The sequence below is a fragment of the Myxocyprinus asiaticus genome, chromosome 28 (assembly GCF_019703515.2).
Source record: "Myxocyprinus asiaticus isolate MX2 ecotype Aquarium Trade chromosome 28, UBuf_Myxa_2, whole genome shotgun sequence".
In the NCBI taxonomy this organism is placed as follows: Eukaryota; Metazoa; Chordata; class Actinopteri; order Cypriniformes; family Catostomidae; genus Myxocyprinus; species Myxocyprinus asiaticus.
In genome coordinates this window covers 30,380,716-30,452,804 of record NC_059371.1, presented here as the reverse complement: position 1 = coordinate 30,452,804, position 72,089 = coordinate 30,380,716, and the positions used below count along the sequence as shown (strand labels likewise).

The window sequence follows — 72,089 nt, the reverse complement described above, 5'->3', positions numbered from 1 at the left end:
CATACCCACCAATAAAGTCATGTGGGTTTGAAACGACGCGATTGTGAGTAGTTTGTGACTGTATTTTCCTTTTGGGCGAACTATACTTTTATATTCCTTCGGTAAAAACAAACAAAAAATGTTAGGCGATAGCGTTTCACATTATCGTAAAGTACCACTAGGTGGCATGATTGCTCTAATATTTTACTTGTGCTTGTTGAGTTTATGCATGCAGGTGTTTTTGATTGGTTCTGTTTTTAATTCTCTGGTAGCTAGCTTAATTTAGCTTTAACACATTTTTAAACATTTATATTAGGCTACATCTACAACTGTCACCCTGACAGTTTATATAACTACACTAATTTTTTTTTTTATTGTGCACAACATTATTATTAAATATAACTGATTCCTTTCTGTATGGAGAACAAACTGAAACTACCATCTGCTATTTGTGATTTTTCCTTAATCTCTGTTAGTATTAAAGGTGCTACATTGGCGGCCAAAAGTTTGGAATAATGTACAGATTTTGCTCTTATGGAAAGAAATTGGTACTTTTATTCACCAAAGTGGCATTCATCTGATCACAATGAATAGTCAGGACATTAATGATGTGAAAAATTACTATTACAATTTGATAAAAAAAAATTCAGAACTTCTTAAACTACTTCAAAGAGTTCTCATCAAAAAATCCTCCGCGTGCAGCAATGACAGCTTTGCAGATCCTTGATATTCTAGCTGTCAGTTTGTCCAGATACTCGGGTGACATTTCAGCCCACACTTCTTGTAGGACTTGCCATAGATGTGTCTTGTTGGGCATTTCTCATGCACCTTACAGTCTAGCTGATCCCACAAAAGCTCAATGGGGTTAAGATCCATAACACTCTTTTCCAATTATCTGTTGTCCAATTTCTGTTTCTTTGCCCACTCTAACCTTTTCTTTTTGTTTTTCTGTTTCAAAAGTGGCTTTTTCTTTGCAATTCTTTCCATAAGGCCTGCACCCCTGAGTCTTCTCTTTACTGTTGTACATGAAACTGGTGTTGAGCGGGTAGAATTCAATGACGCTGTCAGCTGAGGACATGTGAGGTGTCTATTTCTCAAACTAGAGACTCTGATGTACTTATCCTCTTGTTTAGTTGTACATCTGGCCTTCCACATCTCTTTCTGTCCTTGTTAGAGTCAGTTGTCCTTTGTCTTTGAAGACTGTAGTGTAGACCTTTGTATGAAATCTTCATTTTTCGTATAGCCTTCATTCCTCAAAACAATGACTGACTGACATGTCTTTTTCGCCATTTTTGACCTAATATTGACCTTAAGACATGCCAGTCTATTGCATACTGTGGCAACTCAAAAACAAACACAAAGACAATGTTAACCTTCATTTAATGAACCAAATACCTTTCAACTGTGTTTGATATAATGGCAAGTGATTTTCTAGTACCAAATTAGCAATTTAGCATGATTACTCAAGGATAAGGTGTTGGAGTGATGGCTGCTGGAAATGGGGCCTGTTTAGATTTGATCAAAAATGACTTTTTTCAAATAGTGATGGTGCTGTTTTTTACATCAGTCCTGATAATGATAATGTCCTGATTATACTTTGTGATCAGATGAATGCCACTTTGGTGAATTAAAGTACCTATTTCCTTCCGAACCAGCAAAATCTGTACATTATTCCAAACTTTTGGCCACCAGTGTATATTAATGCAGTTTTGATCAATCAAAGCTGGAAACAAATTAACACACACACACACAGTGTTAAAGTGAGTGCAGATATACATATAAGTTCAGAAACCAGAGTGTAGATCAGAATAAATCATTTTTTTTTTTTTTTTAAAGTTATTCCTTATGATGGGCACAAATCTCAGAATTACAGGAATTATAATTTAGCAGATCTTTAGGGGGTAATAAATATGGTGGATGATTTCTTCTTTTTCAGTTTAATTCATAATTTCATATTGAAATACATCAAACAGGCTAACCACAAAAGGCAGTGGCTTACATTGAGTGTAAAAGAATGGAAGATGATATGTACACTAAGTGTAATAGAAGGTAGATGCTATTTACACTGAAAGTGAAAATAGTGATAGATAGTATTTGCACCAAGTGTACATAGCAGTACAAAAGATCTTGTTTACTCTAATAGATTATATAGAAGAGATGCTATTCACACAGAATGTAAATAGAAGTAATTGTATTAAATTGTCTGAGAGTCAATGAAAATAGCCTTTGCTAACAGGGTTGGCTCTTTTCACTTGTATATGGCCACAACGAAAATATAACTGACTGTGCTCATGCATGTTCATCACTCTCACAATTGAGAGGCAAATAGCCCATGTTCACACAGTCAGTATTTGGGACGTATTTAGGAACAGGTGTGAATCTCGAAATGTACTATTCATACAACAGCTTACAGTAGTCTAAACAAATAACCAAAGTCAGGCCAATATTAACACCTGGAACCATTGTGACAGACATGTGTCTAAAGTAAATTTGGTGACATCCACAACACCAAAGCACCTAAAGCCCAAGTATTTTTAATAAAAATCTATCTAAGACTTTGTATTAGGTTGGGGAATGAGACAGGGATGCCCTCTCTCTCCCCTCTCATTTGCCCTAGCTTTTGAACCATTGGCAATAAGATCAAACCCTAAGATTGTGGGTAAACATTTAATAAAATAGAGTGTAAATTATCTTTATGCAGATGATTTGCTGTTATATATAACTGAACTGGATATATCTTTACTAACTTTGTGTGAAATAGGTCAACATTAACTTAAAGTAGACTAAACTAAAAAGTGATGTACTTTAAAAAAAAAAAAAAAAAAAAAAGATATATATATATATATATATATATATATATATATATATATATATATATATATATATATTAGTAATAATTTTAAGGTTTATGCATTTCAATTTCATAGTAATCTTTAATGAAATAAAAAACGACATATTTTAAGTTTTATTCATTTAATTTTGTTAAACGTTGCACAATTCAATTTGATGGAATTTTGTTATGAAATTTAAATGCTTAAATCTGAAAAAATAGGCCAAAATATTATGCCTATTAGTAAAATGTACCCTAATGACTAAGAGACAATAAGTCCATTTAAGTGGATCTTAACTGAAGTACCTTGGTATATACTTATAAGCAATAAATTAGAAGACTTGTATAAACTTATTTATAAGCTACTTATGGCGGGAAAAAACAGCAGCAGATTTACAGTGCTGAATTAACCTGTCCTATTATAGGTAGTGTAAATATAATTATTATGTCAATTTTGCCTTTTATGTTTTGTACAGTATCTACTCCAGTTTTTCAATCACTCCTGTGAAATTGTCTTTCTGTAAGGTTTAAAATTCATTATAGAATGTTAACCAATTTTATTTTTAAAAGAGAAATAAGCCCATTTAAATTGTATTATTTGGTTTCTAAGCTTCATAATAAAGGGTTTTGATTTAACTCTAACACAACTTTCCCTTTTTGGGTAAAGATGGAGCTACAAATGATAAATGCTCCTTTAAAAACAATTATAGATATGGAATCCAAATAGGATGTATGTAAAATGTCCAATGTAAAATAATACAATTGTCCATATACTGTACATAAAAGTTGGAAAAAGTGTACTGAAATGTTTAGATTTTAAAATTTTACAAAGGCAACCACATTATGGGATAAAACAAAGACAACACATTTTCCCGTAGTATTACATCGGAATGGCAAACAAAGGCATCAATGTAGGGGATCTATGTAATGAAGATATGTTTCCAGATTTTGATTAAAATAAACAAGATGAAAATTTAACAAGATTATCTTTATATATATATATATATATATATATATATATATATATATATATATATATATATATATATATACACACACACACACACACACACACACTACCAGTCAAAAGTTTTGAAACACTTACTCATTCTTTATTATAATTTTCTTTTTTCATATTTTAGAATAATAGTAAAGTCATCAAAACTATGGAATAACATACATGGAATTATGGGAATTATGTTGTGACTAAAAAAAATCCAAAATAAATCAAAACTGTGTTATATTTTAGCATCTTCAAAGTAGTCACCCTTTGCCTAGAATTTGCAGACATGTACTCTTGACATTTTCTCAACCAACTTCTTGAGGTATCACCCTGAGATGCTTTTTAAACAGTATTGAAGGAGTTACCATCTATGTTGGGCACTTATTGGCTGCTTTTCTTTATTATTTGGTCCAAGTCATCCATTTCAAAAACGTTTTTTTATTTTTTTATTATCTTATTTAATTTTAGTTTTATAATGAAATAAATTAATATGGTGGCACAATGATATTTTTGTCTACAAAACTAATTTCAAACATTTAAGCATACGCCTTCAGATCAAAAGATTTTTAAGATCATGAGAAACATTCAGTCAAGTGTTTCAAAACTTTTGACCGGTAGTGTGTGTATATATATATATATATATATATATATATACATATATATAAAAACAGATTATAACTTGGGCATTTCACTCAGCTAAATATTTCACTACTTTTGTATCCACCTTTTTCCTGACTTTTCTGCAGGCGCTGCCATTACAATGAGAAACTTCCTGTAGGATGCTCCGCACTTCCGCTTAGTTGTCATGACCATCTAGATAACGTAATGATGGTGAGCAGTAGGGGTTCTGGAAGAATGTGTACTGTTAAAGGGTTTCATAACAGCTACAAAAAACTGTGTGTTTGAGAGAAAGAGCGCTTTCATAAGAGCCACCGTCAGAACAAGGCACTTTTTAATGCAAAATAACACAAAAGTAAATGTAACATTCACTAACTTTGTGAAGTATTAAATAAAACTTATAGGGTGATGACCATATATCCTCTTTTTTTCAGACATGTCCTGTTTCTTATGACCTTAAAAGCATCCTGCTTGCATTTTTCTAAATTGCCAAAACTGTTTGTGATTTGTATTTGTTTTCATATTAAAGTACTCTCTACATTTATCATACATTGCAACTAGAAACCTGTTTAAACATAAAGCGCATCGGTTTTCATTGTAAACATGAAATAGTTCACCCAAATAGTTCACCCAAAAAATGAAAATTCTCTCATCATTTACGCACCCTTATGCCATCCCAGATGTGTATGACTTCTTTCATCTGCTGAAAATAAATGAAGACTTTTAGAAGAATTTCTCAGCTCCATACAGTTCATACTTTTGGTCCATACAATGCAAGTGAATGGGTACCAAAATAATGAAGCTCCAAAAATAACACATCAGCATAAAGCAATCCATAAAACATCAGAAGTGATATGATAGGAGTAGGTGAGAAACAGATCACTTTCACATTCTTCTTCTTGTGTTTTTGTTGATTCACATTCTCCCTGCTGGGCAGGGAGAAAATTTCAAGCAAAAAAATGACTTAAATATTGATCTGTTTCTCAGTCACACCTATCATATCACTTCTGAAAATATGGATTAAAACAATAGAGTTATATGGATTACTTTTATGATGCCTACAATTTTGGCACCAATTCACTTGAATTGAATGGACCTACAGAGCTGAAATATTCTTCTAAAAATCATAATTTGTGTTCTGCAGAAAAAGAAAGTCATGCACATCTGGGATGGCATGAGGGAGAGTAAATGCTGAGAATTTTCATTTTTGGGTGAACTATCCCTTTAATGTGGCTCCTCTCTCACTCTTTTACACACACACACACACATACAGAGCGCATGCAGAGAGAGAGAGAGAGCAGAGAGCCCAGTGTCTCATGAGTAACTCTACCCTGTGTGTGATTGTGAACTTATCCATTCAGGTAATGCCGTCAAAAGCTTATGTCTATATGCAGCTGTCAGTGAGAAAAGGATTTATGGTCATTAAACACAGACTGTCTGTCATTAATTATGCTTGAAAAAGCTACAAACCTGAAGTTTTTGGCATCCTTGTTGGAAGCATGCGCTATATAAGCATAATGGGTCATTTCTTTGTCCAGGAAATCGTAGATACTCTTCAATAGAAAAAGTGGTTTTGTGAAAAAGTAATACAAATGATGTATTATTGATTATGTTAAAGGATTAATATCCTAAATGTATGGGGTTCTAAATGGTGCTTTAAAAGAAGATGAAATGTGAATATTCCGAAAAAGAATGGAAGAATATTTAAATATTTTATTTGATTCTCTTTACATTAGTGCACATATTTTACTCCTTACAAAATGTCTTTAGTTACATGAACTGCACCTTCAAAATGTCCACGAGGCTGTGCAGATAAAGCCGAAATATTCCATATGTTTTGGAAGTGTGAAAGATTAGAAATATTCTGGAAGAATATAAACTCAGCAAAAAAAGAAACGTCCCTTTTTCAGGACACTGTATTTTAAAGATAATTTTGTAAAAATCCAAATAACTTTACAGATCTTTATTGTAAAGGGTTTAAACAATGTTTTCCATGCTTGTTCAATGAACCATAAACAATTAATGAACATGCACCTATAGAACGGTCATTAAGACACTAACAGCTTACAGATGGTAGGCAATTAAGGTCACAGTTATAAAAACTAAGGACACTAAAGAGACCTTTCTACTGACTCTGAAAAACACCAAAAGAAAGATGCCCAGGGTCCCTGCTCTTCTGCGTAAACATGCCTTAGGCATGAGGACTGCAGATGTGGCCAGGGCAATAAATTGCAATGTCCATATTGTGAGACGCCTAAGACAGGAAGGACAGCTGATCGTTCTCGCAGTGGCAGACCACATGTAACAACACCTGCATAGGATCGGTACATCCGAATATCACACCTGCGGGACAGGTACAGGATGGCAACAACAACTGCCCGAGCTACACCAGGAATGCACAATCCCTCCATCAGTGTTCAGACTATCTGCAACAGGCTGATAGAGGCTGGACTGAGGGCTTGTAGGCCTGTTGTAAGGCAGGTCCTTACCAGACATCACCGGCAACAACGTCGCCTATGGGCACAAACCCACCTTCACTGGACCAGACAGGACTGGCAAAAAGTGCTCTTCACTGACGAGTCACGGTTTTGTCTCACCAGGGGTGATGGTCGGACTCGCGTTTATCGTCGAAGGAATGAGCGTTACACCAAGGCCTGTACTCTGGAGTGGGATTGATTTGGAGGTGGAGGGTCCGTCATGGTCTGGGGCGGTGTGTCACAGCATCATTGGACTGAGCTTGTTGTCATTGCAGGCAATCTCAATGCTGTGCGTTACAGGGAAGACATCCTCCTCCCTCATGTGGTACCCTTCCTGCAGGCTCATCTTGACATGACCCTCCAGCATGACAATGCCACCAGCCATATTGCTCATTCTGTGTGTGATTTCCTGCAAGACAGGAATGTCAGTGTTCTGCTATGGCTAGCAAAGAGCCCGGATCTTAATCCCATTGAGCACGTCTGGGACCTGTTGGATTGGAGGGTGAGGGCTAGGGCCATTCCCCCCAGAAATGTCTGGGAACTTGCAAGTGCCTTGGTGGAAGAGTGGGGTAATATCTCACAGCAAGAACTGGCAAATCTGGTGCAGTCCATGAGGAGGAGATGCACTGCAGTACTTAATGCAGCTGGTGGCCACACCAGATACTGACTGTTACTTTAGATTTTGACGCATTATTCCATTTCTGTTAGTCACATGTCTGTGAAACTTGTTCAGTTTATGTCTTAGTTGTTTGGACTCAAGATGACGCCGAGTATGGCTGCTGCGTTGCAAGCTCCGACACAACATGGTAGTGTTTTGTTTGTTTTGTTTACAATTCTTATGTTTTTTGTCTTGGATGTTGTCTGCCTCATTGTCTACGACAGACAAACACTTTTGGACATTGGTTCAACAATTACACACCGTAAACCGGACTTCAAATTCCTCAAAGCCGACCCGCTGTTTACAAACACGCAAGTGGAGCCCTTTGTCTGGGCAGCCCGGCCACGGAAACGCAGGAGGAAAAGGGGAAACAGAGCCGGCGTTCTCATCAGAGAAAGACGCCATGCAAATCGACCCCCGCTACCCAGTATTCTACTGGCAAATGTTCAGTCTTTGGATAACAAGCTCTGCGAGCTAAAAGCGTGGATCTCTTTCCAACGAGAGATGAGGGACTGCTGCATTATCTGCCTTACAGAAACTTGGATGTCTGCGGAGATACCAGACTCAGCCATTGAACCCATGGGGTTCTCCGTGCACTGAGCAGACAGAGCGAAAGACCTCTCAGGTAAAAGCAGAGGTGGTGGTGTATGTTTTATGATCAACAAATCCTGGTGTGATCAGAGGAACGTACATTCTATCAAGTTCTTTCTGCTCTCCTGATCTGGAATTTCTCATGCTTCTGTGTCGACCATTCTGGCTACCGAGGGAATTCACAGCGGTCATTATCACTGCTGTGTACATCTCCCCACAAGCCGACACAGATCGGGCACTCAAGGAACTGTATGGGATTATAAGCAAACAGGAAACCGCGCACCCTGAGGCCGCGTTCATTGTGACCGGGGACTTTAATAAAGCCAGTTTCAAATCAGTCGCACCAAAATACCACCAACACATTAGTTTCAACACACGAGGGGATCGGGTTTTGGACCATTGCTACTCTCCCTTCCGGGATGGCTACAAATCCCTCCCCCGCCCACCATTTGGCAAATCGGACCATTCTTCCATTCTGCTTCTGCCCGCTTATAGGCAGAAACTGAAACAGGAAGCACCCACTCTCAGAACGATCCAGTGCTGGTCGGACCAATCAGACTCTACGCTACAAGACTGTTTTGATCACACGGACTGGGAGATGTTCCGGTCCGCCTCTGATGACGACATTGAGATTTACGCTGATAGCGTAATGTGTTTCATCAGAAAGTGCGTAGAGGACGTCGTTCCAACCAGAACAATACGGATCTATCCGAACCAGAAGCCATGGATTAATAGCGATGTTCGTGTGGCACTTAATGTGCGGACCTCCGCTTTTAATTCCGGGAACGTGGAGGAGCATAAAAAAGCCAGTTATGCCCTCCGAACAGCATTGGAACAAGATTGAAGGACAATTTAACACCACCAACTCGAGAAGCATGTGACAGGGAATTAATATCATCACGGACTTTAAAGGGAATAAAAACTCCGCCATGAACACCGCTGCCTCTCTCCTGGATGAGCTAAATACTTTTTATGCTCGTTTTGAGGGAAATAACACCGCTCTCGCGGCCGAAGCTACAGAGGTTAGTTCACTCTCCGTCTCTGTAGCGGATGTAACCTGATCCTTCCGACAGGTGAATATCCGCAAAGCCGCGGGTCCAGACGGCATTCCGGGCCGTGTCGTCAGAGCGTGCGCGAACCAGCTGGCTGGTGTTTTTATGGACATTTTCAACCTTTCCCTCTCTTTGTCTGTAGTCCCCACATGCTTTAAAACGTCCACCATTGTGCCTGTTCCAAAGCAATCAAAAATCACTTGCTTAAATGACTGGCGACCTTTTGCTCTGACCCCCATCATCAACAAATGCTTTGAGAGACTAATCAGAGATTACATCTGCTCTGTGCTGCCTCTCTCTCTAGATCCATTGCAGTTTGCTTACCGCAACAACTGCTCCACTGATGATGTCATTGCATCTACAATACACACTGCTCTCTCCCACCTGGAAAAAAAGAACACTTATGTGAGAATGTTGTTTGTAGACTACAGCTCAGCATTCAACACCATAGTGCCCTCCAAGCTTGATGAGAAACTCCGGGCTCTGGGCTTAAACAGCTCGCTGTGCAGCTGGATCCTGGACTTCCTGTCAAGCAGACACCAGGTGGTTAGAATAAGCAGCAACATCTCCTCATCACTGACCCTCATCACTGGAGCCCCACAGGGCTGTGTTCTCAGCCCACTCTTGTATTCCTTGTACACACATGAATGTGTGGCAACACATAGCTCCAATGCCATCATTAAGTTTGCTGATGACACGACGGTGGTAGGTCTGATCACTGACAATGATGAAACAGCCTACAGAGAGGAGGTGCACACTCTGACACACTGGTGTCAGGAGCACAACCTCTCCCTCAACGTCAGTAAGACAAAGGAGCTTGTGGTGGACTTCAGAAGAAAAGACAGAGAACACAGTCCCATCACCATCAATGGAGCACCAGTGGAGAGAGTCAGCAGCTTCAAGTTCCTGGGTGTCCACATCACTGAGGAACTCACATGGTCCATCCACACTGAAGTCGTTGTGAAGAAGGCTCATCAGTGTCTCTTCTTCCTGAGACGGCTGAGGAAGTTTGGAATGAACCGCCACATCCTCACACGGTTCTACACCTGCACTGTAGAGAGCATCCTGACTGGCTGCATCTCCGCCTAGTACGGCAATAGCACAGCCCACAACCGCAAAGCACTGCAAAGGGTGGTGCAAACTGCCAGACACATCATCGGAGGTGAGCTTCCCTCCCTCCAGGACATATATACCAGGTGGTGTGTGAAAAAAGCTCGGAGGATCATCAGAGACTCCAGCCACCCGAGCCATGGGCTGTTCTCACTGCTACCATCAGGCAGGCGGTATCGCAGCATCAGGACCCGTACCAGCCGACTTCATGACAGCTACTTCCCCCAAGCAATCAGACTTTTGAACTCTTGATCTCCCACGATCAAAATACATCAGCACTGCACTTTATTACTCTTATATCTCACACCAGGCTGTCATAAATTATATTATTATTATATTATATTCTCTCTTAACAACTTACTATCAACCGACAGCCTGAATGTCAATACAGTACAATACAACCTACTGTACATTCTATATATACTATATATACTTTTTTTTATTGACTAATGTGTATCTATATTGTGTGTATTGTATACTGTACAGTGTATGTTATTATTTGTATATTGTGTTGTGTGTAATTTTGTGTATATTAGACTTTAAATTATGTTGTGTTAATTTGATGTTATTGTAAATTGGTATATGTCTCATCACTGTCACGACTGCTATGTTGATCGGAACTGCACCCAAGAATTTCACACACCATTGCACTTGTGTATATAGCTGTGTGACAATAAAAGTGATTTGATTTGATTTGATTTTGAATCTTTTTATGTTCATACAAATATTTACACGTTAAGTTTGCTGAAAATAAAAGCAGTTGAAAGTGAGAGGACGTTTCTATTTTTGCTGAGTTTATTTGTAAAATTGTCATCAGTCTTAAAGAAAGACAAAATATCAATAGATCCTCAACTGGCATTGTTGGGAGACTTGAACTTAGTAAATCTGGCTGACTCAGAAAGAAGACTGTTATTTATGACTACAGCTAAAGTATATTAAAAAATGTAAAGTGGTGAAAGAACCTTTCAATAAGCCATGGCGGAATGAGTTATTGTCAAATAGTTGACCAGAGGAAAAAAAATGTATGTACAATATTTAAGGAGACAACCTGAGAAATGTGCTAAAATGTGCAAACCAATATTATGTAAAAACATTTCTGAATGATGTTTGAGTGTAAATGGATATGAGCTTCTAATCCTGTTCTCTTTACTATGTAAATGGCAATCTGATTGTTATGCTTACCATTTCTTATCTACCCTGATTATTGTATCTGCAGTGGGAAAGGGGTAGGGGTTTTGTTTGTATTTAATAAACTGAACAATAATAAAGGGGAAATAATAATGGCTTGAATAGTTTTTATCAATTAACTTCATACAAAAAAGCTAAATCAATGTTTGGTGTAGCTACCCTTCCCAAATATTGCACCAATTCTCCTAGGGTTTGACTGTTTTAGCTATACCCATTACAAGCAGGTGCATTAAATGAAGTTTCAGCCATGCAATCTCCTTAGACAAACACGTTTAGTAGAATGGGGCCCTTTTCTGTTCAAAAATGACAATGAACCAGTACACAAAGGAAGGTCCATAAAGAAATGAGTCAGAACCCACAAAACTGGGGATGAAGTCTTTTTTTAACATAAGGCTGACATTTACATGTATATGTGGTATTTTATCATATATGAATAACTAAAAAATTATAATGTCTAATTAAATGAAGAAGAAAAAAACCTCTTCGGCTTGTTTAATGTTATTAATTCCAATTGACTTCCAAATTTGGATAATTGACTAAAAATATCAAGCTATGCCCATGCCAGTGGGGTTAAGAGATTTTGTTACACCCTCCCAACCTATTTCAAATAAAGACCCAGTTTTTTATTCCCAGTATCATTTTTTGTTTGTCTGTCTGTTTGTTTGAGACGTGCCTTTATAAATCCAGTTTCAGGCTTAAATAAGGTAACAAATAGCTCAAAGTTTATTTGCTAGACATTTGTTACACAGGTTATGCAATCTAGGGAACATTAGATAATCATAAACTGATAGTATATACTAATGCCAAGGTCTCTGGAAAAAGGTTTAGTAGTGATATTTACGTTCTCCTTGATCGATCGATTAGTTCGGTGACGGCAACATCTTCCACTGGGGCTCAGGGCCACGTTACAGTGGGGAAGGAGCTGGATTCCATTTAAACAGCCTTGGACACGAAGGTGCTGAGGAATGCTGATCCCCTGGAAGCACCGAAAGGGTTCTTGCAATCTGGAACATGGAGATATACAGCCCTTATGTCGGTGCAAGATTCATCTGGAATACACAGATGCACGAAACTTGAAGAGAAGGTTTGCTCGCCAGAGCTAAACCTTGTCGCTGTAGTTATCTCCCTGGTACTGGGATTCCGAACTTGGCGTTGCAGTGGTCTCTTGTAGTGAGACTTGGTACTTGGTCGATCTACTGTCTCTCGGATGGACACTAAGAATGTTGGGTGATCTGTTATCCTCTTTCTTTCTGTGATGCGGGGACTTATAGTGTTTCGAGTCCACCTTAGTCGAGTCTAAGTCAAGTCCGAGTCTTTAAACAATCGAGTCCGAGTTGAGTCCGAGTCCAAAAGGGGTCGAGTCGGACTCAAGACCGAGTCCATAACAGGCTGAGTCAGAGTCGAGTCTGAGTCCGAATGAATCTGTTCATGAATCTGAATTAAAATTGTAACCATAAACTCAACGTCAATATTTTAAGCTTATTTTAACCTTCACAACTAAGAAAAAAAAATGTGTCAATGTAAATGTAACAAAAACACCTCTGTTGCCTTTCTTATATATATAATGATTACTATCCTGCTGAACAAACTTCAAAGTGGTTTCAGAATGAAAGCATATGCTTTAGGTGAATGAAGACAAAACTGTCCTTCAGCACAATTCTTATTGCGTTCTGTTGACATTTCAATTATTTGTTGCTTTTTCCTCTCCAGTCAAACATAGACTAAAGAAAGTGAAATCTGCATTAGTCACTACAACCAAGGTTATTATGTTTGGAATTTTAATTTCTAATTTTCTAATTTTTAAATTTGTTAACTCAATTTAATTTAGTTTTATTTGAAAATTATCCTTATCTAAAGAAATAATAGTCTATACTGAAATTTCTCTCTGAATCTTTTTTCTCTATCTGCCTACTGATTTGGGAAAATATAGTAGGCTACATACAAATGAGTCAACACAGTAGTAATTAGCACTCGCTGAGAAGTTACGACTCACGATTTGACTGCAAATGCTGCATCCTAAAACACTGGAAAAGCCCACTGATAATATTTGGGCTATGTCGTTACGGACATGATTTTCTAGTTAATTTGCGGGAAACTGCACAATGTAGGGCCGTTCTGTGTGCTGCTCATGTACCTAAATCCCGGATGCGTCTGTGTGCGTCTCGCAGCAGCTGCTGCAGAAGATAAAAAAATAATAATAATTGATATTTGCTTGTGCGGCAGACACGTTGGTCTGCAATCAGTCTGAAATATTTTAATACCAACCAAAGAAAATTTCATTGAGCTCTTCTTTAACCACAAAAACATGGAGAATAATAATTTTGAGTCATGCATTTAACAGAATTGTCCTTCAAAAGTGTCAGAGATATAGGTTAAAAAGAGACATGCATAAGTTACCTGGTGGTTTACAATAAAATAAAATAAACATTTAAAATAAAAACGTCATAACCAACTAAATTCATCTCATAACATGAAGTTTAGCTTCATACACAAACTCTGTCATCGAATAATTTATTTTATAGTCTATAATTAAATTATAAACAAAACATTTCACTGCCCAAAATATCCTAATATTTTATTGTGCATGGTGGATAAATGCTGTAAAAGAATGTATTTTAAGCAGCTCATCAATGCTTTGAAAATAGTCAGTCAATAATAAATAGGTGCTATTTATCTGTTTAGAGCTGCTGTCTGCTTTAGCACTAACACTTTTTTCCTCGACTATTTAAAAAATTACACAGCTAATTAATCAAGCTATTATGGACCAGTTCAAGTTGACAACACTGCGTGGACCACAAGAGACTACAGAAGCCTATATGTGTATATACATAAGACTTAATATCCAATATTAATACTATTTTAATGTATTTTTATTTCGATATGCTGTTTTTAGTAAACAGTGAGAGACATGATGTGGGTGACCTGACTCAATAAAGTTCTTGATTTTAAGTTTTTAACCACAATGAAACCGCAATGCGAGCACCGTTTTGGCTGCACAAGTGCCACACGCAATTTTACCAGTTGTCAGGTCCCGTGTCGTGTGAAACTGCTTTGTTTAGTTTCTATTACATTGGATACATACCCGTCTTTATGTTTTTGTCGTTCCAGCCACCTCGTTAGTCGATGTTATACAGTAGTCTCTGTAGTAACATTCAAGCGTATTGGTTGACTGATTAGTGTGCCTGTGCACGTGCCTATGTGTGTGTGTGTGTGTGTGTGTGTGTTTGCTTAAACACAGTGAAACAACTTTGGCTACATCTACGACTTCAGGGGCTAATACAGCTGCATGCAGACAGAGATGTGTTCATTAATTTCTGTTTTGTTGTTTATTTATTTTATTCATTGCATCACAAATGTCATGGACTCGGCTGGACTCGGAAAAAAATCCCAAGTCCCAAAGGCTCGAGTCTGTGTCAAGTCTGAGTAAAAATGCATCCGAATCCATGACAATTCCAAGTCCATTAAAATTGGACTCGTGACTCGGACTCGAGTCCAAGTCCAAACTCGAGTACCCAACTCTACAGATTTAGCACGTTGGATGGTTTGTATTCTGTTACATCTCCTACCACTCAGGCCAGAGATTCAGAATGTTGATTATCATTCTGTTATTGCCTCTCTCTCATGGAATGAGACCAGAATGAAGAAGTGTTATAGAAGTGTATCCTGTTAACAACATTCTGGACAGGGACTCAGGACAAAGGTGTGGCTGTTGTAAGGATGCTTTATACCTTGATGATGAGGAGTTGATTTCAGTTTGGTGCCTTCCTGTTTCAGGGTTATGATTGGCTGATGACATCAGAGGGGGCCCACACCGTGTGGCTCACCCTCCCTTCTCTCTGTGTAACTCATTTAGATAGTCTAAGGTTCAGAGTTAGAACAGTGTTTTTAGATTTATCTATGCATTGTCCTTTTCCAAACCTCTTTAAAAATATTCTTGACATTTTTCTGAGGACATAGAGAACAAACATGATATTGAAAGATTAAATATTACGCATGCATTCATATATACCTTAATAGTTCAAATTGCATGAACTGTTGTGTTAATCAAACAACTGCAATTTACATAAACTGTTCAGTGAATGAACATGGAGTGGATGTGTTGTAGTTAATGTCCATTTTAGGAGTAAAAGTTTGTTTGTAAAGATTTGTCTTTGTTGCTTCTCTGTTCAACTTTTGCCACATGGTAAGTTAATGCTGCTTCGAGAGGTCTTGAAGAATTTTTATGGTCCTTCTCACCTCTGGTCTTAGGGCAAACCTTAGGATGGTGGGTTAGAGAGGTTGCTAAGAAACCACTCATGGACCAATGAGAAGACTTTTCCAATGTGTTAGAAGGTCCGGGCCTTACTTTCTGAAGTATCTGGTAGTTCTCTGGTAGCTTATCTGATGGCTGTGCTTGGCATTGGTTTGTGTTGGTCCTGCCATGATCCAATCAAAATGGAGCCAATTATAATACTACAATATTAGTAGTATTATATAATTTAGGGGAAGTGGTTAGTCATGTACAGTATGAACTAGTATTTAGTTCCTTGTGATACAAGTTAGTTCCTTGTGATGGGCAAATATCTTAGATTTCCAGGAAGTATAATTTAGCAGATGTTTAGGGGTAATAAATCTTTTGATCTTTTGAAAAAATGTTGGCCTCAAAGACGTAAGATTTCATCTTAGAAATAAAATAGATTTCTTGCAGGAAGTATACTGCTGTTATTTATTTATTTATTTATTTATCATGAACAGTGCTATCATATAAGGGAAGCACAAAACATTTTTTGGATTCAGTTACTTCAGTTACATGCATCAGTTCCTTTAAAAGTGTTGCAGTCCCAAGTTCCAAGGGTGTGTCATGATTGTCTTTGAAAGACATGCCTTTTCATTTTCTCCTGAGGAACAATAACAGTCAACAATAAGTGTAGATCATTTGCAAATTGAATAGCCTGGAGCAAAGGGCAAAACACTGAACTGTCAGTTCATTTGTGATATTTTCCCAGTACCATAATATGGAGCTTGTCAGTATTCCACTTAAAGTGGTACAGTAGTTTACACAAAAATGAAAATTCTGTCTTCATGAACTCACCCATGTCATTTCTAATCAGTATGAATTCCTTTATTCCATCAAACACAATAAAGAAAGTGTATCGCATTTACCAAATTAATGGTGCTTTTGTAAATTTTGGAGCATAACAGCCATTGGTGTAACTTGGATCTTGCGGGCCCCAGTGCAGCGAAACTGTTGGGCCCCCTCTTTGGGGGGCCTTGGTCGTTTTCATCACCCCTTGGGCCTGCAGTTATTTTTATGGTTTCTTTCGGGTGACCGTTGTGGGCCCCCTCTCATTCCGGGCCCTAGGGCGGCTGCCCACCCTGCCCTCACTCTAGTTACGCCCCTTTTCTCCACTTTCATTTCAGGGAAAAGAGCTGTGTAAACATTGTGCTAAACTCCATTCCTATGGGTTTTTGAACAACATGTGGGTGAGTAAATGATGACACAATTGTCTTTTTTTTTTTTTTTTAGGTTATATCCCTTAACAATCTTTACATTTATAAGGGCAGGTGTTTTTTATCTTTATATTAATTGCATTTATAATGTAGTTTGTGTAACATCTGTGTTAGCTATAGAGTAATTTCAGATTAAAATAAAGTGTGTAGTTCTTCATTTCTTTTTGCATATCATGAGACTGAACCATTTATTTTAATATATTGATAGCCAATATGAGCCGTCCAGTAATCACAAGGACTAAGGCAAAATCCTTACGAGGAGGTGAGCAGCTGTATGTCACCTTGAGGTATTTATACACACCAGGGCATAGATCAGAGAAGACAGAATTTAAGGCTCTTAGATGACAAGGATGTCTTCCATTTCACCTTATCAGGGTTATGAAAAAACAATATTTACATATGAATTATACTCATATGTGTTACTGTACAGGATATTATTATCATTCAATTGTTTTGTTAGCGAAATATATAAATTATGTTTTAATGTCCTTTAAATGCCTGAATTTCAGATAGTGTGGCTGCTGTAGTACCTGGAACTTAGGCTGTTGGTCTGAGGAGAGTAACAGTGAGGTGTGGTTGCTAATTCCATGAGCACTTAACCAGTCATTAATAAAAAAAATAAAAAAAATAAAAAAAAGTTGCACTTTAATCTGTTTTGAATACTATTCTGATGCTAGTGAAACTTTGTAGTATGGCACTTTTCGTACCACTGTCTCCTTAAGATGATTCGCTTTTGTTTTCCTCTTTTGGAAGTCGCTTTGGATAAAAGCGTCTGCCAAATGAATAAATGTAAATGTAAATGTAATCTACAAAGGCAGATTGTGAGGTCTCACCATCCGTAATTGGCATGATGAATGGTAATAATGCCATCACCTTCTGAAAAAAGTGTTTCAAATACCCCAATGCAAATACAAATTAATGTGCCCAATTATTATGTTCAAACTTTGTCCTGTAATTGTATTGGGATTGTGATTTAAGAGATTATTGAAAAACACTTTCAAATACTTAAGGGAATATTTCACCCAAAAATAAAAATCATTTTCTCACCTTTATGCCATCACAGATGTGACTTTCTTTTTTCTGCTGAACACAAATTAAGATTTTAGAAGAATATCTCAGCTCTGTACAGAAGGTTCATACAATGCAAGTGAATGGGTACCAAAATTTTGAAGCATTTTATGCATTAATTACTTTTAAAGTATAAGGCTCCAGTGGTTAAACGCGGGATGAAGCACATGTAAACACTTTTAGCTGTAGATGTTAAAAGAATGTTCCGGGTTCAATACAAGTTAAACTCAATCGACAGCATTTGTGGCATTATGTTGGTTACCACAAAAATTAAGTTTGACCTGTCTGTCCTTTTCTTTAAAAAAAGCAAAAATCGAGGTCACAGTGAGGCACTTATAATGGAAGTGAATGGAGACAATGAAAGTGAATGTGGCCAATTTTTGGAGGGTTTAAACACAAAAATGTGAAGCTTGTAAATTTATAAAAGCACTTGCATTAATTTTTCTGTAACAACTTGTGTATTATTTGAGCTGTAAAGTTGTTTAAATTGAAATGTTTACAGCCGTTTGGGGTTTTAGGATTTGTTGACATTACATCATCATGGTAATGAAATTGTCAAACTGGCTATGACTTTCCACAAAAAAGGTTAGTAAGTGATTTTATCACACCAAAAGCATGTTTACATGCATATCCTTTACGTCTTGTGGCTATACTTTTGAAAAAGTTAGTATTTTAACATTCCAAAATGTGCCCCCATTCGCTTCCATTGTAAGTGTCTCACTGGAACCATGATTTTTGCTTTTTTTTAAAGAAAAGGAGGGTCAAGTCCAAATTAATTTTTGTGGTGATCAATATTATGCCACAAATGCTGTCGATTGAGCTTATAAGCTTAACTTGTATTAAACCTGGAACATTCCTTTAATATAAACATGGAGACAGTGTTTTAGGATCATTCCGCAGACAAAAAAATTAAAAAATATCTTTCCAAGAACATTCAGTAGACAAAAAAACTCAAGACAACATAAGTTGCTGTATGCCACTGATAGCCATCCATAGAAAAGAACCACCTTTTGCTAAACTAAACAACTAAAGTAAACTTGTAATTTAACAACAAACCCCAACAATTAGCATATGATTTACAATTGAGTACACCAACAGGAAATATTGTGTTATGCTATTGACTTAATAAGTTGGAGGCACTGGTAAGTCACATCCAGGTATTTATAAATTCCAGCACAAGGATTAGAGAAAACCGAGTTGTCTGCAGGAACAGGGCAGCTACTTGTTCCTTCACACCTATACATACAAAGACTAAATAAACTAAAGCTTTAAAAGGTAAGAGAAGTACAGAATCAAGGCCTTCCCTTTAAATTTCTGTCTCTTACCGCATGGACATTTTATGGAGGGATGTTTCTTTGTAGCAGTGAACATCTGAGAGCAGATGATCTGCTCTCCCGATAGAGCAATTTGTTCTGTCTGTACGCCCATAATTAGCACTTAGCATGTTTATATATCCTGTATCTGTTGATAAAGAACACCTTTAACAAAACTACATTTTCTACCAATTATAACAGTACTACCAACTGTCAACAGAATCACTGTGAAGATATCGGGGCCCACTTTATATAAGGTTGGCCTTAACTACTATGTACTTAACCATTTGATACAATGTATTTATTATGTACATACATGTTGTTGCATTGTAATTACATTTAAAGAACTTGCATTTAATTACATTTGTAGTTACACTGTTACCTTAACCCTAACCCTGACCCAACCCTTACCCCAAAACCTACCTAGTGGTTACTGCAGATAGAGCTTAAAATGTTGGTTACTTCAACATTCACATAGATAATGAAAATTACACATTGGGATTAGCATTTATCAATATTCTCAACTCTCTTGGAGTCAGACAAAATGTGAAAGGACCAACTCATCACTATAATCATGCTAGATTTAATTCTGTCATGTGGAGTTGATGTTGATACTATTGAAATGCTGCCGCAGAGCGATGACATCTCAGATCATTACCTTGTCTCTTGTTTGCTACGATCAGCTAATGTCACTCAATCTACACCACGCTATCGTTCAGGTAGAACTATTCTTTCGGCCACTAAAGATAGCTTCACTAATAATCTTCCAGAATTGTCTCACATACTCAGTAAGCCAAAAAGTCTGAAGAACTTGATGTAATAACAGAAAATATAAATACAGAAAAAATAAAGAAAAAAGCCCTGCATCACACTCATGCTCTCAAGAGAGCAGCTTGGAAAATGGCACATAAGTGCAAGAATACAAAATTAGAGGTATTCCATGGTGCATGGAAGGATAGTGTCTGTAGCTAAAGACAGGCACTAAAAGCTGCAAGGTCAGCATATTTTAGCAAACTCATAGAAAATAACCACAACAATCCTAGGTGTTTATTCAATACTGTGGTTAAATTGGTTAGGAATAAAGCCTCAACTGAACCAGATATTCCATCGCAGCACAATAGTAATGCCTTCTTGAATTTCTTTACTGATAAAATCATCAGAAATAAAATTGGAATTATGCAATCAACTGTCACAGCACCTCAGAAAACAGTGTCTCATAATTTTCCTCATGAGCAACTTCAGTCCTTCACTTTCGTAGGTCATGAAGAGCTAATGAAATGAATCAAAAAATCAAAAGCCACAACATGTGTGTTAGATCCAATACCAACTAAGCTCTTAAAAGAGGTATTCCCTGTAATCTCAGAACCTCTTCTTAATATTATTAACTCCTCGCACTGTTCGGGACGCAGACACACTCAGTTTAAGTCTAGACTAAAGACTCATCTATTTAGCCAAGCATACACCTAATTTATCCATCAACTCACAATTAGGCTGTTTTAGTTAGGTCTGCCGGAACCAGGGACGTACCATCCATATAAGCAAGGTAAGCAGTGCTTACCTAACAGAAGGGTGAAAAGAAAAATGACAATATGAAATATTAAAATATTATTGTTAATATAACTACTGTTTTCATTCAAATTCGTCATCTTTCCTCTCACTTGAGCAGCACAGACAATTATTCATTTATTCGCTTTGTCGCCCCTCTCAGATATAAGCACTTTACAGTATGCTATGCTTTCTCTGATTCCATTGTTTACCGCCTGTGACGAGGAGGAGGGTGGGCTAATCAGCCGAGGAAAGGGATAAGTGCAGCGGAATGCGGCAGTTCGAGAGAGAGAGAGAGAGAGAGAGAGAGCCACATGCAGCTGCCGTGTGCTTTTATGTTTTTGTGTCTTTTTGTTTAAGTTCCTATTAAAATATTACTTTGGTTGTTCAGCCGATTCCCACCTACTCCTTTCCCATTTTAACCTTGTTACACTGCCCTTTCATTGAACACTGTACGTTCATTCAAATTGAACCACGCCCACTACTACAAATGACCAAGGTAAGCATGCTTACAAAAATGAGTAAGCCAATCAGAAGCCCCTTCCTTCAGTCATGCTATCTTAGCTAGATTTTCGTTTTGTGTCAACACGTTCAAGTTCATGTAACTAATGCATTATTAAGTGCTTAAATTGATATCTGCAGTGAAAGCATCGACGACCTACACGGATTTGGCTAAATTATTTTCAATTAAAAATCGAGAAAAAGAGGCTATCGAAACTTCAACAAGTGGGTGACTTTTACAACAAATTGACGGAGATATTCATTCGCAAGGATTTTGTGTTCAAGTAAATGTAAGTTAATGTATTTATTAAAAATCTGTGCTAATGATACTAGGTCATAGATACTAGGTTACTGTTTCTGATTATGAAGGCTATGAAGTGGTGATCTGGCAATCATTTCCTTCTTGTGTTTTGTCTGTTTTATAGGTCTAACGTTAGGGCACAGTGTCTGTTTAAAAAAAAAAAAAAAAGCCTGTGCATTCAGGTTAAGATTGTTGTCTTTTGTGGTCAGATTAGTTAATAGCTGCTGTCCATTCCAGTGGTTCTAAACTGTGGAGAGAGTGACGTGTGAGGCCTATGATGTTGAAACTACTGTATTAACTGGCAGACTTTTCTTTTTCTTTTTGTTGTGTCAAAACAAGCTCTTCTGGCACTATGGTTCATTGTATGATTTAATGGACATAAACATGCTTGTGTCATGGTTTGGTGGATGTAACAGGTCAGGACGGGCATGGAGGAGATGGGAACCAGCTGAACAGTAAACATAAAATTTTATGATATAAATGAACTTAAAACAACATAAAACATAAGGACACAGACACACATGTACATCTCTCTCTCGAACCGGTGTCTCCGGCTGCCCCTTATCTCACTCTCCCGGTAATCAGCTGATTCAGCGCTGGCTGTGCTCCATCGTGGCCCAGCCACGCCCTCCTCGTCACACTCCTCTCCCACCCGATTTGGCAGATGGCTGCGGTTCCTCCGGCTCTCGGCAGCAAACAGCAACCTCTCCATCCCCAGGCAGACAGTCGCAGCTGCTCCCCTAGCGGATGGCAGTGGCGAGGACTCTGCGATAGTGCATCCCTCCTCCCTCCTGGGTTTTGTCACCACTGTAATAGGTAAGGACGGGCAAGGAGGATGCAGGAATTGGCTGAACAGTAAATATAAACTTTAATGACATAAATTAACTTAAAACAACATAAAACATAAGGACACAGACACACATGCAATGTGGCCACTTGCGTCTCTCTCTCTCGAAATGGCGTCACCGGCTGCCTCTTATCTCGCTCTCCCGCTGATCAGCTGATTCAGTGCCGGCCTTGCTCCATCACGGCCCGGCCACACCCTCCTTGTCACAGTGGGTATGTTGACTCTTTCTGTGTGTCTTCGTGTTCACATATTCCCTGTGTGTTACCCTTTAACTCATGAGTGGGTGATCAGCGTTTCTACGGCGTCGCACCGCTCACAAGTAAATTCATTTCAGCTATGCTTTGATGGTGTTGCCCTATATATTCCTATGCTCATCTCATCTTCAGTGCTGGTTTGTTTCTCTTAAGGTAGTCAGTTGTTCTCGTTCTGTCACCTGTTGGTTCTCTCTGTTATGCCCTGTTCCTTGTGTGTTCTCTGCCCAGTTTTCATTCCAGATACAGGTGAGTGGATTATTCCTGTGGATTGATTCTGTTCCCTGTCTGTTCCCGGCCATCTTCCAAGCACTTGTCAATGATGTCAGGCTGAGACTGCATTCCAAAAGTTAAAGCACTATTTTATTTCAGCATCTATCCTGATTAATCCTGACACATCTCGTCAGTTCGTGGTGGAGGTTGATGCGTTGGAGGTCGGGGTCAGAGACATTTTGTCCCAGAAGTCTCCCCCAGTCTGGAGGTTGCACCCCTGCTCATTTTTTTACCATTGTCTCTCCCCATCGGAACAAATTACGATATTGGTAATCGTGAGTTACTGGTGGTCAGGCTGGCTTTGGGCGAGTGGCGACACTGGTTGGAGGGCCCGGGGGTCCCTTTAGTTGTTTGGACTGACCACAAGAACCTTGAATACATCAAGACCGCAAAGAGACTAAATTCTAGACAGGCTCGCTGGGCACCGTTTTTTGGTAGATTCGACTTTGTATTATCGTATCTCCCTGGTTCGAAGAATGGTAAACCCGATGCTCTTTCTCTCTCTTTTGAAACCAAGAGCACCTCGAAATTAACAGGACACTATTCTTCCACCCTCTGTGGTGGTTGAAGTGGTGTCTTGGACAGTTGAGGCCAAAATCCGCTCAGCTTTACACGATGTTAATACTCCCACGGAGTGTCCAGAAAACCTGTTATTTGTTCCTGGGGTGGTCTGAACTCACGTACTTCAGTGGGGCCACTCCTCCAATCTCACCTGTCATCCAGGGGCAATTCGCACTCAGATTTCTGCCAACAACTTGGTGCGACTTTTAGTCTGTTGTCTGGGTTACATCCCCAGATGAACGGGCAAGCTGTGCGAGCCAGCCAGGATCTGGAGAGGGCCCTGCTTTGTGTGGCCTCTCAAGAGCCATCGACTTGGAGTTCCAAACTCACCTGGGTCAAATAGCTCGTTACCGGTATCGTCTACAGGTATGTCAACCTTCCGGTGCTGTTTAGGCTACCAGGGCCCTCTGTTCCCCTCCCAAGTACCTGACGTTTTGGTTCTGTCTGCGCACACCTTTCTCCAGCATTGCCGTCGCACCTGAAGGGTTGCCAGGGAAGCCTTATTAAGGACTGGCGATCGGACCAAAGTGTCTGCGGACCGTTACTGTTCTAAGCCCCCAGTTTACATGTGTGGTCAAAAGATCTGGTTATTTTTCCCATGATCTGCCGCTCAGGCTACCCTCACGTAAACTGGGACCCAAATTTATTGGACCGTTTCCCATCTCCATGGTGCTTAGTCCGGTGGAGGTTCAACTCAAATTACCCTCCCTGTTGAAACTTATTCACCCCATATTCCATGTGTCTAAGATTAAACCCGTTGTTCACTCCACCCTTCACAATGATGCCTCTGTTACCCCACCTCCTCATCTGATTGAGGGGGCTCCGGCTTACTCGGTCAGGTGTCTATTAGACGTGAGGCGGAGGGGCAGAGGATATCAATATCTGGTAGACTGGAAGGGTTATGGTCCGGAGGAGAGAAGCTGGGTTCCACTGTCACTGAGTTCCATCAGCATCATGGTGAACATTCTGGGGACGCCTGGAGGCATTATTGGGGGGGGTACTGTCATGGTATGGTGGGTATGTTGACTCTTTCCATGTGTCTGCGTGTTCACATATTCCTTGTGTTACCCTTTAACTTGTGAGCGGGTGATCAGTGTTGCTATGGTGACGCTGATTCGCGCCGCTCACAAGTTAATTAGTTTCAGCTGTGCCTTGTTGCCGTTGCCCTATATCTTCCCCTGCTCGTCTCGTCTTCAGTGCTGGTTTGTTTCTCTTGGTAGTCAGTTGTTCTCATTCTGTCACCTGTTGGTTCTCTCTGTTATGCCCTGTTCCTTGTGTGTTTTCTGCCCAGTTTTCGATCCCGCCGCAGATACCTGTGAGTGGATTATTCCTGTGGATTACCTGATTGATCCTGTTCCCTGTTGGTGGATTGACTACCCATTACCAGTCGCCATATTCTTGCCTCCTGGATTTTTGCCTTTTCTTTTGATTTTTTGTGAACTGAGAATCGTCTCTGCCATATCCGTGGATTGGATTATTCCTTGTTTGTCTTTGTTTTCTCCGCTGTTGGACAGCATAATTTTTTTACTTTATTTTTCTACCCTCTGGACTATTTTTTGCGTGTGGATTACCTTTAGTGTTTTTTTTCATTAAACATTTGAACTTTACTCTCTGCATCCTTGGGTCCTTTTGAATCCATTCCAGACAGCTCGGCTCAATATATGGCAATCTTTAATTGGTGTAATATGAACAACCTACTGTCCTGAATTTAAAACAATTTGGTCATGAAGTTTGCCACGGTGACAATTGTGAATGGTGGGTTCGAATGCAACAATTTACATGAATAACATTTCCGCGACATTACATTCACCTGTATAACATGTTTTGTGCACAGCGTTTAATAATGTGTATTAAAAGTCTTTGCTGCTTGCCCAGTCTCAGTGCCCAAGGCACATGCCTGGCTGCAACCAGAAACTTTTCTCAATGGCTTTCATTAGGTATTTAATTCTATCCTATTAGTTTGTGTACTAATAAAGTTACAATTAATAAAGTTTAGGTGCCAGAGCAAATTTTTTAAAGTTTTGTATACCTTTTTATGGCAATACTTTCTTAAGATACAACACAGATCCTTTTGTTTTCATTATTATTCTTTATTTTATTTATTTTTTAGGTTTATAAAATTCATAGGAACTGCATAACTGTAATGACCCCTACATTATATCCTCAATTCTGAAGGTTACATATTTGGCCTAGCTACAGTTGTGCTCAAAAGTTTGCATACCCTGGCAGAAATTGTGACATTTTGGCATTGATTTTGAAAATATGACTGATCATGCAAAAAAAATGTCTTTTATTAAGGATAGTGATCATATTAAGCCATTTATTATCACATAGTTGTTTGGCTCCTTTTTAAATCATAATGATAGCAGAAATCACCCAAATCGCCCTGATCAAAAGTTTACATACCCTTGAATGTTTGGCCTTGTTACAGACACACAAGGTGACACACACAGGTTTAAATGGCAATTAAAGGTTAATTTCCCACACCTGTGGCTTTTTAAATTGCAGTTAGTGTCTGTGTATAAATAGACAATGAGTTTGTTAGCTCTCACATGGATGCACTAAGCAGGCTAGATACTGAGCCATGGGGAGCAGAAAAGAGCTGTCAAAAGACCTGCATAACAAGGTAATGGCACTTTATAAAGATGGAAAATGATAAAAAAAAGATATCCAAAGCCTTGAAAATGTCAGTCAGTACTGTTCAATCACTTATTAAGAAGTGAAAAATTCGGGGATCTCTTGATACCAAGCCAAAGTCAGGTAGACCAAGAAAGATTTCAGTCACAACTGCCAGAAGAATTGTTCAGGATACAAAGAAAAACCCACAGGTAACCTCAGGAGAAATACAGGCTGCTCTGGAAAAAGACAGTGTGGTTGTTTCAAGGAGCACAATACGACGATACTTGAACAAAAATGAGCTGCATGGTCGAGTTGCCAGAAAGAAGCATTTACTGCACCAATGCCACAAAAAAGCCCGGTTGCAATATGCCCTACAACACCTTGACACGCCTCATAACTTCTGGCACACTGTAATTTGGAGTGACGAGACCAAAATAGAGCTTTATGGTCACAACCATAAGCGCTATGTTTGGAGAGGGGTCAACAAGGCCTATAGTGAAAAGAATACCATCCCCACTGTGAAGCATGGTGGCGGCTCACTGATGTTTTGGGGGTGTGTGAGCTCTAAAGGCATGGGAATCTTGTGAAAATTGATGGCAAGATGAATGCAGCATGTTATCAGAAAATACTGGCAGACAATTTGCATTCTTCTGCATGACAGCTGCACATGGGACTCACTTGGACTTTCCAGCAAGACAATGACCCTAAGCACAAGGCCAAGTTGACCCTCCAGTGGTTACAGCAGAAAAAGGTGAAGGTTCTGGAGTGGCCATCACAGTCTCCTGACCTTAATATCATCGAGCCACTCTGGTTCATGCAAGAAGACCAAAGACTTTGCATGACCTGGAGGCATTTTGCCAAGACGAATGGGCAGCTATACCACCTGCAAGAATTTGGGGCCTCGTAGACAACTATTACAAAAGACTGCATGTTGTCATTGATGCTAAATGGGGCAATACACAGTATTAAGAACTAAGGGTAAGCAGAATTTTGAACAGAGGTCATTTAAATTTTTTTCTTTGTTGCCATGTGTTGTTTTATGATTGTGCCATTCTGTTATAACCTACAGTTGAATATGCATCCCATAAGAAATAAAAGAAATGTGTTTTGCCTGCTCATTCATGTTTTCTTTAAAAATGGTACATATATTACCAATTCTCCAAGGGTATGCAAACTTTTGCACACAACTGTAAATGCATGATAACCCACTGTCATGTGTGTGATCATGTGATCATGCCGTAAAGCGAATTAAACATTAACCATTTTAGGGTTGATTATAGACAAGATGTTAACAGTAGCTCTGTTCACACATACAACAAGGTAAATTACAGGAAAACTGTTGGGTTGCCTTTAGTGGTAAACGTACCACATGTGCTGTTCACACATACCATCAGTATGGAAATTTATACAGTAGGTAATGATACAACTTCTCATTAAAGGTGTACTCAGCGATTCCTGAGAAACACTGTTGATATTCGAACTCAACTGCCAAAACAAACACACCCCTCCCTTCAGTTACCCCCCCCCCCCCCCCTTTTTAGTTTATATTCTTCTGACCTTTTTCTCTTGGTCTGTTTCTTAGCCATTTGTCCTCCTTGGAATTTAGAAAGTTCGCATCAGCCAGATTTGCCGTCACTCTTCTAATGAATTTCCCTCTTGCTCTGCCTCCACCCCGCATCCTGTGCACGCGCAAGAACCACCCCCTGTTGCTGATTGGCTGGAGTAGTGTTGTGTGGATCGGTCCGATCCACTTTGTTTTTGTCCAATTTTCAGAGCCAGGGCTGTGTACAAATGCTAGATTTTTTTTTCAGCCTACCCACAGAACGGACAGCTAGCAGACTGTGAGGAGAATTACTGAGTGCATCTTTAAGGGAAATTGCCAGAGCAAAATTTACCAGTATTTTCAATAAGGTTGTGTTCACACATGACCTCTAATTTGAAATTTCCTGGAAAAGGCTGTATGTGTGAAAGGGACTAATGTCTCTGCATTAGTCACTGGTGAATTGTTACAGTGTAAGCTAACCATTTAATTTAAAAGTTTAATTTATTTATTTTTTAAGAATAAGAAAATCTAGTGCAGTAACTTAAAAAAAGAAATCAAGAATTAAGGTCATTCATACAGGCTGTCAACATAATATTTTGCTAAAATCAAAATGCAGATGTTTCTGCATGTTTAATTAATATACTGTTTAAAAGCATTTGGCTTTGATTATTCTTTTGCAGTAAAGTACAAATGCCACGTTACCATGCACTAACCATGTTGGCACAGCATTTCCAACACTGAAAAATTTAACAGAAAACAACTATGAGTTTGAAATCTTTGTAAGTGACATTTCGGAATCACATTCTTAGAAGAATAGCAACCAAATGGGATCACCTTAGCAACCGAGTAGCAAAACACATATATCTGCACCAGAACATCATAGAGACTTCCGGGTTGGCTCATTTGACTCAGGCTAGAAAGGAGACTTTTGAGTATCACTCTGGTAACTTCCTAGCAACCAGATAGGATCACCCTAGCAACCAAGTATCAAAAAACTTATCTCTGCAGCAGAACATCATATAGACTTCCTGGTTGGCTTATTTGACTGAGGCTAGCAAGGAGCCTTGTTAGTATCACCCTGGTAACTGCCTAGCAACCAGATCTATCTATCCATCTATCTATCTATCTATCTATCTGAAACTTTCAAACCAGGCTTTTTCAAGCCAACCTAAAATTTGTCCACAAAATTTTTTATCTAGTTATTCTTCTGACTTTTTCTGAGACTAAATTTCATACACTAACACCTCCTAGAGCTTTCAAGCTACATGCACCAAACTAAAGATAAAAAATCCCATTCACTTACATTGATGAAATGTTCAGATGGGCCAAGACTATTCAAACTCCAACTGTCAAAAATTCAAAAATAAACAGACCCACAGAAGGCCTCTAAGTGTGTGTTCACACTTGGCAGGTTTGGTTCGATTAAAAAAAAACTCTGGTGCGATTGCTATGTTAGTGCGGTTCATTTGAACAAGTGTGAATGCTGCCATCCGAACCTTGGTGCGCACCAAACAAGCAGACCGAGACCCCCTGAATAGTGGGTCTCGGTCCGCTTCCAAACGAACTCTGGTGCAGTTCGACTGATATATGAACGCAGCATGGACCAAAGATGTCTAAACGGACCAATAACAGGATGTGATGTCACAAGATGCGACCCTAAAAATCATGTGATTTAATAACAGAAAGAGCAGTAAGAGCGGTGTACCAAAACAAAATGAGCAGAGGGCAAACATGGAGCAATAAGGAGGTAAAGTTCCTTATTAATATTTGGTCTGATGAGCATATTTCCAGTATACTGGAAAAAACGCACAAAAATCCTTGCAGCATATCTTCGTTTGTGTGTGCAATGGAGGAATTCCTGGTGCTGTTTTGACTCCTTTATATATTTTATTAACTCTTTGTTTGTTCACAGCTAGTAAAAATACCACCTTTTTTAGCACAGAAAATGCATGTTACACAAAATTAAATGCAGTTAATCAACAGATCAGGGAATCATGAAAGTGCTTGCATCCAAGTATGGGCATACAAAGAGCACAAACTGCTCTGCTGAAATAGATCCTCCAGACTTCTCAAATGTTAATTGCATCCAGAACTCATCCATCGGTCTGGTGGCCAATAGGTAAGAACAGTAAACATCATTCAAGAATGAAGAAACATCAAAATGTTTTACTTAATACTTTGGCAGTGCCTTCTCAAAAAATTGACTGTACAATAATAAAACAAATAAAATATTATGAAATGTGAGCTCAAATAGCTTGTATAGCAGTAACATTTCCAGAGTATCACTGTCCAACAGCAGCACCAGTAGACAAAGTTTTGTATATAAAAAAAACTCTCCTAAAGCATGGTGTAAATGTGAGGTGTTTAATAGTGGAATACGAGAAGGATATAGCTGCAGGCTGAGCTTTAAACCCAAGCATTTAACCCTTACCAACTGGGAAGTGGTGCTATCTTTTTGGAGGTGTCTCACCTCCTTCTGGAGTAACCCCGCCCCATTGTGGAGTAACCCTGACCTCTTTTGGAGTTCCTGCCCCATTATAGATCTCCGGTCTGCAGCTATGCTGTACTTGCATGATACAGGTGAAAAGTCACATGAGGGAAGGCACTGGACGAAAGTGAGGGATTGATGACTATAAAAAATAATAGGCAAGCAAACAAAAGATACATGAAATACAGTATGCTTGTTACGATTTGATTATAGTGTTTTTATACATATAGTGTTTTATTATAGTGTTTATATTTTTCAAGAAATGTAAAAATAATAATTATAATACAACGCATAAACTTGATGAGTCTTTGATTTGATTTGACTTTCATTAGAGTATTTAGCCAGAACATTTGTGTGATGCATGTACTGTATATCCACTTTTGGATATTTTTAGTAAACAATTTTAGTTAGCTAGAGTGTGAAAAGGTTATTTTAAGAGAGTCTAAAATGTACACAGTTTAAAAAACACCCATGTGGACTTTGACTGAGGAGGAGTTCAGAGAGTCCAGAAGATGAAGAAAACCCTGTTGTAAATTGTACACTTGCTATTTAGAAATGTCATTTTGTGTTTAATGTGCTTAATAATTTGATCTGTGGCTGCATTGTTCATCAGCATCTGTAGTATTGTCCATGATGTCACATAGAGTCCTCCAGGAAAATAAAGTTTTGTGTGTGTAGCATTCTAGCTTTTGTCCTTTTGTTTGTGTAGCATTCTAGCTCTTGTCCTTTTGTTTGTGTAGCATTGTAGCTTCTGTCCTTTTGTAGTGTTGTTTGTTCACCTGGTAATGTTCTGAATGCCATTAACCATTTTGATTTAAATGACTTACATAAGTTCTGTCCTTTTGTAATGTTGTTTGTTCACAGGATAATGTTAGTCCCATTCAGTAATAGTAATGATATTATGTTTAATTTGCACACCTCTTTTCAAACTTACACTCTAACTGTCATTGTTGCCTGTTTTTCAGATCTAGATAATAATAATGATTAATAATAACAGTAACTGACTGATTGATTGTATGATTGGTTATTGTAGGCCAACCCCATTTATATTACCAGTGATTGACAAGGGTTTTTGTGTGTTAACAAGCCCGTTTTGCTAGTTGAAACAGTCAATGCAGATGCATCAGAACACTATATAGCTGCAGAGATGAACAAAACAACTTTAAGAGAGACTGCACATTTAGATAAAAAGCTTATTGGCAGAACTACAGTACATCTTTAAAAAATTAATTGTATCTCCTTCACATCCAAATATCTGCTTCACTGACCACCGTGTTAGGAAGTAAAGCAAGGTTTGGGATTATTGATGTAGGTGCACTCAAACCTTAAAATTTTATGAAACTGAACATTATACAACAGTATCAGTCCGGTCGATTTTAATTTGTCAAGCAACTTTGAATGAAACATTGAGTAAAAAACACCTAAACAATGGAAGTGAATGAGCATTTCTTAATTCGTTTTCTTAAAAGATTCATTCAAAAACACATATTTGTTAATAAACAACACCAGTAGTTCAAAATCAGAGTATGACAGCAGTGCGGAGGGTGGCGTTGTACTTAATGCTTTGGCTTCTTTTGGAACTATTTTCGTGGGCAAAGATGAGATCTATGAACTAACTGGCTACTTTTTGTCTGAAACTAAAGTTATTTAACATTATACACTTTGTTGAACTGTTTTGTTGAAGCCTGCAGCCTTGTTCTTATAACCAACGATATTAAGAACAACAGTTTTGCTTGTGTGATATTGCGTAAATAATGGGTTGATCACCTCACATTTGACATCTCACAATGTTGGTTAGAGCCACTGACAGAATTGCAACATCAATCCAATTGTTGCAGTTTACATTTGTAAAAACTGATTGCTGCAAATAACTTTTTGATCTTTAAAATCAGTGAAAAGTACATTTTAAAGCATTCTGTAAAATTGCTAGATTGACACTTAAGTCTGTAAAATGTCAACATTAAAACATGTGTTGTTGCATATATAACTGGCCCTGCTCGACCCGCTCCGAGCGGGATTCAAACCAGGGTCTTCAACGTGGGAGGATGGCACGCTATCGAGGAGGCTAAAGGATACAGCCTCTTATGTCAGTCTCTAGTGCGCCTCTTGAGGTCAGGGGAGTGAGGTTTACACATACTGCACAGCTATAATGTACCAGCTGGCTCCTGTTACATTCACCCCCCTAAACCTCACTCCCATCTGGGTCACAGCACCACTGTAACTGGCGTGGGAGGCGGGCACGCTAACGAGGAAGCTAAAGGCTACAGCCTCTGGTGTTTACACATACCGCACAGCTATCATGAACCAGCTGGCTCCCGTTACACATAGATTTCAAGGTTGTTATTTTTGGGTGGTGGATCATCTTGTATAAGAAGTTTTTTGGTCTACATGTTCGGACGAAGCACAGACCAAAGACAAAAATTTGCATTTAAAATCAATTAATTGTACAGACAGGGAGTTATCATAGAGTGAACACACCTAAGACCCAGTTTAAGATAAACAGAAAACATATATATTTATATATAATTTCAAACCAATTACTCCTGTAATAACAATGAATTCATTTTAAAATTCATGTTTTTGAAAATAATATTGCAGATAATGGTGACAAATATCCACAGAAAGCAGTCTAAATAATATTTAGGACCCAGATTGTACATAATTAAAATATTTTCCAGATGGTTGCAAAAATCCATAATTTGTTTAAATATAGTAAATCATTTAAGAGGTTATTTATAAAATCTCATGAAGATAACAGATGAATTAAGCTGAAGATTAAGAGAAGGCCACAGGGATAAAAGATGTGTAAATGTTTTCATTGCAGGGTCATTACATTCTAAAACATAAGAACAAGGAAAAGCATTATAAAGCATTAGACAATAACCTTTTCACAATTCTGTAAAATCTCACTTGGGAGCAAGCTTGTCATGATTTTTTTCTGCTTCAAGCTTGAAGCAGAAATATATTTTGACCAGCATTATTCTTTTCAATAGATTTATAAAATTGATGATGCAAAATTTCCAATACCACTTAGATATCTGCTAATAGCTGAAAATTAAATCAAAGAGCTGAAGAGCTTGATATTTGTATCACTTAAGTCATACAACTATGTCTGCATATGAATAAAATAATGCAAATGGTGCAGCTGGTGAAACTGTGACACGATAGCACAGTTTTATTTCAGGCAATTGAGCACTCATTTTGCTTTTGCGCTTGGCTGAGATGTTTTCTTTTCATCATTTTGGATGTGTGTCTTTTAAAAAGATTAAATTTGGTGTCGTTGTACCAGCTGTGCACTAGAATAAATTTTATAGCTTGTGATACATTGTTTCTAACATAATGAAGCTAAAAAAAAACTCACATGTTCATATACAACTATATGACACCTCCAAATATTTGTAGATGAGAGGGCATCGATCATAGAAAACTAAACTTGTAAAGCAATGTCTCCTTCCATTACACCTAAAGACATAAAACCAGACGTTAAGATTATTAATTTTTTCAAGTTCACTTTTTCATAATCGAAAAAATCTATTTTAATTAACTGAAATCAGTTTAATAGTATTCACACTGTGTATGCATGTTATAATGTTAAGCAGTAGTACCAAAGTTGCAGGGACTTGGTGAGGAGAGTAGCATGTGGAGAAAATGGCATTCGCATTGGGACAAGGGCAAGTCAAACAATCTCTTTGCCTATAATTGTCAGAGTGAACAGAAATTGTACATCTCCGATACTAGGCCCCATAGGTCCTATTAAGTTAGTCATATAGGTTGTTAAAAAATCTTTAGATGACACTTTAATGATAATAAAGTACAATGCATTGAGATCAAATGAAATTTAACCCTCAGGCCATCCTAGATTTGTATGACTTTCTTTATTCTGCAGAACACAAATAAGATTTTTTGAAGTATATCTCAGCTGTTGGTCCATACAGTGCAAGTGAATGGTGACCATAACTTTGAAGACAGCATAAAAGTAATCCATACAACTTCATACGAGTGGCTAAACCATGTCTTCAGAAGCGGTATAATAAGTGTGGGAACTTATTAACTGTGAAAAACAGATCAATATGCAAGTCCTTTTACTGTAAATCTACACTTTCACTTCCACATTCTTCTTTTGTTTTTTTGGCGATTCACATTCTTAGTGCACCTTAATGGTAAAAGGTGTTGGTAAAAGGTGCTGGTAAAAGGTGCAGATCTACAGTAAAAAAGGACTTAAATATTGATCTGTTTCTCACCCACACCTATCATATCGCTTCTGAACACATGGATTTAATCACTGGAGTCATATGGGTTCCTTTTATGCTGTCTTTGTGCTTTTTGGAGTTTCAAAGTTTTGGTCACCATTCACTTGCATTGTATGGAACTACAGAGCTGAAATTTTCTTCTAAAAAGCTTACCATCATCCCACGCTATGTGAATGTGTATGTTGTTTGATATATACTGGAAGTGTTGAACTGAGTTTGGCTAACACGCTAAAGCTAGCAGCAACTTATCACATGAGTTTGAAACATCACTTCCGTCAGCTGTTAAACTGCAAATGCTTCCAAGTAGTAACATTTTTTTCAAGTGTTCCATTTGGGACAGTACTACACGTTGAAAATTCATTCACTACATGGTCAGTACGTAGTGTATTTTGTAAGTGCATAGTTTACAGTGTGTCATTTGGGACACAGCTAGTGTTTACAGTTTGAGAAAATTAAACTTTGAATGGCTTACTTATATTTGTCTTTGCCTTTTAAGCTGGGATAGGAGAAAGTATTTAACACAGGAAAAAGTAACACATTTAAGCTTTAAGTTTAGAATGCAGTATAAGGCCATGTCCGCACAAATACAAAGAGCCTTCGTTTAAAAACACCTCCACCTTCTGAAAACGCTTTCCATTACCATAGAACTTTGGAAAACAATGAAAATTGAGTTTTCAAAATAAAAATGGATTGGTGTAAATGTGGTCTAAATTTTGTGCATAGTGTCAAATTATTAACTTACTGGTTGGAATACATGTGTGAGACACCTTCATGTATTTGTAAGTTCCAGAATACGGGTCAGTGAAAACTGTGTGTCATTCCTGTGGATTACACACACACACACACACACACACACACACACACACACACACACTTAAACTGATGACCTTAAAATACCTAAATAAAATAAAAATGACTGTCTTTTATCTCTTTAATCATGCTTACTGTTCTTACTGCTTGGCCACCACATTGATGGATGTACTCTGGATGCATTGAACATTTGAGAGCTGATCAGCTGTTCTTCCAGTAGAGCAGGTTGTGCTGTCAATCCCTGGTCTGTTGAAAAGGAATAACATAAGCTACATTTGATTTTGTTTAACATACATTTTCTCGCTGTACTAAAACAGGTGTTAAGAATCACCATAAAGGTTTTAGTAAAACCCATAGAACTCACCAAAATGGAGGCGGGCAGTCTCTCCCTCACAGGTGACAAGATCAGTTGCTGTCACACATTGAGACAGACAAACAGCCAAACAGCCATTCAGGAACATGGCAGGCTGTGCCAAAATAATTATCAATATATAATGACTTAGGATCCTAGTATCAATGTTTATTCATGTGTGCATTCATATCATTTCCAGCAGTTCAATTACTGAAGCAAGTCGTTTTATTGAACAGAAACGTTTCACAGTCATAGAGTGCAACAGTGCCATCTTGGTTGGAAGTATCTTTCCCATTCATTTTTTTTCATAGGGATTTTATAAAATCCTTCATAAGAGTTCCAAGCCATGAACCAAACCAACCAGCTCAGAGGTGAATCACAAAATTACAGAGTTTATTTTGATGCAGAACAGCATTTGAAAATCATGCAAAAGGGGGCCTGGATAGCTCAGTGAGTATTGATGCTGACTACCACACCTGGAGCTGTGAATTCAAATCCAGGGTGTGCTGAGTGACTCTAGCCAGGTCTCCTAAGAAACCAAATCACATGGTCATATGGAGTAACCTCCTCGTGGTCATAATTAGTGGTTCTCACTCTCAATGGGGCACGTGGTAAGTTGTGCGTGGATCACGTAGAGTAGCATGAGCCTCCACATGCAGAGTCTCTGCGGTGTCATGCACAGTGAGCCACGTGATAAAATGCGTGGATTGACGGTCTCAGAAGCGGAGGCAACTGAAACTTGTCCTCCATCACCCAGATTGAGGTGAGTAACCACGCCACCATGAAGACCTACTAAGTAGTGGGAATTGGGCATTCCAAATTGGGAAAAAAAAAAAAAAAGAAAAAAAAAAAGAAAATCATGTAAAAAGAAAAATGTATAAGACTGTGTACTTAACATTTTTCATGAGGGAATGAACTACAATACCATTAAGCATTGTGAATGACATAATCGAATTAAAAACGTTGGAAATATATAAAACTATTTATTCAAAGTTGTTGATTTTAAGTACTGAAACAATATATTGTATATAAAGTATATTGCAAAATGCTCATACAAATAAACAGTACAATAGTTGTAGTGGTTTGGGAAGGAAGGACATCACAACTAGTCAAATTTGACTTGACTAATGGGCTGGACTTGTCGACTATTAAAAATCAGTATTCGTGCAACCCCTACATGCAAGTACAGTAGTCTGAGAGAATAGGGAGAATGACTTTGTTGCATTATTCGCAGTGCATCATGGAAGTGGGCGGTCGCTGCTGGGCTCTTTTGCCGTGGTTTGCCGTGATTCTATGTTTGGTAGATTTTTCCCTCAGGATCATGGGTAGTGTATTTATTCAGCAATGATTTAAAAAAATAAAGTTGAAATGGCCTAAGCAGAAGCATATACCATCGATTAACAACCTCGAAACTCATGGTAGGTCTGTCTTAAAAGGTTTATAAGTTATTGGTAATAATGTATTCCTCTATGGAAAAAATCTGTTTGATTTTTACTTCTGGAATCAGACTGTAACACTCTATTGTGATGCATCAAATCAAATCAAATCAAATCAAATCACTTTTATTGTCACACAACCATATACACAAGTGCGATAGTGTGTGAATTCTTGGGTGCAGTTCCGAGCAACATAGCAGTCGTGACAGTGATGAGACATATACCAATTTTCAATTAAACTTCAGATTTACACAACACAATATAAAATCTAATATACACATAATTACACACAACACAATATACAAATAATAACATACAATGTACAGTATACAATACACACAATATAGAATACACATTATACAATAAAAAATAGTATATATAGTAAATATACTCTTTTATGGGTTCTGTGCAGCCATGCTGGAGCCCAGGGCAGCCGCCTATATTGCCCAAATTACCCAGCGGCCCACCAGGAAAACACCCGTTTTCTCCCAATGGCCAGTCCGCCCCGGTAATAGTGGTGGACTTTTATTCTGTTGCACGGCTTTGAGGAAGAACTGATGATGGTGCACGGGTTGACCAATCAGTGGAAAGTGGTGTTTTATGCCCACCCACATGTGCAAATCAAATATTCAAGCTGTTTATCCAGTTTCTAACCATTAACCAAAAAATGAAAAATCAAGCCCTTTTTTCGAAAAAAAAACAAAAAAAAAAAAACAGAAAAACTAAAAAACACGTCATTTTCTCGTTTCTCGTTATTTCTTTTTAAACTGAAAATTAAACTATCAAAACTTACACAGACCAAATATCAATCTGTCACCACTTCTCTATTCTGAACCTGTGTGTGCGTGTGTGTGTGTGTGTGTGACAAATCTCTGCCTGAAGAGAGTGAGACCTCAGCGAAAACAGAAGTTAGATGTAACTTTCTTGGACAAAATCTAGTAGTTTTTTAACCAACAAGTGAAATGCTGGCTTCAGTATACTGTTATGAGAAAGTTTTTGTACCGGTGCCTGTTGATAGTGGACAGAGTTACCCGGCGTGACGCCAAATAGAAATCAAGCGATCGATAGAATGTCCCGTTGCTCGTCGCAGGTCTTTAGGACAATACTCTGATTATCATTGGCTGTAGTGAAGGTTGTACGAGTGCAGTCGTACGATGTTATACGAATTAGCCAAATTTAGAAAAGTCGTACGAATCCTTTTGAATTCGCCGGGAGAGTGTGTAGTTTATTGTGTCATTTGTCTTCTGATTAGGTCACGGTATGACGGTGGCTGCCTTCAGCCTCCTGGATCTCTGTTTGAATGAGTTGGGTTCAAATAAACAAGGCTGGGCATAGAAATGCATCTATTCTTCGACTACAAACTCTTCAGACATGTTTTATAAGTTCTGTTCTCTGGTTTGTGTGCAGCTGTGTTGTGTTTTCTGTTATTATTATTGCTGGTGGTCCTGTTGAAGCAAAGCGAGAATTCGCTTGAACACACCACCTCACGAGTGTAATGAGTACCTGATTATAATTCACTAGTAATCTAACCATCACTGTTAATAATGCATTCGAATTCGGTTTGTTGCTTACCAAATCTAATATCATTCCTTCAGAACAAGACATGAGTCACATACAATAATTTATTAGACTTCTGAATTATACTTTTTTGTCATTTTGAAACTTGAAGAGGTGGTCACCATAAACTGCAATTGTATGACATCCCTAAGCTTTTCTTTTTTTTTTTTCTTTTTTTTTTTTTTTAACAATTTCTCACTTTGTGTCAAGAAAAAGAAAAAAGTAATATAGGATTATAACAACACAGGGATGAGTAAACAAATGACTGGATTTTCATTTTTGGGTTAACTACTCCTTTAACATAAAATGGCTAAAAAGAGGATAAATAAAATGCATGTGAATTTCACCACAAAACCACGCATCTACATGAAAGAAATAAAGCTTCCTTCCACAAAATTTACAGGTAATCAATCTCAGCTCTCATTGTAGCATGTTGATTTGGCATATGGTTGAACAGATGGAAGTAGCCTTCTGATAATGAAGTACATGCTTAAGACAAGCTGCAATGTTTTGATTTATAGATGTGGCATCTGGTGTTTTCTTTATTGGCTAATTGTTGGGCTGATAAATTAATAGGCAAACGCGAGCCAGCTGATTCACGTGAAAGGTAAGCCAAAAGGTAGGCTCACCTGTACACACGAGTTTTCTCCTGATAATGTGGCGTGCGTCGTTAGAAAACAAACGCATCGTTTCTTTCTCAAGTATGTGTAATTTAAATCATGGTGAACAAACGTAGAATTTACAGGAAGTTGTGTTAAATATACTCAATATATGTAGTGTGCAAGAGTCACGCAGCATGCGATTGGTGTTGATACGGTAATTCACATTACACATTTTTAGGTGAATGTAAAGTGTGGAGTTTGAATATGGAGTTATATTTGTGCCACAGTTCTCTGCAAGCAGTGATTTAGGCTGGTCTGGTTTTCTTTCCATTCTTTGGAATGTGGTAGGCGTGGTCTAGTTGACTAGAAGGTAGGTATGTATGTATGTATGTATGTATGTACAGGTGCATCTCAATAAATTAGAATGTCGTGGAAAAGTTCATTTATTTCAGTAATTCAACTCAAATTGTGAAACTCGTGTATTAAATAAATTCAATGCACACAGACTGAAGTAGTTTAAGTCTTTGGTTCTTTTAATTGTGATGATTTTGGCTCACATTTAACAAAAACCCACCAATTCACTATCTCAAAACATTTGAATATGGTGACATGCCAATCAGCTAATCAACTCAAAACACCTGCAAAGGTTTCCTGAGCCTTCAAAATGGTCTCTCAGTTTGGTTCACTAGGCTACACAATCATGGGGAAGACTGCTGATCTGACAGTTGTCCAGAAGACAATCATTGACACCCTTCACAAGCAGGGTAAGCCACAAACATTCATTGCCAAAGAAGCTGGCTGTTCACAGAGTGCTGTATCCAAGCATGTTAACAGAAAGTTGAGTGGAAGGAAAAAGTGTGGAAGAAAAAGATGCACAACCAACCGTGAGAACCGCAGCCTAATGAGGATTGTCAAGCAAAATCGATTCAAGAATTTGGGTGAACTTCACAAGGAATGGACTGAGGCTGGGGTCAAAGCATCAAGAGCCACCACACACAGACATGTCAAGGAATTTGGTTACAGTTGTCGTATTCCTCTTGTTAAGCCAATCCTGAACCACAGACAACGTCAGAGGCGTCTTACCTGGGCTAAGGAGAAGAAGAACTGGACTGTTGCCCAGTGGTCCAAAGTCCTCTTTTCAGATGAGAGCAAGTTTTGTATTTCATTTGGAAACCAAGGTCCTAGAGTCTGGAGGAAGGGTGGAGAAGCTCATAGCCCAAGTTGCTTGAAGTCCAGTGTTAAGTTTCCACAGTCTGTGATGATTTGGGGTGCAATGTCATCTGCTGGTGTTGGTCCATTGTGTTTTTTGAAAACCAAAGTCACTGCACCCGTTTACCAAGAAATTTTTGGAGCACTTCATGCTTCCTTCTGCTGACCAGCTTTTTAAAGATGCTGATTTCATTTTCCAGCAGGATTTGGCACCTGCACACACTGCCAAAAGCACCAAAAGTTGGTTAAATGACCATGGTGTTGGTGTGCTTGACTGGCCAGCAAACTCACCAGACCTGAACCCCATAGAGAATCTATGGGGTATTGTCAAGAGGAAAATGAGAAACAAGAGACCAAAAAATGCAGATGAGCTGAAGGCCACTGTCAAAGAAACCTGGGCTTCCATACCACCTCAGCAGTGCCACAAACTGATCACCTCCATGCCACGCCGAATTGAGGCAGTAATTAAAACAAAAGGAGCCCCTACCAAGTATTGAGTACATATACAGTCAATGAACATACTTTCCAGAAGGCCAACAATTCACTAAAAATGTTTTTTTATTGGTCTTATGATGTATTCTAATTTGTTGAGAGTGAATTGGTGGGGTTTTGTTAAATGTGAGACAAAATCATCACAATTGAAAGAACCAAAGACTTAAACTACTTCAGTCTGTGTGCATTGAATTTATTTAATACACGAGTTTCACAATTTGAGTTGAATTACTGAAATAAATGAACTTTTCCACGACATTCTAATTTATTGAGATGCACCTGTATGTATGTATGTATGTATGTTTTTCTTCTTCTGTTTCTGGGCTGATTATAAAATGGACGTCCTGTTACTACTGATGCTGTTTATTCCTGGCACACTTGGAATGACCATTTTTAATTGATTATCCTAACAGTTGATTTACCTATTTATTTACTACTTGTTGTAAATAAAGTGTTGTCTGATTTGGATTTGTACCTCATTGCTTTCCTTCTGTGTGAGGGTTGTAAGATTAGACCAAAGTGACCATACGTGGACGTATGGAATATACTGGGGTCCTTCTGTCCTTTTCCAGCAGGTGGCATAGTTGTGTCCAAAGTGTTCAATCTTCTACGCTAGCTGTTAGCACTACATAAGGGCAATTCTGCAACTAAACATTTACTGTCTTTATTTGAAATGGGTGGGACTAATTCTCATAACCCTAAAGAAGATCTTTTGGAGAATATTATTATGGTTAATCCCTTTACTTAACTGTTATCAGTTAATATGTGACTGTCAAAAAACTCTAAAAATCAGCCTTCTCCAGCCAAACAAATACATTTTTTATGTACATTTCTTCTTTATTACTCCCGTGTTGAAAAAGGTAATTAATTTGTTGTGAAATTGGTAGGATTGGGCAGTATTTGATTTTACTATAGGTAACAAAGTTCTCAAAGAAGTAATTGTTCATGTCATTATATTGTGTAACAGTTAAGTATGCAGGTATTGGAAGTGCTGCTGCAGGTGATTCACTCGAAACCTGCAAAGAAAATGTCCTGGTCTTATTTTACTCAAGTCAAAAGAAACATATAAGAAATTATATTTTGCATGAAGAAAATGAAACCTATTGTAGAGCAATTAAGATTTTTTTTTTTTTTTTTTCATGACCATTATGGACCTTTTACCCCCAATTCTTATTACCCTGCTGTAAATAAAGAAGGTCATGTGATATTCTCATTACTGCAGTGTGAAAATGTATATTTCATTCAAATCAGGGGTCTTCAATCACTTTCAGACCAAGGATCCCTTAGTATGTAGAGAGACTGAGCAGGGAACCCCGTTGCATATTGTCTGAAATTTGAGTGTTACATTTTATGCCTATAAAAACATGTATGGTACCACATTATTGTATGCACATATTTTGTGATGTTTACATTTCAAAGCCATTAAAATAATCATTAAGTATAGCAGAGGTCTGCAACCTTTTTGACATGAAGTGCTATATTAATTTCCTTTTTAATCACTGTGCCACACCCCCTCCAAAAAAAAAAAAAAAATGGACAGACAAACAGAAAGACTGACCCTGTCCATGCTGAATAAAATAAAAAAAATAAAAAAAACTTTTATAAGGTTACTGATACGCCTATACCTGGAGTCTTCATCTCATGTTAGTGATCGATTTTTGTACATGCATTTCAAAATTACTGTTAATTTCTGTAGGAGTAAAACTTTGTAATGAGAAAAAAATTACTGTATTCACCTTTTTATTATGTTGATTTGAAAGTCACCATCAGTGTAGCCTATGGCAACTTGATAATCTATATATAAATATAAACTCAGCAAAAAAAAAGAAACGTCTTCTTTTCAGGACACTGTATTTTAAAGATAATTTTGTAAAAATCCAAATAACTTTACAGATCTTTATTGTAAAGGGTTTAAACAATGTTTTCCATGCTTGTTCAATGAACCATAAACAATTAATGAACATGCACCTGTGGGACGGTCATTAAGACACTAACAGCTTACAGACGGTAGGCAATTAAGGTCACAGTTCTAAAAACTAAGGACACTTAAGAGACCTTTCTACTGACTCTGAAAAACACCAAAAGAAAGATGCCCAGGGTCCCTGCTCATCTGCATGAATGTGCTTCAGGCATGCTGCATGGAGGCATGAGGACTGCAGATGTGGCCAGGGCAATAAACTGCAATGTCCGTACTGTGAGACGCCTAAGACAACGCTACAGGGAGATAGGAAGGACAGCTGATCCTCCTCGCAGTGGTAGACCACGTGTAACAACACCTGCACAGGATCGGTACCAGTGGTGTATGAAGTACCTGAAAGCCACACTTAAGTAAAAGTACAGATGTCTTACCAGAAAATTACTTTGGTAGAAGTTAAAGTCCCCTATTAGAATAGTACTTGAGTAAAAGTCTTAAAGTATCTGATATTTATTGTACTTAAGTATCAAAAGTAATTTTCTAATATTAAATGTACTTAATTATTGAAAGTAAAAGTAAATGCTGTAAACAAAAAAAGTTTATTCTTAAGCATGTATACCACCTTAAAAATGGAGCCTACATTACACTTGAAGAAGAAAGAAAAAAAAAGAGGACTTCAAGCTCAAGCTTTCTTTGAATTCCTCTCGAAAGGAACAAAGAGCTCAGTCTCTAGCAGCTTTGTCAGGGTCAACGTGTCATTCATTTTGCCAAATTGCAAAACTTTCAAAGTAAACAACTCACTATAAGGCTTCTGCAGTATGGTCCTCTGCAGTATGGCAGAGCTTTAATGTTGTACTATACACAGTTTGAGCAAAAAACAGCAACAATTTTGTGTTCAGTTTTAACTTGGTTTCCCTATCTGTCACTCACCCGATGTTGTGTCGATGTAGTGACACTAGGGGTCACTCTTGGGAGCCCCAAACACCTCTGATTTTTTTTTTAAAAGGCCAATGAGAATTGGCGAGTGGAATTTGCATGCCACTCCCCCGGACATACGGGTATAAAAAAGAGCTAGCACGCAACCACTCATTCAGATTTTCTCTTCGGAGCCGAGCGGTTCTATTCATTGAGCTGAATTCATCCGCCGAGTTCATTCACCTCTCTCTGCTGGATCTTACGGCGCATTTCAGTGGCTTCTCCCCCTCTGCATCTGTGGTTTGCAGAGAACGCCCCTGGGCACTTCGGCAGAACATTTAAAAGAGTATATTCTAATAGAATATATTTTCTTTCTGAAAGAGCGGCACACACGGAACGTCTTTTTAAAGATGCCTTTCCGTTTGTGTGTTATTCCTGGTTGCGGTCGTTATCTCTCCGCTTCCAATGGCCATGATCGCTGTCTTACGTGTCTGGACACTGCCCACAAGGAGACATCGTTCGTGGATGGATCATATCCTCATTGCGAGAAAATGACCATGGCAACGTTGCGGTCACAGCTTGCATTCGTAAGAAAGCAAGCCACCCCAGCGGCTCCCCGCCTCGGTCCTTCTACCTACGGGTATGAGGCCGTGCCAGTTAGCACTGGGGGCGATTTGGGGACCTCAATGGGACCACCTCCACCGGGTATCCCCCCATGGACCTCTCATTCCCCAGGGAACGAGACGTTGTGTCCCTCTTGCCACAACGCTGAACTACCTGCTGAAATGGCCAGGACCTTATCTCGGGTCTTCAGCACAAAACCTGAATGAGTGGTTGCATGCCAGCTCCTTTTATACCCGTATGTCCGGGGGAGTGGCATGCAAATTCCACTCACCAATTCTCATTGGCCTTTTAAAAAAAAAAGATCAGAGGTGTTTGGGGCTCCCAAGAGTGACCCCTAGTGTCACTACATCGACACAACATCTCATTCCCTCCATCAGGGAACAGAGGTTACGAAAGTAACCATGACGTCCTTCCATTTGGTTTTCTTTGAAATGAAAAATGGAAAAATGTTTATGGTAAGCTTTCTGTAGTAAAGAGTAAAAAAAAAAACAATGCAGTTTCAAATTTTAAAAATGGACTGTTTCATTTGAATTTGGGAAGGCACCATGCAAAATTGTTCATCTAAAGATTTAGAGTCACACAATGCTGCTAAAACAGACTTTAAAAAATCTAAACTACAGTCTATTGAGTGCATTGTGTGAAAACAAACAAAGTACACAAATGACGTGCAAACAGTTATTTGTCTTCCAAAAAGCTTGCATCTCTGCATAATAGAGAGGAAACACACTGATGTGAAGTATCTTTGGCTGCTTCTGCACCATGTGCATGTGCTTGCATAACTACAAGACTGATTGTTTGCTCTAACTTGTCAACATGACAACGCTATGGCTGAAATTTACATCAGGAATCAAACAAAAATATAAAATATTATTTCAGCAAATATGTCTTCACAACTTGACATATTTTTATCAACTTTCTAACATGTCATGACCTCAACCATTTCAAGGTTTTGTACTAGTTTGCTTTAATTTGAGGTTTAAAAAATTTAGTTGCATGCACTATCCATGCATTTATAATTACTCTGTGAATTTGCCAACATTACAAAGTCTCAAAATGTACACCCATACACTTATTTTTCACTATCCCCATGGTGTCTTACCCATTCTGATTGTGGTATCATCCTTTGTCCAAGTTGTTCAGAATTTTGGAAGAAGAATCGCGGCTGCGATCAACTCATGGTCTCCTAACATGTGGCCAAAACGATTCTTTATTCCCACCTGTAGAGCATCTTGCAGTACTTCAATGGCAACTTGACTCGGTCAAGTTTGACAGTCAGCAGGTTGATTGTTGGAAGTTGGTTGCCTGGGCAACTGTGCTCATTGCAGCAGCATACTCTGTGAGGAATGCGAGTTCAGCTGGATTAAACCTGTGATGAAAACAAAAACAGCAACACTGTTTTATAACTCTATATAACCATTTCATCGGATTCAACAAAAAATTGCTGGATGAGCAATTAACTAAAATGGACCAATGATAAGTGGAAGTTGGGATACACTGTGAAACAGTTAGTGCCCAAGAAAGGGTGGGGAAACACATTGACAGTTCTAAAGACATTCAAGACATTATGTACAATTATGATGACATAATAAAACATACATAATTCTTACTTACATTGGAACCTTTAAGTCTGTGCAGATGACTCTGATGGCCCCCTCACCCTTGTCTTTGATTATCCTCAGCAGTCTTTCCACTGCCAGGAACAAGGAATTCCACCTGGTAGCATTTGGGCGCAGCAGCTGGAGGGAGCAAGCATCTTCAACAGTTTCAGCTGCAAGTGTGGATCTTCCACATTTGTTCCAAAGTGCATTACACTTGCCAAATGTTGAACGGTACACTTTCTTGTATGCCTCATTGGATGTTGCTTTCATTGCATCAACCGTAGCTAATAGGTTGAGTAGATGACAAGCACAGCGCTGGTGCTTTGGGAGCTGGAACTCAGAACCATCATCTTCATTCAGAAGTGCTGACACATTAACAAACTCCACTTCTTCACCCCCTCTTCATCTTCTTCATCCTCTCCTGGTTGAGATGCATTACTATCACTTTCGACTACATTGTTGTTCTCATCTTCACCAAAAACTTGGAAAGCTTTTATGAAGTTAGAGCCATTATCTGTTGTTGTTCTCAGAATCTTCCCCCGAATTTCAAACTCGGAATGGATGTCATTCAGGGCATTTGCCAACACATCGAATGTGTGTGAAACTCTCAGTTTTTTACAGGCTAGTGCTGCTGAGCATCTTGGGGTCAATCCATTGGGCAGTAACACCAATGAAGCTCCGCCTTCTGACAGACCAGCAGTCGGTGGTGGTGGCGATATGGTCAACTCCCCTCATGGCCTCAGTCACCGCCTTCTTCATTCCTTTGGAAGCATCATCAATCATGGAGCACAGGGTCAGCCATGACATAATTTTTGCATTAGGCTGCAGTTCCTTCACAAAATCTCTAAATGGTTTTTGTTCAACAACGCAGAATGGCTGGAGCCCTTGGACCATATACTTCACAACCGCTTTGGCAATGGCCCTCTGCAACACAGTCCAGGTGTTCACTAATGTGGTCTGTCTGCTGGAAGGAGTCTCAGAAGCCCTTTTTCTCTTTGTTGAAGTCAGTTCTCCATATTTTTAAGGTGGTGTACATGCTTTCTCTGAAAAAATGAGAGACAGACATTTTCAAAGCATAGCAACTTTAGCAACAGGATTTAAAAGTTACTCAACACTAACAGTCAATTACCATTATTTAACATATTATCTTTACCCAATCTGCTACTGCAAATAAGTTATGATGTGCATCAACTAGCCCTAGTTTGTCACTGATGTAATCATTGTTTCATTTTTAAAAAGTCTATTAACTTTTATTAATACCATAAGCCTACATTTGAGATAAAGCCCAATAATCTGTTTCCACTGAATTTTGATGGAATTAATTCAAAGCAAAATTCAAAGAGAATATGGCACTTTTGAAGTCATGCATAATCCTGAACACTCTTTCGTAACCTGCCACTACCACAAATATTTCCTCCACCGGTATAAAATATAAGTTACATTACTTAGAGTTTTGTGTTGAATTAATTCCGACAAAATTCAGTGGTAAAAGTTAGATCTGTGATTCGAAAGTAACCAGCAACATGTACGCTACTGATTACAGCAACAATTAGTTAACATTTCTGGTTAAATCTGAACAGGCTGAATGTTAACTAAATAACCTTAACGCTGCGAATTCACAGGAGAAATCTTAACTTACCTCAATGTTTTCCTTGAGGTTGGATGGGGAGTTTTTAAATGCCAATATTTTCGTATCTTTGGGTAAGCATAAGAGGCACTTCATCTGGTACGAAGAATCTTTCATTCTAACATAAGAAAACATTTCTTGCAAATATGGCCACGGGTGTGGGTGTTTGTCTTTGTCACAACCGTAATTTGTCACCGGAGTAGCAGCTGCCGCTATTATTTCTGGTTCCATCATGAAATCGGTCTCATTGTAGAGTGGAACTCTTCTCATGTAGTCGCTAGCATCTGACATGCCTGGGCTTGAGTGGAAACTTAACTGCAGCTTTGTTTGAGAACACTTGTTTGCACTTACGCATTAATGTGATTAACCAATGATCTAACTTGCAAGCTAGGACCTGACCTCTGATTCGTCAAACCTGCTTTCTTGTAGTCTCTGTTCTTCTGATTTTATTTTGTAGTAATGAAGATGCTTAGGGGAAATGCATCAGAGTAAAAGTATACATTCTATTTAGGAAATGTAGTGGAGTAAAAGTGAAAGTTGACAAAAATATAAAAACTCAAGTAAAGTACAGATTCTCCCAAAAAATACTTAAGTACTGTTACGAAGTATTATTACTTCGTTACATTACACCACTGATCAGTACATCTGAATATCATACCTGCGGGACAGGTACAGGATGACAACAACAACTGCCTGAGTTACACCAGGAATGCACAGTCCCTCCAACAGTGCTCAGACTGTCTGCAATAGGCTTAGAGAGGCTGGACTGAGGGCTTGTAGGCCTGTTGTAAGGCAGGTCCTTACCAGACATCACCGGCAACAACATCGCCTATGGGCACAAACCCACCTTCGATGGACCAGACAGGACTAGCAAAAAGTGCTCTTCACTGATGAGTCATGGTTTTGTCTCACCAGGGGTGATGGTCTGACTCGTGTTTATCGTCGAAGGAATGAGCGTTACACCGAAGCCTGTACTCTGGAGCGGGAATGATTTGGAGGTGGAGGGTCCATCATGGTCAGGGGCGGTGTGTCACAGCATCATCGGACTGAGCTTGTTGTCATTGCAGGCAATCTCAATGCTGTGTGTTACAGGGAAGACATCCTCCTCCCTCATGTGGTACCCTTCCTGCAGGCTCATCCTGACATGACCCTCCAGCATGACAATGCCACCAGCCATACTGTTCGTTCTGTGTGTGATTTCCTGCAAGACAGGAATGTCAGTGTTCTGCCATGGCCAGCGAAGAGCCCGGATCTCAATCCCATTGAGCACGTCTGGGACCTGTTGGATTGGAGGGTGAGGGCTAGGGCCATTCCCCCCAGAAATGTCTGGGAACTTGAAAGTGCCTTGGTGGAAGAGTGGGGTGACATCTCACAGTAAGAACTGGCAAATCTGGTGCAGTCCATGAGGAGGAGATGCACTGTAGTACTTAATGCAGCTGGTGGCCACATCAGATACTGACTGTTACTTTTGATTTTGACCCCCTCTTTGTTCAGGGACACATTATTCCATTTCTGTTAGTCATATGTCTGTGAAACTTGTTCATTTTATGTCTTAGTTGTTGAATCTTTTTATGTTCATACAAATATTTACACATGTTAAGTTTGCTGAAAATAAGAGCAGTTGAAATTGAGAGGACGTTTCTTTTTTTGCTGAGTTTATATCTACACTACCGGTCAAAAGTTTTGAAACACTTACTCATTCTTTATATAATTTTTTTTTTTTTTTTCTTCACATTTTAGAATAATAGTAAAGTCATCAAAACTATGGAGTAACATAAATGGAACTATGGGAATTATGTTGTGACTAAACAAAATCCAAAATAAATCAAAACTGTTTTGTATTTTAGCATCTTCAAAGTAGTCATCCTTTGCCTGTACTCTTGTACTCTTGACATTTTCTCAACCAACTTCTTGAGGTATCACCCTGGGATGCTTTTTAAACAGTATTGAAGGAGTTCCCATCTATGTTGGGCACTTATTGGCTGCTTTTCTTTATTATTTGGTCCAAGTCATCAATTTCAAAAACATTTGTTTTTAATAAAATTTTAGTTTTGTAATGAAATAAATTCATATGGTGGCACAATTATATTTTTGTCTACAAAACGAATTTCAAACATTTAAGCATACGCCTTCAGATCAAAAGATTTTTAAGATCATGAGAAAAATTTCAGTCAAGTGTTTCAAAACATTTGACCGGTAGTGTATATATTTAGACATTACATATACACATGCCAATATATTAAGTAAGTATAGGCTATTTTTCTGAAAGGGGGGTAAATAAATGATACTCAGTTTTTGTTCACAACATATGTTTATTTAAAAATAAATAAATAAACTTGGGGATTTACACTATATGGCAGCTCTTCTATTAATTTCTTGCAGGGGCCAAACTTTTTTTCAGTATTTACTTTTTTTCACCATACTTTTTCATTGTAACTAACATGTTAACATGAAAAACAAAACCGTTAATAATGTGTTTATTTACATTAAACATACATTAAAATAGTCAGAGATATTTAATTAACATTTCTAAGGTCTGGCCATAAATTCCTTCTTAAGATCTGGCTGAAGAACAATTATGACCTCACACCCTCAACTAACAAATAGGTTTTGATTAACTTGGCTTTGAAAATAAAAATATAGGGTTATAGTTTATGAAAACTGAGGAAAAACATTTAGATCTGCTGAAGTCCATATCTTTGACAAAATCAACCCACAAGAAAACTAATATAGAACTTTTTTTTACATAAAATTTAAGTGTCTGGTAAATATGACCAGGACATTTTCTTGGAAGGCTTTGTGAGAATCACCCAGTTATCAGCACAGTATAGAAAGTGTAAACTTAGGGCGATTGTAACAGATCAATATCAATTCAAAAGATTTTCTTCAAAATTGTATAGTAACATTTGTTTCAATAGAAGTTAAAATACTTATAAATTGTGCCTCATATCGGCAAAGGCCATTATCAGTGTATGTGGAGGGAGAGCAGAAGTGCTGCCTTTGTTCTTCAAAACTGTCTCTTGAATCTTGGTTGTCCATCATGAAAGAGGTTTGGCAGTGTTGATTTCTCTCCAAATAGAATGAAAGCAGTTTTTTCCTTTTATGGTGTGCTTTAAAGGAATATAAAATATATATATAAACATGCTCATAAACCTCTTACTTTTATACCACAAACACGTCAGTAACACGGTATAGCTTTCATGAGCAACAACCATTACGTAATGCTTCCAACAAACACGTTTAGAGTCTTTTGGGGTGTCTAGCAGCACAGTGAAGAACATAAATTGGCTTAATCCTAATTTTGAACACATTAAGTGGATTGCTCATGTGCAGCTTTCACTCAGGTAACTGAGTGAAGGAACTGCACATGGCTTCAGATCTCCTTATTTAATGTTTTGTGTGCGTCATGTGGTAACATCTAAATTTACCAGTTTTATGCAATTCACATTTTTTTAATCTGGTTAAATTTACCTTAGGTACAGTCAAACACACCATGCAAGGAGTGCTACTTGGGTGTAAAATAATTCCCAGTGGTGCTCTTTGGATAAGGGATATTCTGTTCAGATGCTCTTGTAGTCCAAGGCACTCCGAGTAGGGTAGGCTTTAACTTAGGTGCATTTTAAATTAGGTTACACCAACAAAAGTAATTTTATGGGTTAGAACAAGTAGAAATAGATCCTTGAGGTAACAATTGCAGGATACCACTTTTTTCAGTGTGTATGGAAAATATTTTTTTTTTTGAACTGTTGCTCTGCTGCACTTTCAGTATGTACCACATAGACCCTTCAAGGAGCTTCTTGGCCTTGGTTTTTTCTTATAATTTTTTTTGGCAGGGTCTTGTGTGTTTACTGATAATCCAATGTTGTGTACGTCATATAGTCGGGCAAAGTTGAGTGTGAGCAGAGAACAAAATGAAACTAGTATCCAAACCAAGAAATTTTGAATTTAATAAAATTACATTTTAAATTAAATTAAACAATACAGGTACACCTATATACAGTATGTTGAAGTGAAACTTTCAGCCTAGTCTTATCAACAAGGTATTATAAGATCCACCTTTCCAATAAGTTGTCCAGCTGGACAAGTCACACAGGTTGGCTTTCCTCACCTCTTTTGTTAGTGCCAATCGAAAGGTGCTTTTATTTAGTTCTGAGATTGCTCTTTAGCAATTGCATTGTGATTTAATCTTTTCTACTAATAGTACTTTGTATACATTAAGCACTGTTATATACATAAAAAGTGGAAAGCTGCAATTGTTACCCTAAAGGAATCTTCCGGGTTCAATACAAGTTAAGCTCAATCGACAGCATTTGTAGAATAATACTGATTACCACAAAAATGTATTTTGTACCTCTTTTTCTTAAAAAAAATAAAAAATAAAAAGGCAAAAATCTGAGTTACAGTGAGGCACTTATGACTGAAGTGAATGGGGGCCAACTGTTTTATGTGAAAATACTCTGTTTTAATAGTTCAGCCACAAGACATAAACAATATGTGTGTTAACAACCTGTTTTTGTGTAGCTGTAGCCAATTTTACATCTTCGTTGCCATGACGATGTAATGGCAACAAAACATAAAATCCTAAAACGATTGTAAAAATGATGATTTAAACAACTTTACAGCAAAAAAACAAAAAACAAAATGTTTTAACAGAAGTATAACAGTAAGTGCTTTTATAACGTTATAAGCTTCACATTTCTGACTTTAAACCCTCCAAAAATTGTCCACATTCACTTTCATTGAAACTGCCTCACTGAAACTTTTTTTTTTCTAAAGAAAAGGAGGAACGAGTCAAAATTAATTTTTGTGGTAATCAGCATTATGTCACAAATGCTGTCGATTGAGCTCAACTTGTATTGAACCCAGACCATTCCTTTAACAATTAATTTGTTATTGTAAGGTATCATTTCTACCAGATCCTGATACCTTACCCTTAAAATATGTTTTGTCAGTGTAACCTAATGTAGTCAGACTGATTTTGTCTTGTTAAATTATATTTTTGACTTGACTAAAACCAGTGAATTTAGGTGTTACCACATGAAGCCAGGGCCGTAGCTAGTGGGATGAAAGATGGTAACGATTCTAGGGGCCCAAATATCCAGGGGGGCCCACAACAAATTCGAAACTGTATTATTTTAATAGGAAATGGTCCCAGAATTCCCTTCTATGGCCCTGCATGAAGCACATTTCATGGGTTATCTGACAAAACTTCTTTTATTCTGTACAGCATCACTAAAGCCTTCCAAATAAATTTGTCATCCAATTAGTGATTTTAAGGTGTGAAATTATGAGTTCTAATTAGCGCTTTTTTTTCTGAGTTCTACATTTTTACTATTTATAAAAAACATAAATGTGGCAAGATACTCACAAAACTAAATACAACTGTACGTCACCTCCAAGTATTTATGGACACCCAAACATGGATCGAAAAAGACCAGATTGGAAGCATCTACTTGACAAGACTTCTTCCCATTGCACCTTACGAGGTAAAAATAAAAAAAAAGATTTTAATCAGATTTTTGTTTATTCTATACTATAGCATATGATTCTTTCGCATAACTCATATTGTTTACAAAAACAAATATAGACTGAAAGCTTGTGTGTATGTGATCTTCAGATGTTGTACCTGGAACGCAGGCTTCTGGTCTGAGGAGAGTAACAGTATGCTGTGGTTGCTAATGTATGTTGGCAGGTTACAAGGTCTTGCCGTCCATAATTGGCATGATGAATAAAAATCACACAATTACCTTTTGAGAACATTTTTTATTTGTTATTGTTTTAATTTGTGATAGCAAGCAAATGAATTGTTTTAGGTTTCACAACTGCAATTTGTGCAGTTATAGCTGCACGCCTCCTCCCCTGCACCACCTGTCTAGATCTGCTTCACAGTTATTGTATGCATGTTTAATTGCGCAGCAATTTCCTAAATGCTCAACACAGCATGTCTGTGTATGTTCTAGCAGTAACAAGTCTTCATATTCGCTCTGCAGCAGAAGTAGCAGCGTAACAGATCTAGTCCGCCAAGATCAAATCCTTTCAATTTTTCATATCCATTATAACACCTTACATTTTTTCGGAGAGTTGTCATTACTGAACTGTAATTGCCATGTAGAAAATAACGTGGAGGAAAAAGGAAAAAAAAAAGAATCATCTCACCACAATCGATGACACTTTGGCTAACTTCACAGGTTACACTTCTTTCTAGAATAAAAACAAAAGAACATTGGTCAGTAATATTAAGATGACCAATAATCAACCTGAAAATGTACAATGGAAATTTAGGATGGTGAGTATGTGTGTCAATCTATTGGCTTACTAAGTGGAAGACACAGGTAGGACAAATTGAGATATTTAAATGTGCCAACACAAGGGTCAGAGAAAACTGAGTTCACTGCCGGAATGGAGCAGCTCTTTCTTCCATCACACCTATGATGCATTTTTTTAAATATATATTTAAAAATGGATTGAGATACACAATAAATCACAGGAAACATTTTGAATACTATACAACGGCCCAAGAAAGATGATGCAAAACCCCCTTCTGCTTCTTAGTAATTACATTGTAAGCCAGCACAATTTCAAGCTCCTCTCACAAAAGACTTTCTCATATGTATCCCCTGCAATCTTATAAATTATTTAATCGGTTAGTGGAAAATATACAGGTTTAGATTTTTGGCCTTCATTTGAAGTGCAAAAAAAATAAAAAATAAATAAATAAATTGGCCTGAAAAAAATTCCCAAAGAAATAAATAGGTAAACAGGATTTGTTTTTGCCCACACTAAACCACACCTGTCTTATTGCACTTGTGATAGATTGCATAGCCTGCTTGTCTATTTGTGCCAGAGTATTTGTGTTTTTATTTCTTTGTTTATTTTTCCTAAAAGAGAGAAATGGGTACCGGTTGGACATGGTACGGAGGGATGTTTCTTGAAAGCAGTGATCATTTGAGACTTGATGAGTTGGTCTTCCAACTCATCAATGTTAAGCTATTAGTCCGCCCATAATTGGCTTTAAGAACCCTTATGTATCCCCAGTCTGAGAAATGAGACAACTTATTAATTGCAATCTAAATCACACACTACATTGTCATGACACAGTGAGTCTGAATTGCTCACCACAGCTGAGGTGAACAGAGCCTCCTTCACAGGTGAAATATTGTTTTGTTTCTACACCTGAAGGGAGGAAAAGCTGTTTTTAAGTGAGGATGAAAAATGCTGTCCTGTACCATAAGAAATAAATGTTCACAGACCATGTCTGAAAATAAATAAATAAACAAGTGTAATACCATGGTGCTTTTTGTGAGAAATATAACAGAAAATGGCTATTACTTGTGATAAATGAAAAATTATGTACAGTATATAATACAAGAAAAATGCTCAAAAAGCAAAGAAATTAGTCAAATCAAATCAAATCACATTTATTGTCACACAGTAAAGTAGTTAAGTATATATAATTGCTACTCATTCAAAATAAATAAATAAATCAGTGCCCTTTTTCTTCCTTCTGCCCCTGTCCCTGCTCTGTGCACATCACTGGAAACATCTGTAAATGGCATTTTCAAAGGTGTCAGATTTTCAACATAACATTGTAAGAGGACAATACAAGTTGAATTTCAATTATATTTACTCTAAATAATTATGTTCCCACTTAATATTGAATAAATAGACTTACAGGTGATCCAGCTTAGCTTTTGTACCAGCATGTTTACATGTTTGAACACAAGGAAGTAACCTTCTTATATGTAGACCTTTATCTTACACATCCAGTTCTATAAAAAATTAACAGCATATTATCATGGGTGTGTCACTAGCAAAGTCTAATACATCAAAACTTGTAGTACTTTGTGAGCCATAAATCTCCACATTAGTGAAGAGACCTAGATTTCACATTGTCTGGGGAAACAAAAATTGTGTTTGCCCTGGCAAAACCTGTAGCAATGATGTAGGAGTTGGCCTGACAATTCTTCCATGATTTCCGAAGGCTCTACGGTATTCTGATATCTGGCGACAGACAGTAAGTCGAAAGTCTGTGCTTACCGAAACTGTAACCACTGCCACCAGTGTTAGAGAAGTGTTTTTTGAGCATATGGGCAAGTGTGAGTTCCAGTTTTCTGGGGAGAATGTCCATAGAGGGACGCCAAAAGCAATTTGTAAAGCTAGTTGTTTTTAGTTGTAAATTATGTAATAAAGTGAAGAGGAATGCATATTTTATTAACTCTAACCCCAACCCTAAACCTAACCGTCAGTGGAGTAAAAATGTAGATCTTATAGTGCAAATGGAACTTCCAAATCGCACTCGTCATTAATAATGTGGACGGGATTGTTGCCGCAATAAGTCATGCCACAAGTAAAGGTAAACACTCTTGAATCGATGCAAAGATGTCTAATGAAAGCAGAAAGCTGAACTTGGCAGAATAGGGCCAATGATGTCAGGGTACTGCAACATTCGGTAGCAATATGTTGATTTCCTGTGTGATCATGTTTATTTTTTTTTTTACCAGTTTTATCATCCGCTGGCTGAAAGTCCCAAGTCTGTACAAGTTTAATTTCAGTAAAGAATATTCATGTTTACAATGCCAATTTAGATTAGCAGTAAAATGTGTGAGCCTTCACACTGCCACAGTTATGAACTATGTAAATAATGCAATGCGAACTATTTCCTTATGCTGGGCATTTTCATATTGCAGTAAATGTAGTTTTGTTGATCTTTGCTTTGTCATAAACCTTACATTTTTTATGACCCAAGAAACCTAAAATGTCATATTTCCTTCACATTATAGGCCTTCTTAAAGGTGCACTCAGTATTTATTTATTTTTTAACGTCTTCTTGGACTTACACTGACACCTTGTGGCATGCATGCAGCATTATTAAAATGCAATAGTTTTTCATTATTTTCAGTCAGCCATTTGAAATTCATTATTCATGGTCAGCCATGGTTAATTTAATCCATGAGTGAAAGTGTCTAACAACAGGGTGGTTACTGAGATTAAGCGAGTAGTATTCGCTTGGTAATGTGATCCCAGCATGGCAGTCCCTATGAGGGGACCCTCTCCATGTACAATTAAACAGCTTTCATAAGGGGACTGACATGACAGAAGTGTTCATCTTTTATGTGTGGTCATGGTTTTTAACATATGTTTCAACATTTTCATTAATTTCTATATAAGTAAAACTTTTTTCATGAGGAAAAATCACTGAGTGCACCTTTAAAGGAACAGTTCACCCAAAAATTAAGATTTTCTCATCATTTACTCACACTCATGCCATGCCAATTGTGTATGACTTTCTTTCTTCTGTAAGTACAGACAAAGATTTTTAAAAATATATATTTCAGCTCTGTAGGTCCTCTCAATGCAAATGAATGGTGACCAGAATTCAGAAGGTCCAAAAGGACATAAAGGCAATATAAAAATGATCCATACGACTCCAGTGGTTAAATCTATATTTTCTGAAGCGCATGAAGGTGTGGGTGAAAAACAAATCAATATTCAAGTCCTTTTTTGTTTTTGTTTTTTTGTTTTTTTGCTGAAAATCTACACTTTTACTTTCACTTCCACATTCTGGTGTTGAATTGACTTTCACATTCAGCCACCTACTGGTTTGGGGTGGTCAAAGGTGGAAGTTGATGGTAAAAAAGCACTTAAATATTGTTCTGATTTTCACCCACACCTATCATATCGCTTCAGAAGACATTGATTTAACCACTGGAGTCATATGGATTACTTTCATGCTGCCTTTATATGCTTTTTGGACCTTCTGAGTTCTGGTCACCATTCACTTGCATTGTGAGGACCAACAAAGCTGAAATATTAAAAAAAAAAAAAAAACCTTTTTTTGTGTTCTGCAGAAGAAAGAAAGTCACACATCTTTGAAGGCATGAGGGTGAGAGTAAATGATGAGAGAATTTTAATTTTGGGGTGAACTATCCCTTTTAAATTGAGCATTCTTGATTATTTTTTTGCACACGTTTCCACAATATTTTCTGTCACTATTATACATATGGTCTTACTGTTTTGGCTTGATGTATGTCTTTTCAACAACAAATATGAAACAATAAAACATGTCATAAATAATTAATGTAATTATATTCTTTTGTTAGACATAAGGTTCAGCTCCAAACCCACAATTGTGGACCATTTAAAGGCAGTGTTTTTAGTATTGGCTAGTAAAATATAAAGATCAGATATCTGCAATTTCTCTTTCATGAAATAGATGGTCTGACCACTTATTTTATGTCTATTCATGATATGTTCATGATACGAAACAAATAGTGGGTCAGAGCAAAGTAGATAAGACGATGAAATACAAGAAAGAATTTTAACATCACAAAAATTAAGGCTTTAAAGCCCTAGTTTTGTTAAGTACAAGTATCATGTCAGTAAGCTACAATGGGTGCCCATGAAATGTCGCTCTTTGGATTGGTCAAATTAGTACTTGTTTCCATTATGAAAAAAAAAAAAATAAAAAAATAAAAAAAATCTCATTAAACTAATTTAAGTGGCTCCTGTGCTCCATCTGCTGGAAAGGTAGTCACTTAGCATTAAAATATAGAAATACCTGAAAATGGTTAACATTTAATGTATTTATTAATTATTTTGTGGCACAGAGCTAAGATTTCACTGTAACAAAATTTCACTAAACATGAATATAAAAAATCAGCCTATGGTCTACAAATCAACAGAACCACAACTTTAATTAGTATGTTTCCTCTTTATTAATACACTTAGTATTCCTACATTTTATTTGCCAGGAACAGATTATCAATGAACAACCATGTACCTCTCATTCATAAAATCAATATTCCTCAAAATTATATTGTAACATTTGCTGAAACATTTTTTAATACTTGTGTAATAAATTGTGATATGTCATATCTTTGGTCAAGGGACATCAGTGTGTGTGGAAAAGCAAATATGCTGCCTCTGCTTTTCCAAGTTGTGTCTTGTAGATTCTTCTATGAGAAATAGAGTAACAGATGGTTTGCTGTGTGCCAGTAGATTAAAACTTAATTGTGTAACTTTTCAGAAGTTAAAACTATTTTCTCCTATTCCAGCTTAATATGCCTAATAAGTAAGCCATTGGTATGTTGATCTCGAAACTAAACACAATGTGGCACTATAAAAATATTTCTGTTTGTTGAGAGTACATTGGCTGTGCTGTATTTTCATGACAGCACATTTTTCCAGCTTTAAAGCAGTTGCATTGTTATATGATCACCAAAGCTTTCCCAATCTAATCCAAATTGTGATGGTACCATTGTATATTAATGATACAATTTGATCCTAAAGTTTATATTTTTACTTTTTCATTTTCTGGTTTTTATCTCATTTTTATAGAGTATATAAACAACAGCTGGAAATAAGATCAGAATTATATAAATCATAATGGACTTCACTCTCGACTGAGAACAATGGTGTGACTTTTGACTGTGACTTATGTTTGTTCGATCAGTGGCAGACAAATTATTTTGTCTCATCTTAACTGTTAGTAAAAATACTCACCTTCACAAAACTATATACAGCTGTAAGTCACCTCCAAGTATTTATTTACACCGATACATGGATCAGAGAATTCAGAGTTTGAAGCACTTCGTTGACAAGACTCCTTCCCATTGCACCTAAGGATCAAAAATATTTTAATTTCATTTTTTTCAAGCTGAAGATTTAAAGTTTGTGTGTATTTGTGATGTGACTTCAGATAAAGTATTGTTGCTGTAGTATCTGGAATGCAGGCTTTTGGTCTGAGGAGAGGAACAGTTATCTGTGGTTCCGCCGTCCAAAATTGGCATGTTCAATAAAAATCACACCTTTATCTTTTCAAACACACAACATTTGATTCCTAAACTACCACATGAGAAAAACAAAAGAGTTAAATTCTGGTGACTTTTCATTTGTGTCCATTTGTGCCTTTAACTGCTATATAGGCGTCCTACTGCTATCGCTATTTTGATTTATTGGAAATAGTGTGCATGGGGGGACCCTTAAAGGTGCACTCAGTACATTTTCCATTATCAAAAACACGAAAAAGTACTTGAAAGGAAAAATACTTCAAAAGATATTGGGAGAAAGTCATGAGATGAAGATTACAGTCATATCTGATTTCTTTTCCTTGCAGTTAATTGAAAATCTTTGCTTTTGCATGATGCTGCATCCATGCTGCTAGGTGTCAGTTCAACATAAACCTAACAATACTGAGTGCAACATTAAGTATTAAACATATTCACAGATTTTGTTTTATGCTATGATGGCCACATAAATCTACAGAACTATACGACAGGCTCAATATTTACCAAAAAGTTGGAAGATTTATCAATTGTATGCTTTAAAATCAACCTTAAAAATTTAGGATGGAAATTGTGTGCATGTGTGACTTACTAAATGGGAGACACTGGTAGGAAAAATATAGGTATTTAGAAATGCCAGAACAAGGATCAGAGAAAACAGCATTCACTGCAGGAACAGAACAGCTATCTCTTCCAATACACCTATGATACATGGCCAGGCAATAAAAAACATACTTAAAATAGCTTTAAATACAACAGACAAAAGAATTAGAGTTTGTCTCTTATGTTTAATACTGTGTTATTGTTTTTCTTGCTCTTGCAAAACAAAACAAAAACAATCATAAAAATGCATTCTTCCACAATCTCTTCTATTTATCATCGAGTGGACATTATACGGAGGGATGTTTCTTGGAAGCAGCAAAAATTTGAGTTTTCCGCCCATAGTTGGCTTCAAGGACCTTTATAAATCCAGTGTCTAGAAATGTGGAAAACATCATCAAGGCTTACAGAATCAAAGCTTACACTGCATGTAATGACACAGAAAGTCTGGACTACTCACCACAGTTGAGGAATGAATATTCTCCCTCACAGATAATTTCTTTAGTTTTTGGAGGGTGGCAACATGCTGTTTAGGTGAGATATAGCAAAGTAAGATTACTTGAAATAAAAAAAAGTTGTTTTTTTTTTAAAAAAGAGCTACTTTAAAGATTCAGTGTGGCAGGATGTAGAAAACAAAAGAGGAACTCTGAGTTACATAGAGTTTGACAACCTCTAACTGTAAAATGTGGAAACAAACTGGCAGACTACCAAATTACCGGGATTATAGGGTTTTCCTAGTGTTAAATCGTCATGGCAACAAAGTTGTAAAACTGTATGTAACTTCACACAGATAAGGTTAGTAGGCGATTTTATCACAGTAAACTCATGTTAACATGCATACTGTTTACGTCTTGTGGCTATAACTTTGAAACAGTGAGTATTTAACTTTTACGTATTGGCTCCATTCATGCTCATTGTAAGAGCCTCACAGTAACCCAGATTTGTTTCTTTTCTTGGAAAAAAAAAAAAAATTGGAATGAATAAAAAATAATTTCTGTGGTAATGAGCATTATGTCACAAATGAAATTTGTGATTGAGCTTAATTTGTATTGAACCTGGAATATTCCTTTCAGCTCAATCAAAAGCATTTTTGACAAAATGTTAATTACCACAAAAAATCATTTTGAAACATGGCGGTTCAGAATGGAAATGAATAGGGCCATTCAATTAACTTTAAAATACACATTGTTTAGCCATAAAACGTAAACATTATACTTGTTAACATGTTAAAATCGTGTGATAAAATTGTTTACCAACCTTGGCTGCGTTTCCAAAAATCATTGCAAGTTTAAGTTGATCAACAAGACCATTGGTGCCAATAGTTTCTATGATCTACTTAGGCTACAATGCTTTTGGGAAATGCAGCCCTTATATGTTTAAAGTTATATACAATATTACTACTGTTTCTGTGATGACATATACTGTGTGCTGTTTTTTAAAAACATATTTAAAACAGAATGCATTATGCAACTGTAATGGTAGCCAGCTACATGATAGCTTTGCAGTGTGTAAACCTCACTCTCCTGGCATTAAGACACGCACTAGCAACTGAGGCTAGAGGCCTTTTAGAGCCTCCTTGCTAGTGCGTCCGACTTCCATGCAGGGGATCGCCAGTTCGAATCCCGCTCGGGGCAGGTCGAGCAGGACTGTTGACACTGGGTGAGAGTGAGTAAGGGGGGTGAGTGTAATGGTAGCCAGCTGGTATGTGATAGCTGTGCAGTGTGTAAACCTCACTCTCCTGGCCTCAAGAAACGCACTAGTGACCGAGGCTAGAGGCCATGGCCATGCTCCTTGCTAGCATGCCTGGCTCCCATGCCAGGGATCGCCCGTTCGAGTCCCGCTCATGGCAAGTCGAGTAGGACCGGTGACACAACGTTAAATATTTCAAACTGTAGTAAGCTACATTGTCACATAACCTCATCACATTGCAAGTTTAAGTCAGTGAGTGGTATCATTCATTTTCATTTTCAATAAAGAATTCAAAATAGGAAAAACGATTGTTATTTCATTAATCATTTACAAAACCAAAATTAAAAAACAAATAATGACTTGTTTTTCGTACTTTTGATTTTATACTCCAGGTAAAAATAGGAAATTGGAAAAATGACCACGAAACACTGCGCGTTTTGATAATTTGAGTTTCCATCTAAAAAGAAACTAAAAGAGGTGAAAAATGAATTTGCACATGTGGGTGGTCCTGAAACACCCCTTTTTTTCTGATTGGTGAAGGGGTTTGCGAAAGCATGCGACTCAGCATTGGGACAATCATTGGCACGGGAAGCAAGTGATAATAGCGAGAGAGATTAATATCTATGCTCTGTATATGCCTATTTATATTTATATCTTTTTAGATGTTTATAAATTAGTCCCTTGCACTGTCTGCCAAATGTAGGCCTATATGCCAAATGTCTTCTTACAGTTATCATTCCTCATGCCACAAAAAACTGTTCTATAAATGTATAAGTGGTACAATGCAGCACGGCTGATCAATTCTGGGCACTGCCGGGTAATCCGTACTGCACTGGAGAATCAGCTGCAGTTGGGTATGGCATTCACAGTTAGGAAGTCCAGACGTCCCGATTTTACAGCTGTGTACGGCGTCCCGATGGACTTAAAGTCAGGACGCCTTTTGTCCTGAGAGCCTTAGCTAGTTTGATTGCTTTAAATAAGCATTTTAAATTGGCATCGCTGTATCATGCTTCTTCTGACATGAGAAACCAGTAGAGAGTAACAAAAGAATCGCTCACTGCAATTTCATTAGGGTTATTTTCTCCAAGCTGCTATAATGGCACAAAACTTTCCTCGGCTACACCGCCTCCCACATCTGCTGCTGTCTGTCAGCCCAGAAAAAAACCCATTACCTGCTAGAGGCCAAAATCGAGGAAGAAATGGATCTTATGCTAAAAAGCACATAATAATCTAAATAAATGTTATGCTAATATGCTTTAGTGTTTACTACATGATAAAGCATGCAGTAAAGAAAGCACGAAAAAAAGTCGGGGCCAATCCTCCCTATAATTGCACTGAATCTAAACGCAAACATTATGATAATTCTCAGTTATTTTAGTAGAATACCTGTTAACTGAGCTTCTTCAGTCGGGTTTATTGTCATTTTACATATTGCAGTGCGTTAAACAAAATGAAACAAGGTTCAAGAAATATACAGTCAAATGGCCGCATCCAAGCAGACAGATGCAAGTCATGGGCTGCATTCATGGCAGTGAATTATAACAGCTACAACAGTACATTACAAATAATACATTGACAGTAGTGCCCGACCGATATATTGGTCAGCCGATATTATCAACCGATATTAGCCTTTCATCGATATATCGGTATCGCCATATATGTTAACCAATATGCGCAGATATGAAAACTTTTTTCAGAACATATAATGCAGAAAGCAATGTTGCCAACTTAGCAACTTTGTCACTAGATTTAGCAACTTTTCAGACCTCTTTAGCGACTTTTATTCAAAAAAGCGCCTATCGACAAATCTAGCGACTTTTTGGACAAACCTTAGCTACCTTCCATAGAAGAAAGTCGCCAGTACTGCCCCACGAGTGCGTGGTCTTGCTTTCCTGCCCAGACTCGGAGGCACACCTCTCTTTGCGTCTACTCTGTTCAGTGAAACTGACAGAGAGATAGAGGTGAGCACTGAGCAGGCGAGAAGGCAGAGCGGCACAATCAGTTGACCGCACGGCAGCTGACATAGACGTGAATGAGCTGCGCATGTGCAAACAGCGTTGTCAAGGACCAATCACGAATCTGTATTGTTTGCTCCCTTTTGTTTTAAATTTAAAGAGTTTAATTTGACCATTTATTTGTATTCTATTCATGCACTTAATCACAAGAGATTTTTAGACAGTTGTTCATTCCTGTTTCTGAACACTCTGAATCCAGACACTTACATAAACAATAAAATAATGAATTTTTGTAAATATGCACATAGTGGTTTGTTATGGCTGAGTGCTGTGTGAGAGAAAAGATAAGAAAGTTTCTGTCGCTTCTAACTTTCTCTCTGAGTGACTGATAGATATAGGGAATTAATAGGGTATTACAGTATGTACGGTAAGCACAGAGAAGCAAACACATGTAAAGGGCGGACACTATGCAAAATGCAAATGAGACGCGATGATGTCACGAATATGCTAATTGGCTTATGACGTCATCTAGCGACATTTAGCGACTTTTCAAGCAGGCTTTAGCTACTTTCCATTGAAACTAGTTGGCAACACTGCTCCACTGTTTACAGAGCTGACTCTGAACTGACGGTGGCTCTGCAGACAGGGCGGAGTTCAGCGGTGTGTCTCGGTAAATTGCTAAATAGTTTGTGAAATACATACTGGAAAGTTAATATACAATGACCCCATCATTTTATATAACTAATATAACGTTAACCCTGTCCCTGACAACCATGTCACTCATGTCTGTTTGCTGTTAGCCAGCTATAGTTTGTCAGTGCAGTCAGTAATGTAGCAGTCTGTTGAGTGTTGATTTCATGCTATGTTGTTACCTAGTTGGTGAGACACAATGCTGGAAAGTAAATAAAGTCCATCTTTTGTTCTCCATGGCAACGAGCTAATAGCTAACCATGTTGCTACTTTTATAGCTTGTCAGCGTGTAAACATGTATACACCAAACTGTTTTTTTCAGGATTCACAGTTTAATACCCCCTTCAACCGAACAATTCCAGTCGATGCATTTATAAAATGTAATATTTAAAAGTCTGGTTTTCCAGACATTAAAATAGGATACGTAATAAAAGTAGATTTGATAAATAGTATATTTGCCCTGTGTAAATAATAATATATAGGAACTGTATCTAAAATACATAAGGGGTGATAAATAAATACTAATACAACAGGCTGGAAAAATAGACATTTATTCATTTTAATATCCTATATATATATATACTGAACCTGTTGAAACTTGACACTGGGTGACACACACTGAAAGCTGCACCGTTAGATCGGTTTCATGCTGAAGAGCTGCTTAAAAGTACATTTTTTTCTCTCTCTCGTAAATGTAAATGGGTGTAAATGCCAACATCATCATATATGTCGAAAGGACTGAAGCCTGTCAACCAAAACATGAGCTCATTGATGTCATTAAATGAGTCTGCTTTTTTATTCCATCAGTTGCTCCTGGTCGGAGGCTTCCGTAAATATTTAGTTTATACGTAGGTTTACGTCCTACATAAATGTAATGGTGCAATGCTCAAATATTTAATAGTGCATAAATTTTGACTTAGTGCCCATTTACACCACAACTAGGCTAAGTTGTAATGTACATATAGCTAGTGCAACCGGCCCCTGATGTTTATTTAGCTATTTATTGTATTTTTATTTATTAATGTCAAATATTCTTTGATAAAAATATTTGTTTAAGAAAGCAGCCTTCTGAGTAACTTTGCATAGTCGGTGCACAATCCACATAGAAAAGTCTGTTTTCATTCCAGCTCAAAAAATTTAATATATCGACCACCATATCGTTAATTGGTGAGTTTTCCCCCTCTAAAATCGGTATCGGTCTCAAAAATCCCATATCGGTCGGGCTCTAATTGGCAGGGTTGGGGAGTAACGGAATACATGTAACGGGATTATTAAAATATTTTAAAATATTTTAAAATACAAAACATAAGTAACTGTATTCCACTACATTTACAATTTAAATCATTGGTAATTAGAATACAGTTACATTCAAAAAGTATTTTGATTACTGAAGAGATTACTTTGCATTTTATTGTCATTTGTTTCATTTAATATTTAGTCCTTTCAGATGGAAAACATTTATACATATGACTGAAATGTTTCTCATGATCTTAAAAATCTTTTGATCTGAAGGCGTATGCTTAAATGTTTGAAATTAGTTTTGTAGACAAAAATTTAATTGTGCCACCATATTAATTTATTTCATTACAAAACTAAAAGTTTTTGAAATTGATGACTTGGACCGAATAATTAAGAAAAGCAGCCACTAAGTGCCCAACATAGATGGGAACTCCTTCAATACCGTTTAAAAAGCATCCCAGGGTGATACCTCAAGAAGTTGGTTGAGAAAATGTCAAGAGTACAAGAGTACAGGCAAAGGATGACTACTTTGAAGATGCTAAAATACAAAACAGTTTTGATTTATTTTGGATTTTTTTTAGTCACAACATAATTCCCATAGTTCCATGTATGTTATTCCATAGTTTTAATGAATTTACTATTATTCTAAAATGTGAAGAAAAAAATTACAATAAAGAATGAGTCAGTGTTTCAAAACTTTTGACCAGTAGTGTATAAATGATGTGATCCATAGTGCATTTGAACAGCGGTGAACCTTGTGTAAATTGTCAGCTTTACGCTAAGCTAAAATGCTATTTCTAGCCATTTTACAAGCACGTTACCAGGCACGATCATATTTTTTTAATCAAGAAAATTCACGTTGGATCATAATTTCTTTTTTTCTAGTAAGACCTTTGATATTAGGGCAAAAATCGTATTCTTGATAATAATTTTTGTATTGTTTTCCTGTAGAAATATCTAAAAATCCTTAAAACAAGATCAATTTGATTTATCTTGTTTTTGAAACAACACTGCATAAGATATTTAGGTTTTTCAGAGAATGGATTTTTAACATGTGTGTTTTATCTTACTGTACTGGCAGAGTTTTTATAGTCAAAACAAGTGAAAAAATCTACCAGTGCTGAAGAAGTAATCCAAAGTATTTAGATTACATTACTGACCTTGAGTAATCTAACAGAATATGTTACAAATGATATTTTACAGCATGTACTCTGTAATCTGTAGTGGAATACATTTCAAAAGTAACCCTCCCAACCCTGAACATTGGAAGATATTAATAAATGTAATATAAGGCAATAAGTATTTACATAACAGTGGATAGGACTATGATTTAAGGAGCCAAGCTCAGATCATTCCGACCATCAAATGGAAATATGGGTAGCCTCTTATACTGGGGCATAGAATAGGAAGCTACTACGCAAGAGTATTGTGTGCCTTATTATGGGACAAATCTGAAGGCTATGGGTAAATGCTGATTTTAAATTCACTGGTCGAGTTTTTGAGAGTCAAGCATTCATTAACTTTATATGATGAGAAAGTCACTCACACCCAGGCAAAAAAGTAAGCCCATTTCTTTACAGTGTAGGTCTATGCCTCTATAGTCTTGTGGATTTATTTCAGTCATATTAACTAAGACAAATTCATCTGAACAATTTACCAGCAGTGAACTCTTATTTTGTCTCATGGCCTTGAGGAAGAACAGAAGACATTGCAGGATGACCAATCAGAAAAAAGGGGGTGTTTCAGGGCCACCAACATATGCAAATTCATTTTTCACCTCTCTTAGTTTCTTTTTAGATGGAAAATCAAATGATCAAAATGCACAGTGTCCCGTGGCCATTTTTCCAGTTTCCTATTTTTAACTAGAGTATAAAATCTAAAGTATGAAAAACATGTCATTATTTGTTTTTTAATTTTGGTTTTGTAAATTTTTAATGACATAAGTCGTTTTTCCGAATTTGAATTCTTAATTGAATATGAAAAGAATGAATGATACACGGATTCATTATCATCTTGTAATTAAAACTGTCTAAAAAGAAAGACTTAAATCTCGACAGTCTGATCAAATAATGTTAAAACGGTTTAACGTTGCAGGCAGGCTGAAGACAGGACGAGGATGAAAACGCAGAACCCAAGTGCAGTTTATTGTTAAATCAACAGTGGAACAAAACAAAAGACTAAACTAAACTTAACTGCAGCTTGAATAAATTATGGAATTAAACCATGAACGAGAACATGAAACAAGAGCTATGACATGAACAATAACAAGACCATGAACGAGAGCTACAGAGCGTTACACAAGCACAATACCTGACAAAAGACAAGAGAGAATGTGAGGACTAGGGAGAACAACAAGACACACAGTACTTACAGACTAACAAGATTTTACTTCTAGTCATTTGTCACACTGGAAACAGTTTTCCACACGGTGGAAACATTCTGTATACACATTTTGACAAATGTTGTAAATTATATACTAGGTGTTCCATACATACAGAAAACACATATGTTGCACAGCATACATATAGTATTGCCTACTGCAGAAACAGTAAAAATAACATGCAATTCCAAAAATATAGTCAAGACTACACTTAAACTGTGACATTTACATAATACCATTTAAGAGCAGCAAAATTCAACAGCATAAAATAGGTTAACCTTTAGGTAAAAAATGAAAAGAAGCAATTGACACAAAATGGTTTCTTGAACATTGGATAAACTATAGTGTTTAGAAAACAGTAATGAGAGCTGGAGAGTAAGAAGTAACAAATAAATACTTCTTGCTCACCTGAATGAATGCAGGCAGGTGTGTTGGGCACATGTACAGTACATTTACATTCTATGTTTACATTCTATATTAATGGGGTCCTGTAGTTCAACTGGTAGAGCATGCCACTTGGCACTTGCAATGCTAAGATCATGCGTTTGATTCCCAGGGAACACACAAACTGATCAAATGTATACCTTGAATGCTCTGTATATTGCTTTGGATAAAAGTGTCTGCAGTACTAAAGAGTGTATTAATGCCTGATGTTTCCCGAACACGAAATAAAGTTGTGGAACACAGAATCACTCTGAAAACACTGCACTTTGAAGTGAGCAGCACGATAAGACTATTTATTAATTAAATGAAAACATAGCTATTTTAGGTTTAGTAATCACAATGTACAGTATATATATGTGTGTGTGTTATATTAATATTTGTATATATTAATGACTGTTAAGTATGCTAAAGTAGTAACACAAAAAAATTTAATGTGAATATGCATTCACATTAAAACACTCACTACCTCATCGTGCTACAGTCTGCAGCAAGGAGTACTTGAAAATTAAAAAAAAATCTAAATGTACTATTTCATTTGCTAAAGAAGTATTTAAATTGCTGTTCTTTTTATTTATTTATTTTGTCTTTGTAACCCCTTTTGTTATGTGGATGTCTCTGGTTTGTATGTGTATTGTTCTGCAATTAAAAATAAATAAAAATTTTTTAAAAAGAATACTTGAAAAATGTACTGTGATAAACCCTTTGGCATTTAAAAATAACGTTTTCACTCTGGAACTATTGAAAAATCCAGTTTCTGGTTACGTTCTGCAAAAAAAGAAAAAAAATAATGTTTTTGGTTTTCGTTCCTTGAACTGTTTTGAGTCCCTGGTAGTCAGTCATAAAAAAATGATATTTTTGCCAGTTAATTAAACCAGTTAATTTAGATCATGTTCCCATTTTTAAGATACCTGGCCTAATCATTTGATTTTCTGTACTTACCTCATTAATAATCTTTTCATTTCATTAATTATTGATATTTTGTAAAACACCTCTATTGTCTGATTCAGCATTCATCACATCTAAACACATCGTAATTCCATTTGATCTATCCACAGTTTTCCTAAGCAATCACTGGGCAGCTTGTTTTGTATTTCTGGTCTCGAGACCAAAGGAAAACAACAACCATTTAAGTGTTGCTGCGTGTACAAATGAGTTTTTCAGGCTTTTTTTGTGCAGTTGATGGCTGTCATAACTCAGAATAATTAATGATATCAACGTAACTAACCTCGGACCATCTCTCATATACACACTCAGGTGAGGCACTGACGTGCACAGAACGGGGGCAGCAGGGGCGCAAGCCCCTTTAGTTCACAAATCTAAAGGTGCCCTTTTGGTCATCCAGAAAAAGGGGAGAAATTTTAATAATTAAATTAAAATAGTTCAAACAAAATTAAAATCTCATCATAATCTCACAATAACAGTAATAATGTGTTATGATGAGATTTCTTTGTAAATCGCGGGCGTATTAAAGAAAATTAAGCGGAGGTGCCTTTAAGAGCGCACGCTACAGCAGATCAGGGGCAGATTCCAATCACAAATGATCCTCCCTATGCCCTATACTCACTCCGAACTGCAGAACCCTTGAAGTGGGTACTCTGAAAGAAACATGGCATTACTGTATGAATGCACCCTTCGCTAACAATCGTGTGGAAGGGCCCTCCAAGAAAAGATTCATTTTCTCACTTTCATTTTGAGTGGCATCCCCTCCCACAGGAGTGCCCTTCAAGGAAGCAAAAATGCTTTAAGTTTTAAAGTCCACTCCATGTATTGTGTTGTAAGTTCATCAAAAGAATAATACTTGACTGCTACCGCATTTCCGAAATCACGTACCACTAGTGTAGACAGATTTATTAATTGTAATGGGAGCGGTTGCGTTGCTTTCAGTGATATAAATAAAATTGTTCTTTTCTGGAATATTGACATAAACTGAAGGAACTGTCAGGTTCAGCCAAAGCCAGTTTGGTTTTGTTGAAACTAATAAGCCATTAGACTAATCACTTTCAGAAAATACCATTAGGCTACCACAGTACCGCAGCTCCCTATACGCATATTACGCAGTCTGCGTAGAGCACCAACTCCCTAGGGGGGCACCATCATACCACCAGAAACTCCACCGGCTGCCCTTACTCACATATTATACATTATTCAAGGACCCTGTAGCATTCGTGGAACACAGTCCATCGCCTCACGCTTGCATGCCATGGTACTGAATGATTGATCATGCTCATATTTCATGATACTGTCATGGTACCATGGTTTTACTATGACACATGTCATAAACATGGGGTTATCACAGACCATGTCTGAAAATAAATAAATAAACAAGTGTATTACCATGGTGCTTTTTGTGAGAAATATAACAGAATAGGCTATTATTGTGATAAAGGAAAAATGGAAAAATATATGTACAGTGTATACAGGGTTGGGAGGGTTACTTTTAGAATGTATTCCACTACAGATTACAGAGTACATGCTGTAAAATGTAATTTGTAACGTATTCCGTTAGATTACTCAAGGTCAGTAACATATTCTAAATACTTTGGATTACTTCTTCAGCACAGGTAGATTTTTTCACTTGTTTTGACTATAAAAACTCTGCCAGTACAGTAAGATAAAATACACATGTAAAAAAACATTCTCTGAAAAACCTAAATATCTTATGCAGTGTTCGTTTCTAAAACAAGATAAATCAAATTGATCATGTTTTAAGGATTTTTAGATATTTTTACAGGAAAACAATAAAAAAATTATTATCAAGAATACGATTTTTGCCCTAATATCAAAGGTCTTACAAGAAAAAAATAAATTATGATCCAACGTGAATTTTCTTGATAAAAATATATGATCGTGCCTGGTAACGTGCATGTAAAATCTCTAGCAAATAGCATTTTAGCTTAGCGTAAAGCTGACAATTTACACAAGGTTTATTTCTATTTCTTCTGCTCCAAACTTACTTCACACTTACTTCTCTGTCTGCTCGTATGAATGTAACACATCATAAGAAAGTGTTTCACCGCTGTTCAAATGCACTTTGGATCACATCATTTATATGTATATATGTTTTCCATCTGAACGGACTGCATTTTATTGTCATTTGTTTCATTTAATATTTAAAGTAATCTCTTCAGTAATCAAAATACTTTTTGAAAGTAACTGTATTCTAAATACCAATTATTTAAATTGTAACTGTAGTGGAATACAGTTACTTATATTTTGTATTTTAAATACGTAATCCCGTTACATGTATTCCATTACTCCCCAACCCTGTATATATATATATATATATATATATATATATATATATATATATATATATATATATATATATATATAAGAAAATGGTTAACTACTCAAAAAGCAAAGAAATTAGATAAGAATATATAATTAGGCTACTACTCATTCAAAAAAATAAATAAATATATATATATATATATATATATATATATATATATATATATATATATATATATATATATATATATATATTAGTGCCCTTTTTTTTTTTTATCCTTCCGCCCCTGTCCCTTCTAAGGTCTGTGCACGTCACTGAGGTGAGGCACTGTCTATAAAAAACGGCCATCTGTACACTGTGAAGTATCGGCATGTTTTTGACAAT

The 72,089-nt window shown here is 37.3% G+C and overlaps 1 protein-coding gene and 1 pseudogene across 1 annotated transcript; both read right to left on the bottom strand.

Moving 5' to 3' along the window:
* Positions 1–49,996: 49,996 nt before the first annotated feature.
* Positions 49,997–54,718, bottom strand: LOC127418697 (L-rhamnose-binding lectin CSL1-like; annotated as a pseudogene).
* A 3,761-nt stretch (positions 54,719–58,479) lies between these two features.
* On the bottom strand, positions 58,480–63,789 carry LOC127418521 (L-rhamnose-binding lectin CSL2-like). Its single transcript, XM_051659107.1, has 6 exons — positions 63,696–63,789; positions 60,537–60,602; positions 60,373–60,452; positions 60,052–60,210; positions 59,196–59,454; positions 58,480–58,648 (listed from the first exon to the last, which is right to left on the bottom strand). The coding sequence occupies exons 1-5, from the start codon at positions 63,787–63,789 to the stop codon at positions 59,206–59,208; spliced, it is 648 nt and encodes a 215-aa protein (XP_051515067.1). The 3' UTR covers positions 58,480–58,648; positions 59,196–59,205.
* Positions 63,790–72,089: the final 8,300 nt, after the last annotated feature.

Bases quoted from the DNA above. Each gene is read 5' to 3' on its own strand.
- LOC127418521 (XM_051659107.1), bottom strand. From the start codon at position 63,789: ATGTCAGCTGCCGTGCGGTCAACTGATTGTGCCGCTCTGCCTTCTCGC. The intron at 60,603-63,695 runs GTAGACGCAAAG...TCACCTAAACAG, and splicing joins TGTCAGTTTCACTGAACAGA to CATGTTGCCACCCTCCAAAA. The intron at 60,453-60,536 runs GTGAGTAGTCCA...CCACATTTCTAG, and splicing joins ATATTCATTCCTCAACTGTG to ACACTGGATTTATAAAGGTC.